At 38.3% G+C, this 66,129-nt stretch overlaps 4 protein-coding genes and 1 pseudogene across 5 annotated transcripts; 2 read left to right on the top strand and 3 right to left on the bottom strand.

Moving 5' to 3' along the window:
• Positions 1-9,671: 9,671 nt before the first annotated feature.
• ikzf4 (IKAROS family zinc finger 4) lies at positions 9,672-19,076 on the bottom strand. The gene is made up of 8 exons (XM_084721016.1): positions 18,994-19,076; positions 15,054-15,108; positions 14,850-14,957; positions 14,442-14,744; positions 14,138-14,305; positions 12,330-12,482; positions 12,065-12,196; positions 9,672-10,999 (listed from the first exon to the last, which is right to left on the bottom strand). Exons 2-8 carry the CDS (start codon positions 15,091-15,093, stop codon positions 10,179-10,181), a joined length of 1,725 nt encoding a protein of 574 aa, XP_084577142.1. The 5' UTR covers positions 15,094-15,108; positions 18,994-19,076; the 3' UTR covers positions 9,672-10,178.
• Positions 19,077-21,332: 2,256 nt separating this feature from the next.
• dnajc22 (DnaJ (Hsp40) homolog, subfamily C, member 22) lies at positions 21,333-25,004 on the bottom strand. 2 transcript variants are annotated; one of them, XM_084719997.1, is made up of 4 exons: positions 24,927-25,004; positions 23,143-23,752; positions 22,025-22,317; positions 21,333-21,876 (listed from the first exon to the last, which is right to left on the bottom strand). In XM_084719997.1, exons 2-4 carry the CDS (start codon positions 23,690-23,692, stop codon positions 21,700-21,702), a joined length of 1,020 nt encoding a protein of 339 aa, XP_084576123.1. In that variant the 5' UTR covers positions 23,693-23,752; positions 24,927-25,004; the 3' UTR covers positions 21,333-21,699. The 2 variants fall into 2 exon arrangements, with proteins under 2 accessions (XP_084576123.1, XP_084576124.1); XM_084719998.1 differs by having other exon boundaries at positions 24,807-24,932.
• Positions 25,005-25,956: 952 nt separating this feature from the next.
• On the top strand, positions 25,957-45,514 carry lmbr1l (limb development membrane protein 1-like). Its single transcript, XM_084721015.1, has 17 exons — positions 25,957-26,215; positions 34,298-34,382; positions 36,619-36,652; positions 36,967-37,106; positions 38,142-38,245; positions 38,631-38,754; positions 38,843-38,911; positions 39,003-39,067; positions 39,480-39,552; positions 39,660-39,746; positions 40,460-40,536; positions 40,630-40,707; positions 40,798-40,871; positions 41,842-41,932; positions 42,046-42,112; positions 43,125-43,286; positions 43,833-45,514. Exons 1-17 carry the CDS (start codon positions 26,153-26,155, stop codon positions 43,916-43,918), a joined length of 1,479 nt encoding a protein of 492 aa, XP_084577141.1. The 5' UTR covers positions 25,957-26,152; the 3' UTR covers positions 43,919-45,514.
• An 8,033-nt stretch (positions 45,515-53,547) lies between these two features.
• dhh (desert hedgehog signaling molecule) lies at positions 53,548-65,630 on the top strand. Its single transcript, XM_084721014.1, has 4 exons — positions 53,548-53,725; positions 54,075-54,511; positions 63,363-63,624; positions 64,619-65,630. The coding sequence occupies exons 2-4, from the start codon at positions 54,203-54,205 to the stop codon at positions 65,428-65,430; spliced, it is 1,383 nt and encodes a 460-aa protein (XP_084577140.1). The 5' UTR covers positions 53,548-53,725; positions 54,075-54,202; the 3' UTR covers positions 65,431-65,630.
• LOC146325162 (uncharacterized) lies at positions 56,877-58,500 on the bottom strand (annotated as a pseudogene).
• Positions 65,631-66,129: the final 499 nt, after the last annotated feature.

Below are 66,129 nucleotides of genomic sequence, written 5' to 3'. Positions count from 1 at the left end.
AAGTGCAAAGTTAAATAGTGGAAAATGCTCTGTAAATGTCATCATTTGGGATGCTACAGCTATCAACAAATTCTTAAACAAAACAAAACCCTCAACACTGCCTGGCAGATGAGACTATTGAACGATCAGCAGTACCTGAAAGTGCCCTTGGTTGACACTCAGCTTCTGAAATATAAACACATTCTTTGCATAATGGAAATGGCACAATAAATGCATTAATTAATATCACATGCATATTGTAGCCCATTCAGGATACAGCTGCAGTGAGCAGCAAGCATGTTGGGAGACATCTTTGCTTTGCTTGGCTGCTTGTCATGAAGTTTTCTGGCATCTGGATCATCTAAAAGACAAATGGGTGTGTTAGCTTGATAGAATAATTGCTATGATTTTGATAGGCTACCAGCTTCACATTTGTCTGCCAGCCAGAAAGTTTGCTTCAAAAATCTTGTGGTATATAAACAAATGTGTTTGATTACGGCTTGATTCATTTTTTGCAAGATAGATGAACGAGGTGGCTTATGAAGAATTGTTGGGTGGGGGCAGATGTAAGTCAGGTGACTTGTACAATATTTTGTCCACATATTTGTGCATGTATAGAATCGTGTGAGTGCTCACCCGTGTTTGCGCTGCAGGGGTCTGGAGATTTCTTTATGGGTCTCCTGCATGGTTTATAGTGGATCTCCGTCCCCTGTGACCATTCCTTCTTCGTCTTCTTCTTCTTCAAAGTTGAACAGCATCAGGCATTCTCCCCAGAGACCCTTAAGAAGGAATGATATTTTGATAACCAATTAATTGGTTTGAGTCGCTGTCTTGAGAAAAAAAATCCAAATTCTCTGATTTCAGCTTTTTAAATTGAATAGTTACTGGCTTCTTTAGTCCTTAATGACAGCAAACTGAATATCTTTGGGTTGATGACAAAAAAAGACATTTGTGGACATCACCACGTGCCCAGGGAAACACTGATCGACACTTTTCATGATTTTCTGACATTTTATGGCCCACAAAACCAACAAAATGAATTGAGAAAATTATTGTCAGATTAACTGATAATGAAAATAATTGTTAGCTGCAGCCCTACAGCGTAGTCATGCAATTCTGATTCCCCCAGAAGCTGGGAAAATGTAAATAAAAACAGAGAATGGTTTTATCAAGTGTTCCCATGTAGTAATATCCTTCATAAAATCACATTTCACAAAGAGATGAATCTCACTCATTCCTTGCTTGTGAAGGACAGAGACCTTTCAGGGATGCTCCTTTAACACCCAGCCATGATACAATAATCACCTGTTACCAATGAACCTGTTTACCAGTGGAGTGTTGTGAACATGTGTTTTCTGAGCATTCCACAACTTTCCCAGCCTTTTGTTCTCCCTGTCCTAACTTAAGCTGCATGTATGTGTGTACACATAAACCATACAGTATCTCTTTATGCATACCTGACCACATTTATCAACAAGGTGGGTACATATTAAATAAAACATACGTACACAAAAGGTATATACCCAAAAATATTTTAAACACATGGAAGGGAAACACCTAAGAGCCCTGTTGTAAATACAGACTGACAGGAAAAGACAGTGATAAACATAGAAATAATGAAATAATTAGTGTAAAAAATTAAATAGATACAAATACACAGATTAAAATAAATGCCAAAAGCAGTTCTATTGTTTGAACTTTATACTATATATATACTGTGATTTACATGGATAAATATCCTACATCATACATATTTGTTTGCTTTCACTTAGTTTTTTTGTGTCTTTTAAATGCAATTTCTGTTGTGTTTAAAGCGTTTATTAGCTCGCTTTTAGCTTGTGTTTTTATTATCTCAAATGATATTTTAACGCTTTATTTTAACGTGTGTCTATGGTCCTGTAACGCACTTTGAATACTCTTGTGTCTGAATAGTGCTACACAAACTTGCCTTACCTTGTCATACATTGGGTACGACTGCTCAGCGGCATCAGTCATGGTTTTAAACTCTTTTAGACTCCCCAGCTGTGCAGTTTATGTTCTCTAAATGTATGAATTGCATCAGGACTGTATGTTGAGTGCCTCTGCCTTCAGACAGCTTTGAGGAAACGACACACATTTCACTCTTACAAGTCTAGTCGGCGTCAAGGCGCACTGCTGACTTGGAAACTGTGTGCGGCTGCCATCTAGTGGAACAAAGTTCAAATTACAAACTTTAAATCTGATCACTCAAACTAAACAAACGTATGGACATCAGTTTAAAGTAACCCACCTGTTAGTTTGTGAGAATGAGACGAACGCAGAGTTTTATGTAGCAAACAGCAATTAGTTTCATTTAAAACAGGTATTATGGTTGTAAGTGAGCTGCTTGAGAGTGACCAAGCATTCATTTAATTGTTAACTAAAAAGCTTTTTAGCTAACAATTCTTTAGTAACTAAGAAGATTCACTCAAGTTCTGTACTTTAGAGCTGCAATGATTATTAATCGATTATTAAATTAATTGCCAACCATTTTCCTAACCGATTAATCGGCTTCAGTTTCTTAATTCCTCTGTCAGTAAAGTCAATATCTTCCTAACAAGAATTTGAGAATGTGAACTTGGGCTTTTGGAAACCGCAATCAACATTATTCACAATTTTATTACTTTTTATAGGAAAACTATCAATTGATTAATCGAGAAAATAATCGACCAATTAATTGATTATGAAAAATAATAATTAGTTGCAGCCCTACTGTACTTCAGTGCAAATTTCAGGTACTTCATGTACTTTACGTGAGTCTTTTGGACAAAAGCAGTAGTGTTTCCACCATAATAACCACAAAATATCATGTTGAAAATAATAGTGTCTAATAATTTTCCTGCTTCATTTTAACTAACTACAGTAGTAGTCACTGTAACTAGTCTCTTCTGATTTCATGGAGAAGCCAACCGGGTGGCAGCCATTAAGAATAACTACACAGAAATAGCAGATCTTCTTGAAGATGGTTTTGTTAATATATATAGGTCATATAGAGGCTTCAATAATCAATTGGGACAGTTTCATAATCAGTAAAAAAAACTCCTTGTAGTAGCTTTAAGTAAAGGATCAGAATGCTTCCTGTATTGCTTCTGTCCTGTGCCCTCAGAAAGGGTGCCTTAGGTCACACAGTCACAGTGCATCATGGTGGATGACAGAAACATGCTGCACAACAAGGTTGGCTCCTTCCATATTAACATATCAGAAATAAAGATTAAAAAAACAAAATCACATTCAGTTTTTACACTATTACCAACCTTTCCCACAAGATATCTTAAGTTTATAGAATTTTTAATATGCACCTCTTAAGCAGCCAGTTATTTCAGGTGGATGTTATGAAGTAATTTTGTTGAGATTTTAATTTACTTCCATTATTGATTAATCTGTCGCTAATTTATTTGCTTAACTAATTGATTGTTTAATCTATGAAATGTCAGAAAATAGAGAAAAACAGCCATCATAATTTCCAAAAAGATATCTGCAGAATACTTGTTTTGTCCGACCAGCTCTCTGAAACCCAAATATATTCAATTTACAATTAGAAAACTGAGAAAAGCAGCACATCCTAACATTTGGCATTTGACATAAACAACAAATTGATCATCATAATTGTTGATTATTAATTTTCTGTTGATCAGATAATTAGTTAATTTACTTATTGTTTTAGGTCTGCTTTAATTAGGTTCACAGTTAATCTATCACATGTAATGTCCTGTAATCTAAGTTATTATTATCATGTATTTTGTGACATAGTTGAGCTTCTGGGTTTGTGAAAAGTGAGAAAAAACATGAGAAAAACATTTTGTTAAATTCATCAATTTCTGTGAACTAAAATGTCAGTAGTTCAGTTTGTTGTCACCAAAAGTTTGATTGAAAATGTTTTGATCTTACTTGGATCTTTATCAGATCAGATCGTTTAAACAATTGAAACCCCACCCATATGTGTAGATAATGCGCCTCAATAGGCTGCTAAGGTGTGCAGCAGCAGGTGTGGTTAACCATTATCAGTTCAATAAGTTACTCAGAAAAATTGCATAGCAAACTTGTGCAGAACAACAATAATACAAAAGTCAACTTCAAAATATCAAACAACATGAAAACATCCACAAAAATCGACATGACACAAAAATATTTTGTGATTGACTGAAAAAAGGCAAAATCCTGAAATCGTATATAGATCCTAGCCTTTGGCCCTAACCCTTACCCTTGAAACAGTTTGCAGTAGCCTTGCACCTACTGTGTGTGATGTGTGTAGATTTCCTCTCCCTTCACCAATTCAGTTTGTTGTCCCACATAAGTAAAGCAGAAGTTGAATCCAGTCATGGAAAATAAAAACAGCTAAACTAGTCCTGCTAAAAGAGTAACTAGCCAGACATCAGCAGAGCAGTGGTGACTGGAAGACTAGTTTTTGACTCAGTTGGAATTCACATTTCTGTGTGGTCAACTTGCTTTTAAATCACTTATGTACTTAAGTAAATGCAGTAAAGTGTAAATATATTTATTTTGTTAAATTCAAGTTAATTATTGTTATTATTTTAAAAAAAAAGTAAATGGAAAGCTGAAAAAGCCAATTTTGTTTGTTGCTTCTGTTTTCACCTTAATCATAATCCCTGAAGATTTTCAAAAGGTTTACATCAATTATTATTATTATTATTATTTTTGGTGGTAAGAATATGTTAAAAAAGATTTACACTAAAGGAATTACATCCTATCCATCTGTTACAGTTTACCCAGTCAGCTAGAAAACATTCAACCCTTTTTTTCTTCTCTCTGTATTTGTAGGGCAGTATAGTGTATTAGTGATGTGTAGTAAATTGCACGTAGTAAAACGTGCAAAAACAAATAAATCAATCAGAAGAGCATGCCCTCTGTAACCTTCCTGTTGAAGACAGGTGGTAAGCAATTCTTTGTAACTGTACATTCACAACTAAAACTCAGCAGGATTGCAAGCTGATTATTTCCTCAGAATTGTAAAAGCCGCACATACCACAAGCATGCACGTTTCTCGAGCTGGGCCAAATCCTCAAATTAGCTGCAGTGATGCTTCATCTTGCGTGAACTGTTTCACAGCAGACTCCTTTCATCCTGTGAAAATGTTAAAGAAAACTTAAAAAAAACTTCTTAACGGCTTTTAGATGCAGTGAAAGCCAAACTGAAAAATGATAAACGCAAACAGAAGCAGTGCATTGGGTGGGGACGTTAATGTGGTATTTTTTGTGAGTTGTTTACACCAATGCTGCAATTTTTTTTTAAATTTAGTGACAGTTGCGCTGACAAGTGGTTTTGAATTGCACACTTAGTCAAGGGTTATAAAACTGTCAAATTACCCTGTCTGTCAAAATTAAAACAGATTGTAGAGCTTGTCGTCAGTACACTGCTTTCTTGCCTTCATCAGGATGATGATGGGTGCACTGAAGGTCACACAGGTCTGCTGTTTCTTGATAAGTGTGTGTTGTCAAAATAAGAAAGAATACCCCATCTAGACGTACGAAGCTTTCTGTATGTTCTTTTTGAATAACACCTGGAATTTGTATGTGGGAGCAACCAAAATAGATTTTCCACTGCAGAGGGGGAAATAAGGTCAAAAACTAACCAGAGACTGACACAACAAAGGTCTGTCACATTTAGGCTAAAAGGTTACATGTATATAAAGCAGTCTAAGTTTCAGGTTAGCCCATTTCATTGTTGGTTGTTTTTCATTTCTTATGTTTCAAATGTGTTTGTCAGAAGAGCTACAGTGTTAACCTGTATCTCTGAAATCTTCGCATTCAGTTTACACAAAAGGTTAAATTTAATTTATTGCAGTAACATTTTACATACATATACAGTATTTTTCCCCCATTTTTAAATGCAGCTTACAACGTATTTGTCTTCTGTGATACTAAACTAATTTGAAACGACTCATTATATTTGTAAAATTGAGGAAAATACAGTGTGAAAAATAACCATGATTTTTTTCATCATGAACTTATATTACTGACAAACACTTGATGAATATGTCATATCTTTATATATTTAATGTCTAAAAATATGAACAAAACCTAAAATCCTGATCTTCTCACATTCAGCACTGTATTCACGTTATTATTTAATCAACACATTCATATTCTACAATCATGATCTGTTTTTTTTTTTTTAAATATAATTACTGTAATTTTGAATAATAAGTTATGCTCAAAACTTGTGGCTGAAGATTTGCTCAGAACAGCATGAATTTTTAAGTACTATGAATATTTTTCAGCAACTCAATTGAGTTAAGATGAATCATGGGATTCCCTACCGTGTTGAACCCATAAATTATTATTGTTAGGCCAAAATTATGAATACTATGTCTGGCATAGTTTAAGCACTATGTCCATTACTGTAAACTCAGACATTGTGCATTTTTTGTTACATCACATCAACTTGAATATTTTCTCTATAACTGTTATAATTGCAGTCTGGCAAGAGATACAGAAGTATCCGCCACCAAATCACCAGACTTCAGAACAGCTAATTTCCTCAGACTGTGAGACTGCTACATTTTTTTAATGACTTATTTACCTGTTCATGGTATATATTTTTTTTTAAATATAATTTTTGCTTTTGTCACATAAAGGGGACTGCAACCAGCATCTTGTTATACATCCGTGTCATGAAATGATTATTAGAAAAAATATTACCCCTGGAACCTTGATAATTTGGAGTTTTTAGTCTGCATATAAGTAGCTAGTACTCACTCAGTAATATACAACATAAACTATTCTCTTAGTGTCAACTAAATATGCCTTACAGATTAAAGGCAGCTAGCCAAATCATGAATGTCAACTGTTCACATCCTAAAATCTGACATGGACTGATGGACATAAATAAATAAAAAAACTGAACTCAACTGTAATTGTTAATTGAAATAGAGAAAAGGAAAGGAATCACGTCTGATCAACATATTTATAGAGTAATGTCCTCTGATTCCCTGCAAAGACTGTACGATGTGGAACTTTAAAACCGAACTAAATTGTTATGAAATTAATACTCAAATATCTCTTCAATATCTAAGTCTGGTTGGTTTTTGTATTGTCACAAAAGAGACAGTGAGATACTTAATGATAAACTATCAATGTATCTCGAGCTTAAAATAAGCACAACAATGTGGGTGCCATTATAGTCAAACTAGAGAAAATCACTTTTACAATAAACTTAACTTTATTGACAGTAAAAAGTTTTGAGAATATCGAGGGGCACGCGTTTGTAACTGCAAGAACATCTCGGAAAGCAACATGACTTTTTGAAATACAGTAATGAGGCAGTTGTACATCTTTAACTTTTGAGGTAAAAGTGTTTTGTCATGTTACATCATTCACAAAATATCGTATAACATTGAAAAGTCCACACAAGGAGACAAAAACCCATGCCTCATTTTCACTTCTTGAAATTACTTCACATTTCAAAAATAATTCACAATTCAGGGAGAAAAAGCAGAAAATGACAAGCACACATGCTATATTCCATTCACACACACTTCTCTACTTTATCAAACCAAGTGCATTTTTAGATTTACTTTTTTCTCAAACAGTTTCAAGTATATTTTTGCCTGCGATTAAAGGAAATTAAGTTAAACTATGAAGCAGCAAACCCACAATAACAAGTAAGAATACTGAGTTTGGTCTCATTCATGTTCCCAATATTAACATTATCAGATAACTCACCATACTGTAGCAATAAGGTTTTTGGGTGCTATAAAGAAGCAGGAGGTAACATTTCATGGACTTGAGGAATATGCTGGATAAGATTTGGAATATAGCTGATTAAATACACCAAGGCTGAAACAAACAACACTAAATAGATAATCACAAGTGATAACTGAACAGATCCAAACTGAGTTAAGTAATTTTTAAATAATTCATTTGTTAATTCACTTACATTAAGCAAATTTTTAAAATCTCAGCCTCAACTCGCTGAGGGCAAAACCACAAAAAAGAACTGCAGCAAACTTGAGTGTAGACCGCAGAACCAGTGCAACGCTGTGGGATTCTGTAGAAGGCCGGCTCCGTTAAAAACACACTGGTGTCGCAAATTAGACGATCAATTATTGTGAGTATTATGCGATTTTATCAGTGCAGTAGAACAATCACAGAAAAAAATTTGTAAAGCCATCAAGTGCTTCAGCAAAGATGTTCATATATAAGCAGGGAACCTAAAAGTGCAGTCCCGTATAGGTGTAGCACCCTGGGCCATCTCAGTCAGGCTCTTAATGTACACTAACATGGCTCATTGTCTGATCTGCACCAGTATTCTAAGGCTCACTTTAAAATCCAAAACTTTTTTCTGGTAACACTTAACAACAGCCATCATTAATAAATGGTAACTTAATAGTTAAACATGAGTTAATAGTCATTTTACTGTTAAGAAGTAATTAAATAATTGTTTATATGAGGTTTTATAAACTAAGGATGTTAATCACTTATCAGTAAATCAATGTGAAGAATTTAACCGATTAAAATGTATTAACCATATGTTTTGTGTACCATTTCTCCAGACCTCACAGGTTTTCTCATGATTTGGTTTCCAGCTGGTGCTAGCTAGTTGCTCGCTGCTATAAATTCAGGCACAAAACTACTTGGTTAAGTTTAGGAAAAGATCATGGTTTGGGTTAAAATAAAGTGTGTTACTTACTTAAGTTCAGTTACATATGTGAGTATGTAAGGTATTATAATCATCAGTTGCAACAAATAATGGTTATACATGGTTTACAAACTAATTATTAGCGCAAACAAAATGTTACAAATATCTGGTCCATCTCTGTCTATGCAATTACTTCTTAAAGGTTTAGAAATCATTTGGTAATCATTAACAAATACATAACATAGTATATACATATATCTTATAATGTAAGCCTGCAACAATTACTCAATTAATTGATTACCTGTCAACTATTAAATTAATTGCCAACTATTTTGATAATCCATTAATCATTTTGAGTCATTTTTTGGGAAAGGCACTGTCAAAAATCTTTCAACTTCTCAAATGGGAATATGTTCTGTTCTTTTAGTCCCACATGACAGTGAACTCAACATTTTTAGGTTGTGGAGAAAAAAAAATATCACTTTGGGCTTTGGGGAACACTAATCACCAATTTCTGACATTTATACATAATTAATAAAATTTAAACAGTTAATAGCAGCCCTATTATAATGTGTGCAAAAAAATAAAATTTAGTTTACTAATTTAATAAGAATATAATTGTGATCATCTCTTATTACAATATAGAATTTATAAACTAATTATTATGTATTACACCAAGTTATAATAATATACCATAAATTCTAGCATCACTAATAATTAGTAGACATTGTTTGTTAACAGTGAAATAACTATTAACTGAAGTTTAATTAACTACCAATTTACCATTTACTGTTGATGGTTATAAAGTTTTACCCATTTTTAAACCTGAACGCCTGTTTCACCCTCAGGTGAATGTTTTCAAGTTCACTTCCTTCATGATTTTGCTTTGTCCTGACAGTCTCACTGTGCAGCTGAAAATATTCTCTCTTCTGTTGAACCATGCTGTAAACAATATATTCCTACAGCAGCGCGCTGCTGTAGGCAGTTAAGGCAATCCATTTCTGTGCTTCGTCTGTGACAAAAGCTCCTCCCAAACCCAGAGGCACAAAGCTCTCAGTGCATATTAAGCTTACCTGACACACTACACAAAACACCCTCTTCAACCACAAAAACAAAGCTCTTAGTACACACTCAGCATACCAAATATAATTCTTAAAATGTGCACGCTTTTCTTAACTGTCCGTGCACATGACCTCTCAAAAGTGCTAACTAAATCACTTAGCAAAAGATGGCTAGTCAAGATTTTTGAGCACCAGTTCCCCTCCATTTTTTTTTTTTAGTTAAGAGGAAACCCCCAAAGAAGGCACTTTTTGAAGCAAAACCAGTAGTTTTGCCAGATGATTTGATATGGGAGTGCAATCAATCATAGAATGTAATTTGCCTCCACTAAACTTTAAATGTTACAGTGAAAAGATTTTTCACTCACTTTAGTTTAATAAATATTCTCACAATAAAACCACAGATTCTTTTACTTACACTTGGGATTTAAAGCAACTGATCTGGTGCAGAACAAACATGAGCCCACAACTTTAGAGAGTAGCAGCCACCACCACCTCTCCTCAACCGGCCACTACGTCTTCTCCTCAGCCCACCTGGTGCTCTCCACGGCTGATGTGAGACGAGAACTCATAGCGGTCCTGGCTGCGGTGGCCACAGATGTTGCACTCGAAGGGTTGATGGAAGCCGTGACAACCCATGTGGATGGTGAACATGACATGGTCCAGGAAAAGGATGCGACAGTGTCGGCAGTGGAAGGAGCGCACGGGCCGGCCATCCCTGTCCAACACCTGCATAGTCTCCCTGGAAGAGAGGAGTGAGCCAGAGCTCCTCTTTACTATGGTGGGGGGTACGGGACACGCTCTATCCCAATCTTGGTCCAAGTCTTTGGCCTGGCTGGGGCTGGAAGTGGGATGGCTGCGGGGCAGTGTGAGGGTTTGGTAGTGGAGGTGGTGGTTGTTGGAGGTACTTGTCGGGGCTGCAGCCCTTGTGCTCTGCTCTTCTGCTGTGCTCTCTGTGTCTGTAGAGTCGGGACAGCCGTTGGGCGACGCGGTGTGGCTGTGGGCTGACGGTTGGTCATCACGGCCCTCACCCACCTCCCGCCCAGCCAAGCCAAGAGGCACTGCCATCGCCCCACCTCCAACATGGGCTCGGGGGCCCTGAGGAGTCACGTTGCTGTTGATGGAGCCCATAACTGTGCGTAGCTCCGACAGGAAGGCAGGATGGAGCTGAGACAGTGCAGCTGGCTCATGGTTCTCTCCTTTACCCCCGCTGCCTTGGAGATGTGAACCAGCCAACCCAGCAGAGTCTCCAGCAGGCTGAGAGCTCATGAGGTCCCCCTCCTTCTCAGAGCCAGAGGATAATTCATAAGGTGCTTCAGGTAGGTCAAGTTGCATGTGCTTTTCACCTGTGAATGAGACATTTAAGTAATAAACATAATTAAAGTGGAGGGTCTCCTGGATGGGTCTCCATTTTCATGGAGCAACCTGGACCAAGGTTGGGTTGTACCAACAAGGATTATTTTTTAAACCTTATTAAATAATGGTTATCTTTAAATTAGGCTATGTTGCAACAAACTTAACACACCATTTAACACATTTATTTAAGCATTAACTTATAAACTAGAGCAGATTTATTTTTAATTTTGACCTAAATGTTCAAATTAATCAAGGTCTTTGTAAAAAGTTAAGGATGCACCCTTTAACTTGATGCATCTCTTTTTTTTTACACTGATTCCAGTTGTCTGGCAGTTTCTCTTTTTAGTCTTTTTTTTTATTTATTGTGCTGATAAATCTTCTATTATTTGGCCATATTGTTTAAAAATAATTCAGTCAACATTTTTTCTCAAATGAGGAGAAATTAGAGCTTCTGAGTAGGCTGAATAGACTAACTGAGATTTTTGCTCACGAACAAAGAACAATGAAACATTTTGTTAACTCTTTACTTAGTTAGAAAACAGTGCAATATTGTGAAGACTTTTAGCTAGCTAGCACACAGTGAAACATTTTGTTAAGGACCCTCTTGGGTAAAGCAAGCATTTCCATATTGATTAAACTCTTTAACCTCAGTTTACACCAATAAACTTGGATTGGTGAAACAGAAATTAGCATTTAATCGTGTAAGAGAGATCTGGTTAATTTTAAATCTGGATAATTCTAAACCTAGTTTTGTTAAACTCTGATTAGATCTAATCTTAGATAAAATTAATCTTTGTTGTTGCGACCCAGCCCAGGTTTCACCAAACTGGCAACGGCGAGTCAATATTTGACTCGACTTGTTTTTATGGCTCTAGACCAGTTACTTATTATTTGTGTACTTTATCAGCCAATCACAATGTATATATATTATTATTGTATAATTTAAATTAAAAATAGAGTGTGTATGTGTTTCAGGGTATAAATATATTTTTACACCTGCAATAAATATAAATAACATGAGTTGTCTTATTAATACTTGTATAATAAAAACTCACCCAAAAACTTCTGTGGTGTTGACCTCTTGCGTTTGGTGATGCCAAAACCCAGTCTATCCACAAACTGGACTTTTTCATTGGATGGCTGAACCACAGGTTTAGTAACTGTCTCCATATTTACTGACTCTTCCCCTGCAAAAAGAAAGCCCTTCATCATCAGTATACCAACGTACTCATTACATGAATGAATATGTTAAACTTGCTTTATTCACTCTAATGACATTTAAAATAATGCAGAAAGTTACATGCATGTGTGATGTGTTACCCTGTGCTGTTTGTGTGTTGACTGCTGCCTGTTGGTCCAGACTCTTCAGATAACTATGGCAGCGCTCCAGATGTTCTTCCAGTGTGGTTTGTTGTTTATAGCTGCGACTACAGTAGCTGCACTTGAATGGTTTTCCCACCGTTGGAGACGAAACTGCAATCCAGAGAAAAAAAATATTTAATTGATTTCTTCCGAGATTGACAAAATGACAAATTTTAATTCAACAAGATCGATACTGTTGATTGAAGACACAGGAAATAGCGTGGAAACTACTGAGGTAGAGCTGTTTATTTGTATGTTTGTAAGATGGATTTTTTCATTAAAAAAATTACTCACTATTAGTTAGGTTTGAGAGAGTGGATTCCCCCATTGATCAATTCCTGAAATTATTCTATGTAGCTTGCCAGTGACGATAGAAAAACTCCTAACCCTTCACCGCAATGCCTCATCTTAGTAAGCAATCGGAAAGGCTGACGTCATTTCGCTGAAATCCAGTTTACAAGAAATCTTTTCTTCGAAAATGAGCCTGAGACCCGCGGAGATCGACCAAGCCTTACTGTACCAAGACTGTATGTCAACACCTGTTGAATGTGTGTTCACAAATTGAAAGCACCAGCAGGATTTCCTGTTTTGAGAAACTGTAAATGTCATATTTTGACATGTATTTACTGTACGTTCTGGTAACACTATTTCCTCTGAGGTGCACAGAATGGGGAAACGGACCATTCTAATGAATCCCCACTTTTAATGCTTACTGTAGTTTCATGCACTATGCCTCATCACAATAAGGATTAATATTGTTATGGAACAACTGCATCGTCTGAATAATCTCTTCATAGTGTATGTTGGATACTGTCTGCAACCTCCCTAGTTTTACATGACTTGCTGGATTGCTGACTTGATAGCAAAAGTTGTCTAAAGCATTTGATACTGTTGGCCATCAGTTACTTTTAAGGAAACCTTCCAACTGTGTTGATTTTGATGCTGTCAAAATTACCCCTCAGACTGATCACACTGTGTTACAGTGGGTGATGTTTACTCTGTTTTAATTATTTCTAACACAAGGTTCAGTGTTACGACCCATTTTGTTCTCAATTTACATAATTTATATTGTCTCATCTTCTGAATCCTATTCACTTCATTTTTATGCAGATGACAGTTTTTGCAACCTCCACACAGTCAGCCACTGAATGTCTGCAATCTTTGTTTGATTTGCTCTAACTTCAGCTTCATAGAAGAGTGACACAGTTTAAATAATCTGGTATCTGGCTGGAAAATAATCTTAACTTCAAGCATCATATTACCACTCTGACTACTAAATTGCAAACAATACTTGGTTTCCTGTACAGAAATAAAAAATTGCTTGTCTACTCACCTTAGAAAGACAATTTTTGAGTCACTATCGGTAGTGATAATATATGGAAAAGTTGCATCCTCTACACTGACATCACTGGATGCTGTCTACCACTCAGTCCTAAATTTTTAACTGGAGATCCTTCCAGCAGTCACCAGTGCCATCTTTACCGATAGGTCGGCTGGCTGTCTCTGGCTGTGAGGCAGGACCAGCATTGTTTTTTATTCATCTATAAAGCCGTAATCCATTTTACCCCCACATTCCATTAATCACAACTGAACTAGGAAGAAAGTAATTCTCATACAACGCACTTCATACCTGTATTAGTCTGGAAAAGACCTTCAACTTGGACTCCCTGCCATCTCTATGGCGGTTCAAAGTATTTATCTCAGAGCATACTTCCTCAACGGTGTTTCAAGGTAAGATAAAAGTTTAATAAAGCTCACTGAGTTACCTGCATGTGTGCGTAGGTGTCCAGCCAGGGCATCTCTTCGGCGACAAGCGTAGTTGCAAATGGGACATTTGAAAGGCTTCTCTCCTGAATGCAACTTGATGTGGCGCAACAAGTTCCCCTTCTGGGTGAAAGAAGCTCCACACTGGTTACAGTGGAATGGCCTCTCACCTATGAACACGTGGATGGACAGAAGATTTTAGAGGAAATCATTTGAAGTATTGTCTTTAGGTAAATAATACATTTTGTCCATGAAATCTACTTGTCTTGCGTTATCATGAGTGCTCCCTTGCTGGCTTGTTCTCACCCGTGTGGCTACGCTTGTGCACCATTAGCACATTGGGTCCGATGCAGATCATCCCGCACACCTCACATTGGAGCTTCCCGTTGGGCAGCCGGATAGGTCCTGGTGAAGCAGCGTTCGGACTGGCCATCTCATTGTAAACGCCCGCTCTGTCTCTTCCAGCGCTGGCGTACTCGGCGCTCCCTTCTTCCATGGGGTCCCCTCTGTCATCCTTCCTGCTATCGTCCCTCACAGCCTCTCTGTTCTCTGGCTGAGGAGCACCTGGTGACTCATCATCACTGCACAGCTCAACCTTAATGGAGTTTGCTGTGTAGAGAGAGGATGACGGAAAAAAAACACATTTTCTTTCATATGTAATTATAATGAAGGATTCTATACAGGCTACAATGAAACGCAGGAATAGTAACTGACCACTGAGGGAGCGGTGCGGTGACGACTGCTGACTGTTTGGAGATCTTGCTGAAGGGCCCTGCAACCCGCCATAAAAGTCCTGCTCTGTCGATGACTCTCCTCCATTACCTGAAACACAAATATGCCCACGTTATTAAAGTAAACATTAAAGACTGGACACTGTACACTAATGTATAGTAGTTCTTCCTTTATATACAAACTTACCTTGTGTATATGAGCGTCCATTGCAGTCATCAGCATTCATTCTCTCACCAGATGCCTGCAGAATTATGAGTTAAAAAAAGACATTGTCAGTGTTACTTTTTCATAATGACCCAATCTGACCAAATTATCCAAATCTTAGTCACATGAAAATTTAAATACAACTCCTTTGATACTAACCATGTAAGATATACTTACCAGCTGTTTGTTGGTATAAAAATAGGAAAAGGAAACGGATAGCTTTATGCTTTCACTTCCAAGTATCTAATAATAAGTTCACTGTAATGAACTAACCTAGTAAACCTGCTATTCCTGTATCATGTAGATTCTTCTGCACTGTGGCCAGCAAATGAATATGAGCAGTTCCACATTTATAGAAAACTAATGGAGGAGGAGTTTAACTACTGGGGGTGGACAAAATAAATGGAACACCTTACACTATAAAGCAATCTAGTACAACAACACCCCACACAACTACCCATGATTGGAAACTTTGACTCAAAAAGATTCCATATTAAGGTATTAAGATCAAGGTTAAGTGATCCCAAGATGGAAATGTGTCATTGGGAGAAAATGAAGAGAGGCAGAGAAAAAGAATACAGACGAGTAGGAAAAGAAGAGATTATAAGACTTTAAAGTCCAAGATTTAAAGCTGTATATAATAAATTATTCCAACTAGTTTGCATAAATATTTTTTTGATTATTACTCTCTATATATGATTATACATATATTTATCTATATATGAAGGGTGAGAATCACCAGTGTCCCCACTATACTGTCACAATACTTAATTCACAATATCATATTATTGCAATTTTAATAACTTTGCAATACACTGAGAATTGCGTTAACATATATTGCAATTTATTAACTTTTTTTCAAGTGCATATTATGGCAATGGGAATCTTATTTTATAAGATTAAGTTTTTCAGTCTTTTCATCTCCTTCAGTCAGGCTGACCAACACTGTCAAAAAACAACCAATCCAGTTGATCATGACCTCTTTTGACCTCACCAGGAAAAAATTTAGCACCATCTAGTGGACTGAAAAATCAATGATTTTTATTATTCTAGTACCAAAATGTTTAATTTGTATTTGCTGCATTATTTATTTATATAATGAAATATTTCAACTTATAGAAAGTGGGTCGAGTTCATAACAGAACGGCAACCACCAACCCGGATACTGTCAAAAAAAAAAAAAAAAAAAAATTTGCTTGTCTGGAATTAGTTTTTGTCTTTTGTAAAACGATAAAACATGTCACAGGAGCAAGACATTGAACCTATGTGGCATTTGTTTTCCTTTTCAATGTATGTCTAATGTTTAATTAATAATATATGTTTAATTAATAAAATATTTATTTTTCAATTAATAAGTATAGAGTGGAAGGGGTTGATTCTTGCAGTGATTAATTGATTAATCAATAATTAATTATTACATTAATTGCCAACTATTTTGGTAATCAATTAATTGAGTTATTGTTAAAGAAAAAAAGTCAAAATTCTCTGATTTTGTTGCAAACAAAACCACACATTTGAGGATGTCATCTTGGGCTTTGGTAAACACTGAACATTTTACACCATTTTCTGCCATTTTATAGACCAAACAACTAATTGATTAATCAGGAAAATAATCAACAGATTAATAGACAATGGAAATAAGCATAAGTTGCAGTCCTGGTTTCCAAGCTTGATCTGTAGAATTGGCTCCCTCATGAACTGGTGTTGTGCTTAAATCTGCTGTAATGATGCAGTATTTTTTTTTAGTTTGAGCTTTTTTTGGTTTGGTTGTATATCTGATTATTTTTTATTTTCTGTCATTAGTACTTGTTAATTTACATGATTAATTAAGGAAAATATCAACAAAAAGATTAATACTTGGCATCCATGCATTGATATAATACTGCCATCCAAACCATCTCAATACTATGCTGTATCAATTTCCCCCCAAAACCTATTAAATATCAGAAATCTTGTATTATTGAATTTTGTTGAGATTACATTTATACTTTGGTATGTTTATTTGCTGTAATGTTTCATTTAGGACCTGACTGATAATGGATTTTTGGGACAATGCAGATATCAATGATAGGGTGTAAAAAAATTACATGAAAAACAACAACAACAACAACAACAACAACAAAAACAAAAAAAACAAACAGAATATACAATATATAAATAAACACATTTTTTGCAATGATCCCTCAAAAGTGAAGGCATTCTGTACAATGAATCACGAACATTACTGAAATTCCAAAATGGCTGAGTGCAATATCCAAATTGCAATTTTTTTGGCAAAGGAAAAATGTTGGAGAAAACAGCATTATAATGAAATACTGTGGTGCTGCATAGATGCCCTGTCCTAAAAATCCTGTTCTCCTGAAGAAAACAAGTTTGCTTGGTACTGACCCCAACAAATATCACAATTATAACAGGTTTTTTTTTTTTTTTTTTGGGGGGTACAATTTTCTAATTTCTAAACAGGAATCATATTACAATCACAATTAATCTAAATTAAAAATATATATTTTTAAAAAATAATTAGTACTAGTCTTCTTTTTTCTTCTTCTTCTTCTTCTTATTATTAAGAATAAAAAATACACAATATGCTGCCCATATATCTAACAAATAAAAACAAAGTGCATTATCGTCTTTAAAAAAAAACAGATTTCATATCAGACAACATACAGTATATGCTGATACCAATATAGATCAATATAGGTTTAATAGTCCAATATGGGACCAATAATATCGGTCAACCAATATATTGTTTGGGCTCTACTGGTAAATTCAGAAAATTAAAACACAAATTTACGGTTATACAGCCTTAGGAAGAGTCAACACATATGCCGAATCATAATATAACAATATTCTAGATCTACGCAGATAGTCTTATATCACAATATCAATATAATATCAATATATTGCCCAGCACTAACCTCTAGTGTATATCATAATCATATATTTTTTGTTGAGATTATGTTTATAGGTAAAATTTATTTGCTGTAGTGTTTCATTGTTAAGTTTCTTATGTATGTAGCTACAGGCTGATAATAAATTATTTAGGAATATGTACTGTGGATTATGGCTACAGTTACTCCATTGCAGACAATAAAGTGAGGCATATAGACTACATTAATTTTCAACACCGTCGGTGCAGAGTTACATTTCAAGACATGCAGGATGTAGATTTGATGTGACCAGAGTTAAGGTGATGCTCTGTTCAAATTCATGTTAAAAAATATCTATAGGGAGGTAAGAACACCCAGATGTGCAATGCTGCTGCACCTTTTGCTCAAATGGATGACAACAATGGACAGAGGAGACTGTGGAGAGAGCGAGGAAGGGGAGGGGGGGCGGAGACAACACATCTCAGAGAAAATTAATATCCTGGCATTGGCCGAGCATGGGGAGCAACAGGCGTTGATGCAGCCGGGAGACGCGCCAGTCATACCAGGGCACGGCGATTAAAAAAAAAAAAAAAAAAAAAAAAAAAAGACGGGGACGCACAGCACCACCAGCAGCCTGACAACCCCGTCTTTCTCTCCGATTGTGCAGTAAAACACATTTTTCCACATAACTACCATGCTCCTTCACCGTGTGCCCGTGCGACTACTTGTTTTAGCTGCTCGGTCGGTGGATTATTTGGTCCGTTAACGGCACCGATCGGCTCGAGACAGCGGCGAGACATAACGGCAATTTGTTGCAGGAGTTGCCAGTGTCCAAATTGTCCGCATGAACGCAGCAGCTGTCATCAAACATCGAGCACGTCAAACTGGCCTGAGCTATACAATGTTTCTCATGAGCCGTTGCTATGGCACCCGACCACACGACAAATGGCATTCAGCCTACCAACTCCTCAAAAACATGCCGTACTTCCACATCAAAGCCGATGGATGGTCTTACCCAGCGCCGCGGTGCAGTCCACGAGCCTCGTCCTTACCTGGCGACCGATCGGTGTTTTCCTTTTTAATTGTCTGGATGGCTGTTTGTTTTCCCAGGCGACGACAGCATCTCCGGGATTTTTTTTTACCTGGGAATCCCAAAGAACTTCCGGGCCCATGCTGGGATACAGACCGAATAATTGTACACCAGAGCTCCTGATTCAGGGATTGTCGAAAGCATCGATGCATGTCAGCTCTCCGGGTACAGGTGGTAAAAATGTGATCACGTTAATGCCACCCGATGAACTCATATGCTCAATAGATGTCTTCAGATTAAGCCGAGTTGATATCTGTTTGGAGAAATGCTGGCTACAAGCTGAGCAGCCTGCTGAATTCAGTCAAATTATTCACTGAAAATTCACACACTGTTTATGATCAAGGCCTTTCCCGGAAATACAAGTGGAGAGTGGAGTAGGCGGGTTATTTTACAATTTCTCCTTTTCTTTGGCGTCTGTCTGTAAGGCGTTATTACATGATTGTTACATAATTTAATCATTAATTTCAGCCTCAACACTGTGAAATTAAAGGATATGGACATGAAAATGGTATTTGGCGCTTAGAAGCAAGAAAGCACACAGAAAAGTGAAATTGTTGATGAAATAGTTTATGGTGATATTACATCTTAAGCACCACAAGGTGGCAGCACACAGCTGTTTGACACCAACTCTGCCAAGTAACTAGACAGCTGAGAGACAATGGGCTTCATGCACGAACCTGTCGTACGAACAGATTTGCTCTTAAGAGGTGAGTAGGAGTGATTCAGGAGAACTTATCGCATCCACCAGTTTTCTGGTATTGTGAATTTTCTTTCAGATACGAACATAATTTTGGAGTGGTCCAGACCTGTAGTGCAGTCATGTGCAGTTAGACTGCCGGTATCCAAACCAAAGTTTTTCACTAATGACTGTATTTCATCAGTGTGGAGACATTGTGAGTTTCAAAATTAATTACACGTCATAATCATCCTGTTTGACTACATTTCAAATTATAATATGATTGTAAATTTAAGTATAAAGTCTATCATCGTACATTCAATGATCTGTTATTACCTGCTGTCAGGTGTATTGGCCGTATATCCTAACATGTTTTATGAAGTCTCTGTCCAGACGAATATCCTCACTTCTTCTGTCCTCTTTTCCGTGATGAAAACTTCCCCTTAACTCTCTCCTCTCGCTGCAGTCATCGATCATCCCTTACTGTGGCTGTGGCGAGTGTTTTTTCTTTCCTCTAAAAGTCATTTTCATATCGAGACATGTCCTCTATTTCAGTGACAGTACGACCCTCGGGCAACACGGCATTTATCAGCACTCGCTTTTCCTGATTCTTTACTTTATAGCAGGTCTTTTAATTTCACTTCTGATACTGTTACAATAACAGATTTTCCTTTATGGATCTCTGAAAGCAGAACATCAAACTCAAAACTCTTTAAGTTCTTCTTTTTTCTCTTAGTTGCCATTTTCATGAATGAACACTTCCTAACATGTGTAGCAGGAAGCAAAGCCACATATGGTATTATTGGGGCGCTAATTATGCTAATTTACAAGTCTCGTGCACGTGCACTCACATACGAACAGGTGGATAATTTCCGCATTTATCTGAAGTTGCGGGTGTTTGTTGAACCTGACGTGGCGTGTTCGTGCGAAAAAAAAGTAAGAGAAATTTAAGATTAGACTACGAAAATGTTCTTGCATGAGGCCCAGTGTCAACAAAATGCAAGTCTCTGTGCAGGCTCTGCATTTATGCACCATGAATAGAAAATAATTAGGGATGCATGATAAATATCAGGATAATGCGAAAGCTTATTGCATTCACTTGAGAGAAAAATCTGTGCGTCTGAATTCAGGTAAAAAAAATCTTCAAAATTCAGAAAAACAACCTATTTCTTGCATGAAAAAAGATCTAATAAATTCAGAGAAATAGAGCATTTTTTTGAAAATGGAACGTTATCTCATTAATTAAAAAAAAAAATGCATTTCTTTCTCAAGTGAATGCAATATGCTTCTGTAGTATAATGGGAAATATACATTATTATTTATTATTCTGACAATGAAATTATAACCAAAGAATATCAGTTATGTGAGAGAATAGAATATATCACAATTTGCTACTATTCTATGTCTGAATATATATCTTTTTTACCATTTTCTGTTAATTAATTACATTAAATACAAGACTGTTATTGTTATTATTATTATGGTAATGATCCTATTGATTCTAGCACTGATACTCAAATCAAGAGGTTGTTTCAAATCGATATTTTGCGGATAGCTCTGCACATTTAAAAGTCAAAATATATTACATTTTTGGATGAACTTAACAAGAGAAAAATAAACAAACATTTGAAGAGTCAGAACTGTTCTTTGTTTGTGTTGTATGCCTAATAGTGATGTCAGTTGAATTTGGTTATAGGTCAGAGCTATGGAATATTAAATCATCCATCTTTGCTCAATACATTATAGCCTTTCTTAACCTCATGAACTACAAGTTATATCAACTTTTTAAAATCTAAAAGTGTAAATGTATCAGTTATCTTATTAGTTTGGTATTGGTCATGAGAAGCAGGTAACTGATGTCTATTGGTTTTAGCTGAAAAAAAAAAATCCATATCTTACATCCCTAAAAATAATGGCTTAAAAACAATACAATCAAGAGTCTCACTGTGCCCTTGTAACTATTGAGGCCAGTCCGTGAGGAATGATGGGCCATTATTTGAACCGATGAGGTCTGTGCCGTCGTAGAAGGACCTCATAAGCCTCATGGATCTTCACGAACATGGCTTCAGCATCCTTGCTGGGATTGTGATCTGGATGCCATGCCTTGGCCAGCTCCCTATAGTTGTGAGTTATCTCTTCAAGAGAGGCCTCTGCATTCAATGACAACACCTGCAACACAAATATATCCACAATCTGACTGACTCTGTACTATCATAAGTGACAAAGAAAAGCAATAATTGGCAACTGATTTTCTTTCAATCAAGTAATCGTTGCGGCTTGACTTATATGGCCTTTCCAGAGTTATGAAGTTGCTCACCTGCAGTGCCTGTTTCTCTCTCTCGGTGTACTCTCTGAGCAGTATTTCCAACACCTTCCTCCAAGCATCTTCGTAGTACCCCCCTCCAGTAAAAAAACACAAGATCCGATATGGCATTAGAAGAATGTACTCCAGCACACCTCTGAGCCAAGGCAGAAACCAGAAAATGTCCAGCAGCGCTGCTACGCAGTCAGAGAGGTAGTACAGTGTGGCTGTGGTGTTATGGAAAATACAGTAACCCAGTGGAGCGGAGAAGGCCAGCCAGGCCAGACCAAGTCTGTACAGCCGTGGACCTACACAAGACAGAAATAAATGTCATCTTAGTGGGTCTCCTAATTTCAAAATTATAAACGTATAATATTGGCTAACACTTTATTTGAAGGGGTTTGTGTAAGACTGTCATTACACTATCATAACCATGTAATGACATTTGTCATGACCATGAGGGAGTCTTTATAAATTTTTGCCTTTTGTCATTAAGTGTCATTCAGTCAATTATGCCATTTTTAATGCAAAGTTGACATTGTTTGAGATGTCTTTGAGATGTGTTATGACAACTGACATAAACCAAGACAGAAATGTCTTTGTTATGACAACTTGACGTTGACAACATGATTGAACTTAAAAAAAATGTTTAGCTTTATGTTACATTACATTAAACTGTCATTTGTGATTGGTTTTGACATTTGCTGTCATGCAGTTATAAGTGTGTCATGAATATTCTCCTTGACCTCAAGTAAAGTAGTATATTTTGGGCTTGTCATAAACATATCATTACATTTTATTACACTGTCATACGCTTTTGTAACAGTGTCATAAGTGATTTCCTGGACTTCGAGTAAAGTGGTACATTTTGGACTTGTACTAGAAGTACCATTAAATGTCATAAGGCCAGTTTGACAAGGGAGTACAGTACCAAGGTGATCGCAAAATCACATAATTGATCAAATGACACCTAATGACAACATTTATAAAGTTGAACATTGAACATTTATAAAGTTGCCTTCATGTTCATGACAGGTGTCATGACATGGTTATGACAATGTAATGACAGTCTTATGCACACCCCTTCAAATAAAGTATTGCCTGATGTTGTCACATCTGTGAGATCAGCTCACCTAGCTCCTGTTTTCTGCCAGGTGTCCGTTGTGGTTTGAACCTGCGGTGCTGGGCAGCAGTAACACTGGCAGCCAGGCTAATAGGGAGAGGTGATAAGGTGCTGCCGTAGAATATTGGGGAAGTTATGAGACAAGCAGTCAAAGTTTTTTGGAGATTTGAGGTCTGCTGGCCAACACTGGACACCAGATGTACCCCTGCACCCACACATAAAGGCAGAACGATCAAGTAGAAATAACTGAGGGAGTTCAGTCCTATCAGAGCCACAGTACCAAAGTAAATCCCAACACACACCTGACCGGCAAACCTGACGGGTCCTACAGGTGGAGGAACCATGCTCGGGGGCTTTTTTCTCTCCTTATCTGCATCTTGATTGGCCTCACTGACATATGCAGGAATACGTATGACCTCTCTGGCCCAGCCAAACCCAAATCCTCCCAGGGTTAGCATCCACAACAGAGCGTGGCTGTCTCTTCCTAAATATAGATGGTGAAGTCCCACAGGTCCACCTACTGCCCATAGGGCATAGGCCACCATTACACTTTTTGTCATCCTTTGGCCTCAGTGGATCAGTCCCTATACAGGTGAATATTAGTCATCCTTGATGAGTACCTACAGTGAAAGGACAAAAGAGTTTATTCTTACCTCCTACTCAAAACTATGACAATTTGTTAGTTCCTGACAATAAATGTTAGAATTTAGGTGGCAGTGAGCCAATATACTGTAGCTGTCAGTCTTTTTACATTATTTTAGTCCGCTGAAATTCTAGGACATTTTGGTTATCAGCAAAATTATTTAGCTGTTTTTACCTTTATTCTAAGGAATGTAAAATGTATATATTTTCACATATTTATTTGGCTGAATTACTACCAATTGCTGTTTTACCAATTTTACGTTATGCTTTTGATCACATTTTAGATGGCATCATACATTTTGATTCTTTTACCTATTTTCCACACTTCTGTATTTTCAAATTCACATTTTATTGCCTTTAATAAAAGGTAATATCACACAAACCAAAAACTTCTTAAACAGAAAATAAGGTAAAAATACCAATCAAACAAATAAAAAATCAGGGGGGAAAAAAGAAAATAAAAAAATTAAGGAATTATAAAACATTCACAGGATAAGCATTGACATTACCTACTCACATATCACTGTATCAGTCGTATATATGGAAAGTATAACTAAATGATAGAAACAGCTAGGGCAAGTATTACTGAACATACAACTGATATCCACATATCAAATAGTAATGCCACATACAGCAAAGGTCACATGACATTACTACCATTCACAACTAAGTATCACCATTTCTTACATTTACTGAAAACACCTTATTGGGCCATTATCATCATCATATATCTATCATTTGTTCGTCCGTTTTTATCTATTTTATTACAATCTATGCTAAACATTTCTGTAGCTGTCTCTATGATCCGTGTACTGCTGGTATCTTGGCCGGCACACTCAAAGGGATTTTTAATCTCTGCAATCCAGTTCCGTGGTTAAATAATATATTATATAAGAGAGATTTATCTTAGCTCATGATGGACATTGTCATTTTCAGCCATTACATGATCCAAAATATAGCAGTCCATGTTGCTACATGTGTTTTTTGAGAGAAAACATGTCTCAGTGAGACATCGAAATGATAGGCACCAACCTTTCTAACCAGGCGAATCTACAGTTAATCCAAAGGCTAAAGCAGACTGAAGGTAAAATTGATTTACATGTTTAAATACATTCAAGACCTATTTTGTCCAGTAATCCCAAGGTTACTTACTGATCCCACAATTGCAATCCTTTCCAGTCCTTTCCGTAGTTGAAGTTGATGCATGTTGTTGCAACAGTTGGACTTTGGATCACGGCAGTGAAATGCCAACATTTAGTCCCCTTGATGATCTGAACTGATAAGGTGAGGAAACGGTCTATAAGGGACATTTGTAAGTGACAGAACAGGTCTATGTAAATGCTTCAAAGAGTTCCACTTCAGTAAACAGTTAAAAGAGAAATACATTGAAGTCACAGAGCCGTAGAGATTTTTGCCTTCTCCACAATATAATGGAACTAGATGGCACGCAGATTGTGATTTTGGACATTGCTATTGAGTAAAGTAGTTAATTTCATATATAGTCTATATGTTCAGAACTTTGCCATCCACACCTGTTGTGTTGACTTGTGAAAACTGGACCCAAAAGTGGGACTTAGACAGAAGTTCAGTTCAGGTTGAAGTGGATTTATTTTCAATGAAAGCAAGCAGGGGGTTTGTGCTGATCCAGGGCTCTTGGATGAAGGTTTTTGTTTCATGATAGTGGAGGTGCCCTGAGAGTAGAGCCTACTGACTTCTACCATATCATTACATACATCATTGTAACTGCTTTGTGTCATTGGATGTATGTCCATTATCTCTGTCTCATTAATGCATTTTTTGGTTTTCACTGGACAAGAAGGGTATGAAAATTGTGATTTGAAAAGTAATTAGTAGACTGAGTATAGCTGTCAGACTAAAGTAAAGGTGTAAAAAGGACAATATTTGCTTATTTAGTTACACTCCACCACTTACAAAGCACATGACATAGAAATACATGTACACAGTCTAAAATAGGCCTACATTAATACTTAATTCTTTAATTGTGCTCACTGGCATGTTTAGCATGTGCACACACCTTTGCACATTAATAACATGGACATGCTGACAATGATCTGTTAATGATAGTGATGATTGACAGCTACCTGTATGGCTCTGCATACTTCCTGCTCTCAGCGTAGCCCCGCCCCCTCTGAGACGACCCCTCCTTGTTTGTGTTTTATATCAGAGCTGAGAGTGTAGCAGAGAGAAGCTAGGTCAGCCGTTTAAATGCAGCCTAGCTAGCTAACCACACACATACACACACACACACACACACACGACATTTAAAGAAGATGGTGCCCCGTGTTTTAACTTTTTAACCATTTTTTCCCCTCCTCCGGCGCTTTTGAAGCCTGAGGATACTGGTATGGTTTCGGAGAATGGAAACGGACGACGTGTCGGTTAGAGAGCAACTTTTCCACAACCGTGTCCGGGAGACCATCGTAAGTAACCGACCGTTGGTTAATATGCATATGAGGGTCGCCACTAACGATACAAGCTTAATCACAACAAGAAAACCACGCCGTGTAACTAGCTAAGTATTTGTTTGGCGTGAATTTTATTGATAATTCAACCCTCAACTTTGAGTGGTTAAAGTCTCACATCTCAACATTTAATTACGGCATTTATCATAGTGAGTTTATCGTGACTTTTAAGTTAACATTAACTACGTGTTTGAATTTCGCTTGTTCTGACCGATAGCGTCAGTTCTGACTTATGTACAGACGTTAATTATTGCAGGATGCAGATGGTCATTAGTTAACTCGCTAGCGGTATGTCACAGGGACATCACTGTGTCTACGTAAAAAGCATCTGAGGCTCTTCTCTTGAGTTTGTAACGACTGAAACCTCTTCTCAAATCTTCCTGAATCTGTTTTTTCCATTGTTTATATCACCCCACTGTACATTTTCTGTTACTTTACCATTAATTGAGCATTTTGATGCTGCTGGACTTCTCTCTCCAATGACTGAATCCGATTTGTGCAACACCAGCAGCCTGTTGAACTTCAGACTTGCCGTAAAGATAAGTTCAGTTACAGCAAGGCACATTCACGTTGCCCTTTAAACCTAAAAAGTACAATCAGGTGGCACGGGCAGTTCGTTTCTTGAGATTGGAGATATTGCTGATACTGGGTGCCGTAGTAAGGGACATCTTTTCTGCTGTACATCTAGAATCACTTGACTTATCAGTTTGTCCTGGTTTGCTCTGCTGTAACTAGTTAAATAATAGAAAAAAAAACTCTAAGCACACATTGTACTAGTTCTGTAAGAGAGGATGAGCAGAAATGGTGCAGCTGTAGATTAGGCCATCAAACATGCATGCATTTTTATCTGCAATTGATTAATTGCCAATTATTTTGATAATCATTAAAATGTTTAACGTCACCTTGGGATGTTGAATCTGACACCAATCCACATTTATCACAAGTTATTAACATAATGTTGTCTAAATAATGGATTAATTGTGAAAATGTTTGACAGATTGATCGTTAGTTGCATCCCTAATCCTGATATTTATGATATCAGTGCTGAACAATATGCAACCCCCCCATTACAATTATTTTTGACAGATATTGCAGTTGCAATATAATAAAAAAAATAGAAAGAGGATTATCTTCCCTTACATCTTGAGAATGTGATTTGTAGGCTGGGGCACCTCTGTACCACCACAGTGCTTAATTTATAATGTTACATGACTGTGTCACGTTTCACCTTGTTAAGTCCTACTGCATATTGATACCGATACTTGTCAATACTCTTATTGATACTGTTTACCATAATTTGGTGCAATAAACAAAGACATGGTGTGAAAAGATTCAGAAAGTTTTGACCTGTCTGCTGTAACGTTACATAAATACCAATAGCAGTCTTGTTTGTCCAGGAGCTTATTGCTTTTTCAGTACTGACCAGTCAGGAACTGGCACCGATTTAGTGCCAGTTCTCAATACCCATCCCCAACTGTAAGAGAAGTTTAGCAAAAACGGTGCAGCTGTAGATTAGGCCAGCAAATGGGCATACATTTGTGGATGTGTTGTTTAGGATAAAAATGAATGATCCCCACAGTGCCTGAGTCATTGCAGCAGTAAAGAAGAAAGAGTAGGGAAGAATAAATGTGAAGCTAATGAAGCCAAAAGACCTCTTTTAGAGCAAATATTTACATGTGATAGCAGCAAAACCACAGGAGCAACAGATAATACTAATAATGACTGCATTATACACTGCTTAAAAAATTAAAGGAACACTCTGAAAACACATCAGATCCCAATGGGGGAAAAACATGCTGCATATCTATACTGATATGGACTGGGTAATGTGTAAGGAACAGAAGGATGCCACATTGTTTGATGGAAATGAAAATTATCAACCTACAGAGGGCTGAATTCAAAGCCACCCTGAAAATCAAAGTGAAAAAATGATGCGGGTCTGTTTTGCTTAAATTTCATTGCAGCAGCTCAAAATGGTACTCAGTAGTTTGTGTGGCCCCCGTTTGCTTATATGCATGCCTGACAACGTCGGGGCATGCTCTTAATGAGATTACGTATGGTGTCCTGGGGTATCTTCTCCCAGATCTGGACCAGGGCATCACTGAGCTCCTGGACAGTCTGAGGTGCATCCTGGCAGCGTCGGATGGACCGAAACATTATTTCTATTGGATTTAGGTCAGGTGAGCATGGGGGCCAGTGAATGGTATCAATTCCTTCATCCTCCAGGAACTGCCTGCATACTCTCGCCACATGAGGCCGAGCATTGTCATGCACCAGGAGGAACCCAAGACCCACTGCACCAGCATAGGGTCTGACAATGGGTTCAAGGATTTCATCCCGATACCTAATGGCAGTCAGGGTGCTGTTGTTTAGCCTGTAGAGGTCTGTGTGTCCCTCCATGGATATGCCTCCTCTGACCATCACTGACCCACCATCAAACCGGTCATGCTGAATGATGCTACAGGCAGCATAACATTCTCCACGGCTTCTCCAGACCTTTTCACGTCTGTAACATGTGCTCAGGGTGAACATGCTCTCATCTGTGAAATTGGCCATATTTATTCTAATGCCCTTGTTCTGTCATTGTCTCTTTCACCTAAAGACCTAATGCTATTAGTTGATACCTCTTCTTAAGCCACTGGCTGGCCTCAAGTCTCCAGCTTACGATCTCCTCTCAGTACTCCTTCTCAGACTTGTCAGCTGCCTCTGCGTCGTTGGTTATTAATGGCTTTAGGTCAAGCTTATCATTGATCGGCTCATTTTGACAAGAGGAATATGTAGCAGCGCAGCAGTGTCTACAGTTTTAGTACTTCACATAGCACATGCACATAGCACAGGTCTTTCACACACGTTGAAAGATGGATTGATACAAATATTCTGAATATCTGAATCTGAATATTCTTTTTTAACCTTAGTTTTTCAATACATTTCAATATGTTTAATTTAACTAACTAACTAAAGTAATTTGTTTAGTACAAACCAAAACGTAAAAAATACATTGATTAATGCATAAATATATAAAAAGTGTATAAAAGTATATAAGTATATAAAAAGTATATAAAAGTCTAAAATGAAGCAGTCAAGTTAAGGTCCCTAGATACCCCAAAAAATATGCATGCAAATCAGGTGTATCAAAACATTGTTGTTCCATTTGTATAATCAGTATAATCTCATTTAATCAAGCATCTGCTGAAAGATGATACTGGTGATTACTTATTTAAATCTATAAGCTGTAAACACCATCACCATTTGTTTTAGAATAAAGGTGAAATTTCTTATTAGTATATCCATAAAGTGATCTGAGCACAATTTTCAAACATTTCAAAACAATTCTTATATTAAAATGTAGACAGAGATTGCCACGTTATAACTATTTAGGGGACCCTGCTCCAGATTCACATTGTTGCAAAGGCAGGTCCTGTGGCCAGAAGAGCACCCGCAGTAATCTCTCAGTGGTCAGAAGATAGGAACGGTCATTTACATAATAATAGTCCTCAGTGTAATATGTTGTTGGACCAAAGACAAATGGTAAAATTCTGCGCTTGACTGGCAGAAAAAGGTAGTATTTATGTGAAGTGTTGGCTTTATACAGCTCTTAGTTGGAAAACTCATTGCCAGATTCCTGCAAGTCGACAGTAATTCTTTTCAAATTATGAATAGATAATACTGATTTTGAAAAAGGAGGTTGTGCTTCAGCAGTAGGATTCTCAGTGAAGTGCTAAACCCCAAATCCAGCAAGAGTATCCCAAAAAAAGAAAAGGTAGCACACCGCAAATATTCAAGTCACTTTCACTGTAACGCTGAGATGCATTTGTCTATTGTGATATGTGAGCCAAATATCAAGGTTATTTACTATGATTACACAATACAGGGCTGCACAAAAGAGTTGTCAGTATTTTGTCTTCCTTGACATGAAGATAATATTGGTAGCCCCTAATTTGGAAAAAGACAGTACCAAGAAAATATGCAGCACAAAATTTATACTTTGTCCCACTGTTGTCCATCAAGTGTTGTTGAAGTGGATGAAGCAAAACAAGCAGCTAATAACTGAGATAATGTTACTGTAGTCAGATTTCTATCTTCAGTTGAGCTGATGCAACACTGGCAAGTGTAACAAATGTAGATTGGAGAGATTGTCTGTGTGAGGTGGTGTCAATGTTGGAGCCAGGAGTACACACCCATAGCCCAGAGCCTTAACCCGAAGGGAGTCAGAGGGATCAATGATCTGCATAATAAAAGGTCACAATAAGTAGAGACATGAGGTATTTAGTTGTTCCTTCTCTGAAATATTTTTTCACTAAACTATCAAATAAGGGATGACCGAGTCCAGTAAAATGATAAAAAAAACTCCTGACACAACATACTGTAGCTGCCCACCATCTTTTGGATTAGGATGGCTTTGCCAGTGCAGTGTTTTCAGTTATTTCTGGCTGTTGAATAAATCTTGAATAGTTCTTGCCTAATCTATCCTCTTACATGTGAACAAAGGCCAGCATGCTTTGCCTGAATGTGTTTAGCTGGACAAGAGGTTAGAAGCCCCTGAAAAAACACACACTCTGAGGGAGTCCACTTGACATTATGAAAGGATGTGCTCTGCCACTGCCAACCTCCCGCTCCTTTGAATTATTACAGGAACTACAAAGTTGGGCAAGCTGTTAAAACATTTCAGCTTCATTGTTTTTTGCTTGAACCAGCACAAAGATGTTTAGGTTACTCTGTGAATTTTAATGCTCTGAGTGAACTGTGAGCTCTGAGACTTAGTGTTCAACACAAAGATGTTCCTCTGGTTGCTGGATTCCTCTAAAACTCTCTTTTCAGTGGCCTGTTAGGTGCTGCCAGCTCTCAACATTGCCAATCAACATGTATACACACATACATCGACAAAAAGGTTGTTATTCTGTGTCTAGCCCTGTTTCTCACCCAATACCCATCCCGTGTTCCCTGCTTTTCTGTTTGTTGGATTAACCATAGCAAGCTCCTTGCCAAATTAGACAGCATTATTGAACAATTTTGCAGACTGAGCTGATTAGTTATGTACAGTCCATTGTTATTTGTACGATACAGCTTGTATCCTTGATCACTACTATGTACACGGTAAAACTGTGCATTTCTCAACAGGTGAATTTTAGTTTGAAATTAAAGCATTTTAGCCATATTACATACTGCAGTTCTATTAGTTATATCTAAGTACAGCATGACTACAAGATAAGTTTGAATTTTTAAATTGCCTGTCACTGCAAAGATTTTGGGGCCTAGCCAAGGATGCAGTCGCTGCCAAACAATATTAATGATCCCATAAAGCAGAAACACCAGTTTTCTTATTAGCAGTTAAACTTGTCTTTTGGTACTTGTTCACACTGGTGTGTTGTTCTTGATTTTTCCTTTACTTGATTTTATTACTAAAGTGGGTCAACATCTTGCACCTCCTGGAACCTTATAGGAGGAGGGGTGTATGCCCACACCCCAGTCTTATTTATTATTGCACCATATGTCCATATGTCCCATTGATCCATTTTAAATGTGGGTAATGTAAATGCACACTGTCACCATGAATAGTTTGGATATGTCCCTCTATTGTTTTTGGACTTGTTATTGTTCACACAACATATATTGGACTGTACAACTGTAACATGACTTTCACTGAAACCTGACAAGAATTAGTTTCTAAGGCTATTTGGTCTTTCAAGGAGCTAATTTTTCTCATGTTTGCATTTTTTTTTTAAAACCGGTTTGGCATCTCCAAGTATTCTGTCACATTTATGTAATTCTCCAGAGAGCCCTTCTCTCTTTGTTTGTCCCTGTTGTTGCCTCAGAGACAATATATACTGTATAATATATGATGACAATATATGTATTCGCTGTACATCTACCTGCTATTGTCACTAGAGTCCCTCTGAGCTGCCAGGAAAAAAATTCATGAACACTTGTGATCTGGCCACATTATTTCATTAATATGTCAGTTAACACTTTGGTGCCCTGTATCTCCACTGTCAAATGGATCGACATGAAATTTACAACAGTCCAACATTATGGTTCAGGTCAGCATACGTCTAAAATGATTAAATTCTTGTCAGTCTCAGCTGTACTTTGCTAAGTAATGCTAACATAGCAAACTGCCATCTTTAAGATAGCATGTTATGCTAACATGCTACCTTTAATGCCAGTGGTTCATTCATGTAATTTGGAATGGAGGGTAGTGACAGGAAAGATCCCCCTGCGACTAATAACTTGATAACATGGCTGATAACAGAGCTGATTTCTGGTGTGAAATTGGCACTGCAGCTTAATTTGGCTGTAAGGGTGGCTATAGCATGTTTAATGTTTTGTTGAAAATGTTAAAGTAGTAAGGAGATTGTTTTGCTAAGAGAGGCACTTGTGTGGGACAGAAGTCGTTCACATGGTTAGTTTTAATTATCTCATTCTTGATACATAAACAAAACAAAATCAAAAAAGTTTAACATTGTACTTAGATGGGTCTGGTATGTGTCTGTGAATTTGTTTTCTGTGATGTCACTTCCACACACTTCATACATATTTACCAACCATGACAGTGTGGTTACAAGGCACAGCAACATGGCAGGTATTGTTTTGTGGGTGTGGGTGTGGTTGTCATCCTGGCAACATGTGATCTTGGTGACACTGTAGTAGGAACTACACAGAAGCGGTGTTTATGTGACTGTGGACAGATTTTGTCAGCATGATATTGTCCAGTATGCAATCATGAAACTTTACAGGTGTGTAGTTGAGATCAAACTGAAGGCAAAGTTCAAAGATGGCTGTGGCTGGAGTCGGAGTGCTGAAAGTAGAGAGGGCCATTGGCCCACCCACTGTATGCCTCTGGTCCACATTTGTGTTATGAAGGCCTGATTTGAAGATGGTGTGGTCTGATAAACCATGATAAAATTCCCAGCAATTAGTATAATTGTTTCTAATTTTAAATATCATTAAAACAGTTTAATTAACTCACAGTAAATACCGTGAAGCGTCAACCAAACTTTGCAAGAGTGTTTCAGACGCAGCATGCAGCCTTTGTTCATTTTCATCAATGATTTAAATTACTGAGAAACTTTCAGTATAAAACTTGGTGAAATTATTTCAGTGTGTATCAGTACTTTTTGAATAGTTTCAGCACGTTAACAATACTATGATAATACTGATAACTGATCACTTTGGTCAGTATAATCATGATATGAAATTTTCATACCATTTTATCTCTTAAGTCCAACCCATGAGTACTGAGTACTCGTATAGTAATGTTTCAGTGACTACTGAATGCTCATTGGTCTGTATGTCAACATGTTCACGGGCATCACCACTGTTGTGAATCCAAGATGGATTGTAAGTCTCTAGTTGAGTATTCACTTCAGTGTATGATGAGTGGGTGTCTGTGGACAGATTTTGTCAGCGAAATCTGGACTGGAGTGGAAGTTATACAGTTTAGTTAAGATATTGTTCTTTTCATTTACATTTCACAAGAGCGACCTGTTAACTCATGTTTTGTATAGTGGTCGTATAAGAGATTTGTTTCAGCCTTTGGGGTGAAATGTTGAGAGGTTTAGCAGACAACAGATTGCTGATTGAATATAGGTTTAACCTAAATTTGGTGGTAGATTTGATGTAATGTCAGACTATGATGTTTACAGACAGCAGGGGGGCTATCTTTCACTGGTATTAACCCTTCTTTCTTTTACTCCGCTTAATCTCTTCTCATTCATCACTGTCATCCATTTCGTTCTTTGTTGGAATAAAGTGGTAATCTTCAGACTCCATCTGTCTCTCTTGGCATTGGCAAAATGGTGAATGGATTTGGCTGTTTGCATTTGTACCAATACATAGCCTCTTTTGTTTATTTCTTGATGTTTGTCAGCACGAAACAGAATATTTTATGAGGGACAATGTGTTGCTCATCAGTAGTACTGGACAGAACACGAATTTCTTTACAAGGTCGCATTTTCTTTACGTAAGTAGCTGCTTTAACAACAAAAAATTTTAGCTGCATTTTCAGACTGTGCATAAAATTCCTTTCTGTCTCCTCTGCAGATCTGTGTACTCCTGTTTACATGCCTTTACATGGTGTCCTACCTCATACTTACTCACTTCAAGAAGACTGCTGAGTTTGTCACAGGTGAGTTTTAAAACCACTCTCTTCCTAGACTTCAAAAGGTGCTTCACATAAAGACTGTTCTGTGAGAAAGATTTCTATCACAGTCTTATGGAAAAATGCCGGGAGGGGAATTGATCGTGTTGACAGCCATACTGATTACGTTGGTGTTTTGGAATTTTTTTTTTCCCACACAGAGTATGTAGACTACACTTTTCAAGGAGTGTTGTTGAGACACTACCCATTCTATTTTGAGTAAATAAACATTTAGAGTTAGTGGGGAGTAGATGGGTGCAAAGGTGACATTCTCTTGTTTTAACCTTATTTGAAGATTACTTTCAGACAGGCAATGAAATGAATATCACAAATTTTACAAAATGTACTCATTTCATAAACATCTTCCTATGTTTTTTTTTTAACTGCATAAAAGTTGCATTCATCTGCACATTTGTGTGTCAGTATTTTTACATTTAAATAATTGCTTTTTTTCTGTGTTTGCGTATGCATAAATGTAGCCTAATTTTACAAACTGTCAGGATTGTAAATTTCAACCCAAGACTCTGGACCTCGGCCAGAGGAATCCAGAGGTGCAGGGAGTGTGTTATGTAACATGTAACCACCTCAGGCAATATCCCTGTAGGTCGGGACGGTGGAGGGGTGGTCAAGAATGTTTCTGCAAGATAAACAGAGTTGAGCTTTGGATGAAAACAACTCAAAGGAGATCTTTACAACCAACATCATGAAATGGGCCTAATTTATCATTATTTGGAATTACTGGCTAATATGTTTTGGTTAACATGGTGTTGTCAGTTAACTAAGTAGCTGACAAACAATTTGCAGCGGACGAGGATTGTCACAATACTAGAAATTTAAACTTCAATACAATACTAGTTTATAAAACAGACCAACTGTTTGCATAAGCGCAACAACCTCATGTTCTTAGATCTACAATGTGTTCTTGATTATTAAAACTAAGAAAATGTTTACAGTACCACAGTGTGACTGAGCTGACAGTTACATAATAAATCCAATAACTGGCCACTATTGGAAACAGATGTAGGATGTCCAACTAACCAGGTCTCTTTGCTCTGCTGTGGCTGGGCTGGGCTGAAACCTGGGACATAGCCAGCTCTTTTTTTTTTTTTTTTGAGGAGGGGGGGGGGGACCTGTTCTGCATTAGTTCACTATTGCAAATGTTGTCTGCTGTCAACAACAGAGCAGTTTTGCCCTGTAGCTAAATGACGATTGTGCAATACGACTCAACAGAATTGTTTTTGTCTTGAAAGAACCAAGAACTGGTTTTTGCTCCTTGGGCTTCACCTCATTATTAATCAGCTGTGCCAAGATTTGCATAGGAAGAAGTTACAGTATCAAGTACTGTGGAGCACATTAGCAAACTACAGCAATTCATACAGTATCGTTCAAAAAGATCTTTGTGGACGGGGGGTTACAGAGTGTTTTGTGCATACAGTAACATTTATAGAAGGGTCCCTTTGGTGTTCTCAATAATAAACTCTTTACACTTTCCTACTTGTGTGTAATTCAGGTTTTACTAGAGTCTTGGTCTTGCTTGAACAGAATGTTCCAAACATACTCGTCTCTAGCCCACTCCCCCTCTGAGGCCAGGGAGACTCTTGTTTTTTCATGCTCCTATGAACTGTTTCTATTACAGCTTTCCCCTATATATCTATATACTGAAGGCATACTCAGTGTACACTCACAGTGTCCCAGACATATTTTACCTTTCTAATGACAACACAGACTCGCTATCTGTTAACATTGCAACATTTTATCTGATTGCACTGAGGATTACTTGTTTAAGTTACTGAAAATAAGTTCTTTATGTCTGTGGCTACTTACTCTCGTTAACACATAAATTTTATTATTTGTAATTATATTTATTGTTGAGGATTTTATTCTATGTGATTTAATTTCTTGTTTTTTTTTAATTATTGATTATTCTGCCGATTATTTTCACAATTAATTGATGAATTGCTGAGTCTAAAAAACATGTTAAAAAATTGTGAAAAATGCTCATCATTATTTCCTAGAGCCAAAAGTGACATCTTCTAATTTCTTTTTTTGCTCAACCAATAGCAACTATTTTTTTTTTACAACTGATTTCCTTTCAATCGATTAATCGACTAATAGTTGCAGGTCTAATAAAGAGTGTTATTATTATTATTATGATGCAAAAGACCGAAGTTTGAATGACTTTTGTAATGGCTGAAATTGTGCTTGTTTCTCTTCTCTGTTTCAGAGGATATTGAGGATGCCACAGTCAACAAAATTGTGTAAGTGAAAACCTCTAATGATTAACTGACCCATGGCAATCTGTTGTCACTCCCTCACTTTGATTAGTGTCAGTGTGGATGGTTGAGCAGATACCTTTAGTCAGTGTGACATGTGTGGCAGCCTAAGGCAAGCTGGCTGTTTATTGCCTTGGTGTGTGTGTGCGCCTGTGTTGTTATGCAGTTATTGGTTGGGATGGGGGCACATCAGTGTCACTCTGCCCTTTCTCCCTGCACGCTGCACCTAGCCTGTGTTTTTCCTTGAACACAAACACACACGTGACTTTACTAAAGGCTTCTCTGTCTCCTTTTCCCAGGCTGTGGCTGTGTACATTCACGCTGTCTGTGGCAGTGTGTGCAGTGCTCCTTCTCCCCATCTCCATTCTGTCCAATGAGGTGTTACTTACCTTCCCACAGAGCTACTACATGCAGTGGCTCAATGGATCTCTTATCCATGGTACAACATATAGTTACAACTTGTAACGTGCTTACTGTTTTTATTAGTCAACAAAAGTGGTGGAAATGATACTGAAGTCTGTACTCCAATAGAAGTACTGTTGCATTACTCAAATATTACACAACTACCATTAAAACTACTAGGTTTTAGAAAACTAGTAAAGTAAAAGTACAAAGTATACTTCTCAGAAACTACTCAGAGTATTAGTTATTTTTTCAATGTTGATGTTTACTGCATCATCAACAGCAGGCCTTCAATTAAAAGGGTTTTTGATTTCTCCAAATCTATAGTCTCCACTGCCCTGTTACGGTCAGTGGTCATGGTCTCCTTTCCAAGTCTGTGCCTGCAGCCAAGGGTTTTTGTCCATATGTCACTGTTTTCATTTGCCTGTTTCTGCAAAAATGCAGATGAATGGTTTTGCAATTAATTCAAATTGTAGGTCTACTCAGTAATGAATAAAGACTTAATTATAGTAACACAAGTGTTTTAATTTGTTACTTCCATCCATGGTTGACAGTACCAATCAGCTGAAACCTGTAGACAAAACAGAGAGCATTGCTGTCTGAAACTAGATCAAATATAATGAGGATTGCTGGTAATAACCTCTAATAACACTACATGCTAGTGTCCAAACAGATCATTATTATGGACAGAGTGGCTGTGACCTTGCTGTGTGCATTTTTAAGTGGTCCAGCTGTTAACTTCAGTTGAGCAACGTCAAATGAATAAGGGGGAAAAAAACAACTAAGATGTAAAGTAAATGTTAATGAAGCCAGACCTATAGTGTAGCAATGTTAGAAACATTTTAATCATAGTCTCAGCTTTTCATATTTTAAATTCCTTTTGATTTGTTACACATTCTTGTTTTGCAGCACATGTGACTTGTTAGCCAGTCTTGTCATGCTACACTTCTTGGCAGGACTATACCTCTAAGTGGATGACAGTGATACAGCCAAAGGGCTTCACTGCAATTTTAACCCAAATGAATGTTTTTGCAGAAAACTAACATTTGAACATCTCTCTTCCTCTTGCCAGGCTTGTGGAACCTAGTTTTCCTTTTTTCCAATTTGTCCCTGGTCTTCCTCATGCCCTTTGCCTACTTCTTCACGGAGTCAGAGGGATTTGCAGGGTCCAAAAAGGTACCAATTTTGACATCACTTGCAAATGGTGACTCTAGAATCCAAAACCATACAATTAAGATTTAAAGGGATAGTTCTGATTATTTGAGGGTGTACTTACCGATAGTGATAGGTGATAGGTGTATTACCTACATTAGATGCCATTCGACATGCCCCTGGTTAGGAGAAGAAAAAGCTGTCTGACAGCAAGGTAAATATTCTGAATATAGCATATAATTTGATTTTGATTTTTACAGGCATTTGATTTTGATATTGGCATCTGCTGTAGCTAATACATTGGCTATAGCACTTCATACAACCCCACCTAAAATAATCCACATTATCTCTTTAACTGTAAATTGACAGCATTTTTGTATGAACCCATCGATCTCTTTTGTTTGTGTAGGGGGTTATGGCAAGAGTGTACGAAGCAGTTGTGCTGTTGTTGCTGCTGGCTCTGCTTGTGCTGGGTATTGTGTGGGTGGCATCAGCCCTCCTCCACGACAACATAGCCAGGAAGAGCCTCTATGGTGAGTCACATGCATTATAGATCCCTCAGGGACAACTGGTTTCACAGTTTTTAATGTAGTTGCTTATACTCTCTGCTTTGAATTTCAGACCTGTGGGAGTATTACCTTCCCTACTTGTACTCAGGCATCTCTCTGTTTGGAGTGCTCCTGCTTTTGTGTAAGTATATTTCAATGACAATTACTTGAGCAGCTTAAATGTGTAGCTTATGACACTTGTTATATCACTATCTGTCTGTTTTTGTCCTCAGTGTGCACTCCCTTTGGATTGTCCCGAATGTTCAGTGTAACTGGCAGCCTATTGGTCAAACCGCGGGTGAGTAAGACTCAGTGGCCAGAATACAATGCTTTACATTAAAGGGCGACTCCATCTGTGTTCTTTTCTGTGTTTTTCCAAGTGGAAACTCCCACTCAAGTGCCAGCAATAGTCATTAACATATGTTAGACCCCTGGTGCCCTCCCCTCCCTTTAAACTAGGGGGTTTATAGGTAGCAATGTCATGATGCAGAAACCTTTGTCATGTTACATGAAAAATGTTTTTAGAAAGACTTTGGAGGATAGCTTAAATATTGTTGTAAGTATTGTTGGGATTAGAATACATAAAGAAGACCACTGGGAAGCTACATATGAAAACCTCAAAAAAGAAAAAATAATGTACCCACTCTATATCAGTTGTGGCCTATAGCTGTGAACTTTCCAAATTGATTGATGTCTCTTATCCCCCTCAGCTGTTGGAAGATGTAGACGATACTTTGAGCTGCACTATGTTTGAGGAAGACACACTCTCCAGAAAGCTCAACTGTGAGTGTGTCACCATAAACACAATTCTTTGCCATTTCCTGATGATTCAATCTAAAGCTGAATGATCTGACTTTTTGTCTCAATCGTGTGTTGTTGTGTGATTGTAGGTGGTGGTACGTCATGCTGGGTCAAGCTGAACATGGAGGCGATGAAAAAAGAGTACCAAACAGTTAGGAGCCAGCGCATTGCCCTGGGTAAGATTGACTGAACATGCTGCTCCCTGCTGGGCTTCTCGCACAGTGATTATATTGTACAGTTATTTGTTGCTGCACACTCATTTTTGTCTTTTTATGCCTCCATGCCAGCAACAGGGAATTTCTCAAATTTGGCACAACTTCTTTGAAGTAACATGCATATATACAGCATTGTAGTCCACCACTAGCTCCTTAGTTTTTTCTGATATTGAGCTTTAGGTGATAGTTGTTGCACTGTGACAAAGTTCACACTTTTTCCCAATCCATGAAGTGTAACTGCACTTTTTGTACACTGTGGTGCAGTTATATTTGCTAACTTTCTCTTAGCCTCCCTACACTTGTATTTTATGTGTAATTGATTTGCCAAAAATGAGACAAAACATGCAATAAACAAAGTTAAAGATAAACTTGATTGATTGCATTATTTTTTTTCCTTTAAAATTTTCTATACATATCAAGATAATAGCGTTATTGTGAATTCTTTTGGTACAATAATCCTGTGGTGAAAATCTGATATTGTGATAGATCTCACTGGAATCATATATGTCATAACTTCCGTTTTACTAAAAAAATAAAATTAATGCTTTTTTTAAATTAATTTACTTCAATGTCTTCATGAGATATATTATATGAGTCTGGACAGACATTGACTGGTCGGTGGAGGCATTAAGTGCAAGGCAGTAATTCTAGTTTTTTACTTGCTTTCCCCACAGAAATGCGTAGAAAGGCATCCCCATGGCAACGAAACTTGGGCTATCCACTGGCCATGCTTATGCTCCTTGCGCTGACGGTACTTGCTGTTTTATTAATATATCCTCACAGGCTGTTTTAGCTCTATTTATTAACATGGATGGTTGTTTAATTAGTGTTAATGTCTCTTCAGGTGATGTGTGTGCTGATGGTCTGCTTTAATGTGTTGGAGCTGCTCCTGGATGAGACGGCTATGCCCAGAGGAATGGAGGTGAGGATTTAGCCAGAAAGAACTTGTGAACATTTAATGGTTGGTGTGCAACAGCCACTCATCTGTGATTGTTGTTTTTGTGTGTTTTAGGACCCTCACCTGGGGATGGCCTCCTTCTCCATGTTCGGCTCACTGGGCGCTGCAGTTCAAGTAGTCCTTATCTTGTATCCTTTTTATCACATTCAACTAAGATTACGTGCGCAGTTAACTCATCATGTCCATTCGGCTCTGACTGAGCCACTTGTGTACTCATTGATATTTGACCAGGATGTGATGTTGACTCATGCTGTTACAGGCATACTAGGGCATTTGTTAGTGCTGCATTTTAGTAGTCATCAACTACTCCCAAAAAGTAGTTGACTCCTCATGGCAGATGTATCATATTTTTTCTTACCTTGAAATGATAATTTTTCATCATAAATACAACCAGTGAAGGGCTAAGAGAGGCTGTTTACAAATAAAGTGAGAGCTGACTGGACTAGACCGCTGGCAAGCTTGTCTAAACTGGACATGCTGTTTGACTGCAATAACAATGTGACTGCTTTCTTGAGGGGATAGCAGTAGTTGTTCCTGCTCTAAATACCTTAAATTCTGTTTGTACAACATGGCTGACCACAGATTAAGGATTAGTCTATGCATCTATGCATCTAATGATGCACAGTGTCGACGAGTGGTGTTGATGTTAGACTATTATGTGAAAGACCTAAATTCAGACAAGGGTGGTGCGATATGCCCAAAATCTCATATCCCAGTATCGTCATTTCATACCCAGGTGAGGATACATATCACATTACAGCACATTTTCTGTAAATGCAGTCAATAGTTTATGTGTGTGTTTATTATGTGTCTTGTTCACTCTCCTCTTTGTTTATTTCTGTTGCCTTTATGCAAATTTTCCTGTCTGCATTTATATCATGCAGAAGAACTATAATATAATGAATGTTCTTTCTTTAAAGAACTAATATGAAATGATGGCCATTTTGCTATTATAACACATTATACGGTATATTATCATATTGTACAGCTGTATTTCATACATTAAAAATGGGTTAATAATTTACTTTCTGGATTTTGTTCACTATCACTGTGAGTATATTGGTCCTCTCTCTAGTGCTGTCCTTAACTAAATTTCAGCTATCTGATGGTGTCCTCAGTGGTGGGCTTCTACAGTTCTCCTCTCTTCACTGGCCTCCTGCCTCGTGCACAGGACACCAACCTCACACAGGTAACTGACAGCTAACCTTTACATGTATCTGCTCCCACAGTGAGATTTAACTGGAAGCTAGTGACATCTTGAGTTTATTGTTACAGTAACCTCTCCATTTCTCTTCATTTCAGATTATTGCAAACTGTGTGTCACTGCTCATCCTGAGTTCAGCACTGCCAGTTTTTTCACGCACACTTGGTAAGGATCTAAAATGCTGCATTTATCTAAAAATCTATTTAAGACCACAACTGTGTCCCAGTTCCACACCACATAAAATTCTCAATAGGTTTTGAGGATGTAGTGTGTACGTAGTGGAAAAGTGACTTTTTAAAGTACACTTTAAAAATTCAGGTTGCATACTGTGAAATTATCAATCTTGAAGTGTGCTGTTGATTTACATTGTTGTTCCACAATGCAATGCACAAATAGAAGCAGTAAACCACTTACAGTTTCTTAAAGGCACAAAATTAGAAATACATGTTTTTCCTCCTAATTGTAGTGCAATTTATAAATCTAGATTGATGATGATGATTATTTTGATGATTTCTTTTTTATTTCTTTTAAACTCAACGTCTCTTACCAGAAGTCTTGATTCAGTTACTCAAGATAATCCACAGACCTTGTTTTGACCTTTTTGATTTTTGGGTGAACTGCCCTGTTAACATTGCAACAAGTTTTCCATCTGAGAAAACAGTCTGTTCTTTCTCTTTGAAGCTACATAGAATTCTTGTATAATAAAAGAGAGCAAACTTTGTGATTTGTTGCATAGCATATTGTGTGTACTATCATCTTTTTATCATGGCAGCCATATTGATATGAAATAGCAGGTAAACAGGTTTAATTAAGGTCCTGTTCCATTTAGTGTGGTGTGAGTCTTTTCAACAAGCCAACATACACAATAGCAGCACTCTGATTCTGTTAGAATTAAATGGAACCTTAATTAGTATCATTGGTAACACCTGTGTTTATCCTATTATATCATGTCTGCTGTGAAAAAGGTCTGTTAGCATGAAATTGGGACACAACCTCTAGAATGTAATGTAGAATGTAATGTCAGTAGCTGCTCCATCAGCATTTTACTTGTAGTTTCAAAATGCCCACAAGAGGGCGATTGTGTGCCATGAATCCTGTAGCTGCAGGTGAGGAGGTCTGGCTCGGTGATTCATTCACAAGTAAAACATGTTCTTTTGCTTCTGTTCTGTGGTGTTAGGGATCACCCGCTTCGATCTACTGGGAGACTTCGGTCGGTATAACTGGCTTGGGAACTTCTACATCGTCTTCCTGTACAACATGCTGTTTGCTGGACTCACCTCTGCCTCTCTGATCAAGACAGTCACCTGGGCAGTACAGAGAGAGCTCATCCGTGCCTTTGGTCAGTCTACTTTCATTTTCATTAATTAAGTAAGCTGAAAGTACATTGTATATGCCTATATTTTCATGTCTGTGGGATAGCGTCCGTTGCACTTTGGGTAGCCGTATCATAAGTTTTTCCACCTTTGGCCCTGTTTCCCTGTGGGCTGGTCTCTCTTCCTCAGATAGAAAGAATACAATCCTTTCAGGAAAGTGTAAAGGGACAAGAGGAGAGTCAGGTCCCCTTGGGGACCTTCAGGCACACCGCCCTAGACCCCTCACAGCACACACGCCCTCTACCCCTCCACCCAACACAAACAAGCCCTCAGAGCATGGACACGCCAAACACGCACATACACGCAATCCCCTTCCTCACAGCACAGATAGCATCTCTGTACCATGGCAGCTCTCCTGCACTTTCCCATTGCCTCCCAGCTCACTTTTGTTCTGTGATTAATAGACTTTCATTTCACCTAAATCACTATTTTTCTTAGAATTGCACGTTTAATGCTCCACCTTGCGACTGTGTGTGAAGTTAAGGTCCTTGTTCTTTCTTTCTTTCTTTCAGGTCTCCATAGACTGCCGTTAACTGTGTCGCGTTCTACTGTCCCATTCAGACTCCTCCTGGCAAGTGGACTTTCTAAAATCCAGTGACTTTCATCCCTTACCACTGCCTTTCCTAACACTCTTAGAAACTGAGCCACTTCAAATGTGCACCTATTGGATTACATGCATTTGCAATCAGTCCCTTTGCCAGTTGGCACATGGGTTGGGCCATCCTATGTGCAAAGACTGAAGAAGGTGGCGAGTATATCAGAGTCCAGTGTTGTGCAGTTATCTGACTACAAGAACAACTGGTACAATCAGCTGAGTCATGGTTACAACTGGAACAAGGGGGGACAGGATTTAAGCCATAGTGGATACTGACAAAGCAAGTCCCCCCCCTTCAAAACCTGACGCCTAATGAAAAGAGGATCTGTTGCTGTGTTGACACATGTGAAAGTCAGCAGAGTTATTTTGAAATATCACATTGTAACTGTGACATAATTTCCTTTTCCTGATCCAGGTCGATTGAGTGCTCTCTCTTTCTCTGTGGCCTCCCCACACTTTCCTCTCTTGTATCACTATTTTAAGATTGGGAATCTTACTTCCATGTGTTCAGTGGTCCAGTCTGCACCAGTGTTATGTTAATTAACGAGAGGAAGTTGTTAGTGGGAGTAAAGAGGACACACAGTACTTTGTCTGTCTATGGATCTGTAGGTTACACAGGGAATATGAGAGTGAGGTGATAGTCTCAGTGTTGGAGCTCAAGTATCAAGAGCATTTTCTGTGGTGATTTATCTTTGAGCAGCAGGGTTTTTACTTTTTTAGATGACAGTAAGCTTACTGAGTCAGTGATTTACAGAAAATAGACTAAAAAGAGCTTTACCCTTTGTCTTATGCAAGACTTTTGAATGCCATGTGACACTCACTTGCAGGAACTTCTGCCTTTGACCAATCAAACTGTGAATTACTAAGACCTTTTTGTGGGGAAGTGCAATATTTTGTAAGCAAAGGCATGCTTTTTAACCTTACCAAAATTTCTAAATCTTCTGTATGCTTTCTTTTTAATTTTCTGTGAAGTATTTTACTCATCTCATTCTTCTTGGGTGAATGTTTAGAATAGTATCAGAATGTTTTCAAAATGTGACTATCAATCCATGCTATCCTTCCAGATGTCAGTTTTTATATTTTGATATATCAGCTGTATCATCCTCAATGTGTTGGTGATCCTGTGTCACCGTTTGCCTTTTGCTGCTGTATCAGCAGGTTATTATTAGCTGTTGGTTTGACCAGCAGGGGACAGTGTCTCTCAAACCCGGTACCACCCTCTGTGTTGAGTGAGACTGTCCATCTCTCTGGTTAGGTATTATATGTATTATATATACAGAGCACTCTGAGGTTTACTCATTTCACTTTTTCTGGGAATTTTTTTTCTTTTGGTTTTTGGGAACACAGATTTTATAATGTACTGTTGTCTATTTATGGGCATTGTGGGATATATGCTTCACATGTTGAGTCATTACTCTTAGCAGTCATTAAAAATGTTGAATGTGATGCAGTTAAGACAAAAAATCTTTAGAGTTGTTCTCAAAGGAAAAAAAATAGTGTTTATTGTTTACCTTGGAAATACTTTGATGTTTCAGGTTTTCTGAATTTTAACCATCATTGTTTTATGAAAAGAAAGCAATAAAAATCCAGTGTTTTTAATTTCTCTGTGTGCTTTTTAGATACACATCAAGGTGACTTACTGTAAAATCTTTCTTTGATGTTTGTTACATTTTACAAAATGTAATTACATTGTGACCGATCTGATGTGGCCTGTGTTGGGTGTGTGTGGGTGACTGGTGAGGGCGTCTGTCCTCTGTGTCCCTCCACCCTCTTGTTGCACTTCTTTAATCAGCAGCAGAAGAAAGCCATATTTTGGCCTGTCTGTCAGCAGTGTCCAGCCACGACGCCACTGCTGCCGTAGCCCACGCTTTCCCTACTCCGATGCAACCGCCAGATAAAAGCCCTGTAAATCAGGAGGAGAAGCAACGTTTGCTCACACTCACTCCTTCACCACCCACCCACCTCCTTTCTTCAATCCCTTTTCCTTGCCTATTGTTCATTTCCTCACACCGTTTTTTTCTGAAGTCAGTTCAAGAAAACCCCAGCTCTGATTAATTTCTCCCTCTTGATTTGTTTGCATTACTTGTTTTGTTTTGTTGGATGTTTTAATTAAGCTTATTTGGTTTAGGTTTTGTTTTGCACTGCGTTTCCTTTGCCCAGAGGAAATGAACTCAAATGTCGCCGTAACATTACTTGCACATCTGGAGACAGAGGAAGTGACACATAAGCCAGACATAAGGTGTGTGTGAGGGAGAGGTTAGGTCATTATCCATTTGTCTTGAAAGACAGAAGCATTTGTTCAATGTGATTAATGTTTGAACAAAGCTAGGCTGAAGCTGCTGTGATTCAGATGGCATAAAACAATTCAAGAAAAGCAATTTAGTCGTTTGTCACTATATTCCTTGGGACGTGTCTTGTGAACTACATTCAGGACAATATTTTGCTGACTGATGCTAAGTGACAATAAACACCAAACAATAGAAATACGGCATATTGATACATAAAGCTTTCATCTATGACAGTTTGAATCACATGAGTCTTAAACAATGACCTGTGCTACTAAAAGTCTCATCTGTCGGGTAACTTGCACGCAATGTTTTGGCTTATTAGTGAACAACCACTGGGAACTGGATTTCTCAATTTTTCTTTGTTAATGTACATCATACACACATCTGTAATGTTGGGGAAAATTAACTACTACTTGCAAACTGCCAATTACTTCACACTCGGAAGAAGTTAAACTACAGCAAAGCTACTCTAGGGAAGAATCTATATATATATTAAATTTAGGACTGTAGTAATACCAGTAACAGAATTGCCTCAGATACAGACTGAAATGCTTAAGTCATATAATTTATTAGTCCCAAAATGGCACACTGCTACTTCCTAGTAGTGTCCTGTATACCTTTTTTTAAAATCTGAGCCAGGCCATATAACAATGATAGAACTAATATCACATCAATACAGGGTTAGAAGTGTTCAGCTCAGTTGTTAAGAGCATTTGCCTCATGTACTGAGGCTGTGAGTCCTCAGCAGAGGCTGTGGGTTTGACTCCTGCCTGTGGCCCTTTGCTGCATATCATCCCGCCACTCTCTTCCCCTTTCCTGTCATATCTTCAGCTGTCCTATCTAAATAAAGGCATAAAGATGAATGTTAAAAAAAAAAGAGCCACTCAATTGCTCTTATTGCAAAAAGTGCCCACTTGTTCACGTCATACATAAACCAAAAAAAAATTACAAAACATCCCACAGTTCATGGGAAAGTGCAAGGAATGTGAAGCGTTGAGTTGTAGAAAATGTTCATCAGTCAGTAGAGAAGCAATGGTTAAAAAAAACAAAAAAACAAAACAACTTTCCGTTTACGGCCCAGTAGTTTCTATAGTTAACTACACAAAAAAAGGCAAAATGTAATGTAACTTATGATTCACTATGTAAATTTGACTGTAGTACAGTTACTAACAAGCTACTGCAAAATCTAATCAAACTGTTTATTTATTCTATGTAGTTCATCAGTCCTCAAGATTTCAAGAGCCTACACATCACTTAATCTTGGATTTAGTCGGAGAAACACTAGGCTAGCACCTCTCCCTGCAGCAAAATAAAAAGGTCGATAGCAGTGCAATCAAAGTGTCCCAGCAGTCCCATTGGGTAACACACTGTACTGGGCTGGTTGTCGGGCATATCGGGGACAAGGCGGGAGACGGCCAGCTTGTAATGGGATGAGATATGCTATCTTTATTGTCAAAACATAAGAATGAAGGGGGGAAAAAGACACAGATTAGCTTTCCTGACAGTCAGCCGTTTGAAGTTCATGCCAAAGTGCATTAGGGGGCTGGTTTTGTGTGCTCGCGTATTCAGAACCACTCTCAGGAAAAGGCGAGACTTGCTCGCTAATCAACTGATAATGGGTCACACTGTCCGTTTGGCATAGCTACCCGCCATCCTGCGTGCACACTCACGGCACGCTTGCTTCACACAGTTGACTGGCACAGGCCTTTGTTTCATTGACTTTGGATGAATGACGTGACATGGATTTTTAGGCAGAAACCTATAAAATCACACCTTAATTAATTTCTAACTGTATAGCATGTAATCTGTACAATGTGAATTATCTTTTTTGGGGGGTCGAATCATAACACAAGGTACAGCATCATGCCTGACCTTTGACCTGCTTGTCTGGTGCCAGGAAGTTCCACCCTTCTCAGGCTATTGTCCACTTCAGTGCAGCATCGCCTCAACCTCTGCTCACTGGTGCTCCTTTTCAAATCGAGGTTTGAGAAAAGCAACGTAAATCTGGCCTTTATGTACACATTTTAGATTACTACATATGTGTTACACCTGAAGTCATCACATGACACACAATGATAGGTGCACTCTTAGACGTGAAGCATGGCGGGTAACTACCGACAGGTACAAAGCAGAAAAGTCTACATGCTGTTAGGCTCAAAATAAATATTTTAATTCTCTTGTAGGACATCGTTTTAAATGGAAACATTTTGCTCTTGTCTTGAACTTGAATATTTTTGTCTTTATGTGTGAACTCTTGGTCCCCCTTTTGGGTAAATACCAGCACAAAGTTACAATACATAAGCCAAGAATCATCCAGTGTGTGCAGCCACATCTGAATGCACCACCCTGCCTCTTCCTGCGCTGATAACATAGTGAGAGACAGTGGAATGGGAGGTGCAGTGGTGGGCAGAGAGAAAGGACGGGTGAGTGTGTGTGTGTGTGTGTGTTTGGGAGAGGGGCGGGAGGTGGTTAGGTGTCAGTTCCTTGACTTTCCTTTTCCCCCCAAACCCTTCTAGCGGCCTCCATCTGAGGAAGTGGATCCTGCAGAGTGTCTATTCAGCTCCAAAAGACAAGACAAACACTTGAGATGTCAAAGCTAGTATTGTTTCAGAACTTAATTTCTGTTTTACAGCCCCAATTCCAAAATAGTTGTGATGTTGTATAAAACACGAATAAAAACAGAAAGCAATAATTTGCAAAAAATGTTTGACCTATATTCCTATATCAACACATTACACAGACAAAATATTTCATGTTTAGACCACAACAGTCTGGGGTCTCTGTTGTCATTTTTTGCGTCACGAGACAGGTCTGGACTGCAGGAAGCTCAGTCAAGTACCTGAGCTCTTTAACTATGAAGCCACAATCTGGATGGTTTACCTTTTTTTTCCACAGCTTTCCCAGTCTTTTGTTGCCTCTGTCCCAACTTTTTAAAAAATGTTGTAGGTATCAAATTAAGAATGAGTGTATATTTACATAAAACAATAAAGAATCAGTTTTGAACATTAAATATCTTGTATTTATTCAATTGAATAAAAGCTGAAAATTATTTACAAATCATTGCATTCTGTTTGTGTTTGCATTTTACACAACGTTCTAAATTCTTGGAATTAAGGTTATACAATAACTGTATCTAGTGCTGGAAATATTTATTATTTTCATTATAGATTAATCTGTCTATCATTGTTTCAGATTAGTTGTTTGGTCCAGAAATGTCAGAAAATGGTGAAAAATGTTTAACACAGTTTCCCACATCCGAAGATGATGTTCTCAAATGTTGCACGCAACTATCCAACAACAATGACAGCATATTAAGTGACAGGCATAATTTTTGTCTGGATTTTGTCCTCAACAAAAATGCTCAATAAAGGCTGAACTTTGTCATTGGCCCATCTGTCATATGCTTTGTTGTATAACTCCACGTTGACGTGTTGGAACACAATCAACATAAAGCAGGGTAAAACTGATTTGGGGCTGAAATAAAATGCCGCCAATCAGAAATGTTCAGCGCTGCAAGCCTTACCCTCAAAGTCCCTGTACTTTTGGAGAGTACTCCTCCTGGGACTCCTCCTGGGACTTTTTAGGTGGTAAAATACTGTCCTCAGAACTTAATTTAGGCCCTTGTCCCTGCAGTGGAAACACATTGGACCCTTTTTGACCAACATGGGACTAGCCCTGTTCCAGGTAAACCACCTAATTTTGAACCATTCTGAGCATTTCCACCAAAAACAAATTGGTTCGGAACCTGAAAAGTTGGTTCCCAAGTGAAACCAAAAAGTAGCTGGTCTTTCTTGGGAACCAAAGTGAGCATGTCATATTCTACAGGCTGTCCTCTGTTGATGACACCCATGATTACAATGGTTCCAATCAAAACTGGTGCTTATGAGGACTGGTTCACTAGATAGTACCAAGGTTCCATTGAGTTTGAATGGACACAGTTCAAGAACAAGATCTTACTTGGTGGAAAAGGGCCCACTGAGTTCTTCCAAAGGCTCCTAGACCCAGGGAAGTTCCTGCAGTGGAAATGCACTTTAAGTCACAGACAACACCACAGATGAAGGAAAACCTGGATTTCAGGTACGAACTTGTATCTGACCACTAGCCCAGGTGCAAACACACAGGCGCTGTATGGAAAGAACAAAGCAGCGTAGGCTAAGTCAAGCAGGAAAGGTCTCGTTTTCTGTACTGTGGCTTTGCAGGAAACCCAACCATTCACCCAGCCATGTACTCCCATCCTGAAATGGGGGAGTAAAATGCTAAGAGCCAGAAGGAGGCAGGGGGAGGCAGGAGGATGAGGGGGGTACCAAAATAAAAAACTACTAATAATAATGACTTTATTTCCATCTCCATCGCACAGATGTTTGCTTCCTTCCTCTCCCTTTCATGTCAGATGGAAATCTCGTCTCTTGTATGGCTTTGAAGAAAAACATCGGTGTGGGTAATTGTAGATATGAAAGTGTTTGTTGCTTTTTTTTGATTGAGTCATTCCCTGCATTTGTCATGAAGGCTGATATCTCTCATCTCTGCTGCTTGGGCCAGACATGAGCCTTTGCCGGTCCATGTTTATCATAAGGACAGGAAGATGTAGCTTCGCCTTGCCACCCCTCCCTACAACATCCTGGGATCTTCTGGAAACTTCCCTAACAAGGATGCCTTTCCATGGTCACTGTGGAGCTCAGTGACCTATGTCTCATTACCACGCAAAATCAAATGTTAAATATGAGAAATTCCCAGGTGCTTTTTGGATAATATCTAGGAAGAGTTTAAGACAGGATTTTTGCCAGTTTTGGTATTATGGAAGCCAATCCAACTAATTTAGGGAATCCTACTTCATCCAATCTTATCTCAGATTAGGAAATTCTAAATACTCAATCCAGCATTACCGAGCAAGTGGCAGTACTTTCTTCTTCTCATTGACCTAAACAACTTTGTAACTGTTGATTTTTACTGAAACATACATTGAAACATACAAAAAAAAAAAAAGAAGAAGAAGCAAAAACAACAATGGAGACTTAACTTGAGTCAGAGAAATTGTAAACATTTGTAGAGAAAGTTGATGTTCTTTTTTGGAAATTTACAGTAATGCTAACATGGGAGACGAAGAGAGTGGGCTTAAGATAGCTGACACAGTCTCTGCTTTATCCAGCATCAATAAAACACAACAGATATGGATGAAGCAAGTTAGCTAACACTACTGTTAGTGCTACTGGTAGCTATTGTTAGCTAATAGTAAATCCATGTGTTCCTTGGATAGTCCAGTTTCCCCAGTTGTAAAGTCGTTATTTCAGCTGGTGTGTTCCTGAGCTTTTATGTCATATGTGGAAAAAACATGGATGCTACTAAATGTAGAGTAGGGAAGAGTTTGTCGTGAAACCATTTGTACCTGACTTGCAGCACTGACACTAAGAAATCAAGAAAGCACTTTTCTAATCCAGGTCACTCTGTGTGGACAGCAACAAACAGTTACAGCCTAATACCATATTAAAAATTGCATGTGAACAAAAAAATTATATGTAATACATGAATTAGCCAACCAGACTTTCGTCTGCCATGTTTCTGCGTAGGTCTATTTGACACTTGACGTGACAGACAACTTGCCAATTCTTGTAACAAAACATTTTTCAGACTTTCCAAGATGTTGGTTCAAACTGAGTCGGTGTTCAGGTGAATTTTCCAAGTCTGTTTTTTTGTTGTTGTTGTTGTCTGACACTACATGAATGTAGGATAACGTGTAATGGCTAAATCAGGTATTAATCATAATTACCATGTTTGTAAACATTCAGAAAGTCCTGAGCAGCTCTGTTATGAGTGGGCTAAAGATTCTTTGAAACAACGTCACTGTGAATAAACCAGACAAGATGATGCATTGAGTCCTCAAGTGTTCCAGGAAGCTACAGATAGGATGGTGACACACTTTGACCTTTGCTTTGCCATTAATTTAAGCTTCCGTATGTGATTGCAGATGTCAGACCCCTGAGACACAATGATTCCTTTCTTTTGTGCTGCCTATTTGGTATTATCTGACACATTTTATGACTCTCCCAGCTATTGTTCTGAGATGGATAAAAATAATATGTTGTGTTGGGGCCGGAGGGTGTTTCCAGTGGAGTGGAGAGGTCTTGGGTGCACTGGGTTCAGGGGGGGTCAGGCTGGCTCCCCAAACACAGGAAGGTAGCACTGTAAGTCACAGTCAGAGGGTGTCAAGGCTGGACACTTGTGTTCCCTGTCAGACCCTCACCTTCAACTCTGTCTGTCTATTAATAACATAAACATCACATGTGACCTGTCCACTCTCTGATGGGTCGGATGAGGGGACAGAGGCAGGTTGGTTCAAAGTTGAATGAATTTGTTTTTTTCTAAACATAACAAATATACCTCATTAAAGTTACAGTTGATATCTAAATTATAATGCGTCTTAAAAGTTGTAGAACATTTAGGCTGGGTTGCACAAACAAGGATTAATTTTTGCACCAGATTAAGTCATAGTTAAACTTTTAAACTAACTTAACTGAAACCATCTTAAAATTGAGACAGATTAAATTTAAAGCTCTCTTTGAGCTTAAGTGTGGTCTTTGCTCTAAACCTTGTTTATATTTTGTTGCACCAAAAGCAAACTATGTAATGTTTTGTTAATGTTTTAATTAACCATCAAACAATGTGATGTTTTGTTAACTTTTTAGCTAACTAGCAAATAAGTAACTTTTTAGATAGCTAAAATCATTGTAACATTTTGTTAACTTTTTCAGCTAGCTAGCAAGCAATTAAATATTTTAACTTTTTAGCCAGCTTGCAAACAATGTAATTTTTTTTTCTGTTTCCTCCCCCTATTTTTTTTATGTATTTATTTTAATTTGGGTAAGCAAACATCTCAATACTGATCAAATTAAATTCCATAAATTCAGTTAATCTTGGATTTACTAAACTGAGATTAGTTTTGTAATTGTGCAACAGAGCTCTGCCTAATTTTAAGACTGGATGTGCTCATTTTAAAACCTAGTTTTACCTACCTCTGACTATAACTAATGTTAGATTAAGTTAATCTTTGCTGGTGCAATTTAGTCTTCCTTAAGGTGATTTGTTAAGATTTAATTTTGTAGTTTAATATGGAAGAGCTGCCCAAACTATCAGCATTTTTTAATTTGCCCTTAAGGTGGTGTAGGTGGGTGGGTGGGGAGGTGCGGGTCATTGTGTTGCCATAAGTAGGCTAATCATATGTTCTTTGTAAGGTTGAATTGGAGGCGTGTGCTGTCGCAGTGGGAGCGCGCAGAGGAAGGGAGGGCAATCTTGTCCGGACGCTAATAAGACCCAATGGCTGGTGCAAGGTGGCCAGGAGCTTTGCTGCGGCGCGGCAGAAGACGGTGGAGGACGAAGGAGAGAAGAAGGAGGAAAAAAAATCTCAAGAGAGACATTTCTGGATGGACAAAGAGGATGAGAGCGCCACGGGAGCGTCCATAGGAACTGTAAAGAGTCTGTCACCGTATTTGGCGTCTCGTCAAAGGAACTCCGTGGAAAGAGAGAAGCGGTAAGTGACTAGAAACCCACGAAAAACACCTGCGTCAAGGCTGCTACCTGCGACGGACCTATGAAGATAACTTTGCGCTCACAGGAGGGTTAGGAGCTGCTGATAGTTAGTGAAATCTTTGGACAAAAACCTTTTATTTTCAATCACTGATGGCAAACATGAGAGACTTTACATTTCAGCCAGTCAGATCTACAGATTTTGGTCAGAGTAATCATAAAACAGTACAAACCTAGAGTCAGAACATCTGATTTTCTACTTTTAAAGATCTTTTTTTCTGTTGAATAGTGAATACAGTAAAAAGAAGTACTTGCATGTCCCTACAATTAAGTTTTTGTCTTATCAACATCAGCTCTAACACCACATGATTTGGAATGGACCCAGATTTGACCCTGTTATCATCACTGCACACCTGGACCTGGGCTATCACCACTGTTGGCACTGTGAGCCACTGACTCCTGGGAGCCCCAACCCTCCCCAATGAAGCAGTCCTGGTGGGCCCGCCTGGCACAGCTTGGCCTGCTTGCTGTGTGGACCTGCATATGGCTGGTCCAGGGATGCGGACCGGGCCCCGGGTACGGCATCCGTCCCAGGCCCAGGAAGCTCACGGCCATGCACTACAAGCAGTTCTTCCCCAACTTCTCAGAAAACAACCTCGGTGCCAGCGGGAGAGCAGAGGGCAAGATCACACGCAACTCTGAGCGCTTCAATGAGCTGGTGTGCAACTACAACCCAGACATTGTGTTCAAGGATGAGGAGAACACCAACGCAGACCGCTTCATGACCAAGGTGAGACACTCTAGTTTGGTGGTTACCAACTTGGGGTTTGGGACTTTCAGAGGGGTCACATGATCATTTCTGGGGGTTGCCAGATGGTTGTGGAAGAAAATAGTTGCACACTCGTAGCCGCAATGAAAAAAATAATATATTAACATTTTATCAACATTCGTCAGGGTATATCTAATACCCTTAAGAAGACTGCAATGTCAAAACATTGGTAAAATATTAAGATTTAATTTTCTTCTTCTTTTCTTCCATAACCTGTACTTTATCATGATCTTTTTCATGCATCTGTGGCAAGCAACATGGAATGAAAGCCAGGAAGCAACAATTTCAGACTTAAAGACATGCAACATAAGATTCTAGTACTTCAAAATGTGCAAAATACAAGCGGCCCCAAGAAATGTTCCAGCCACCTCGCTAACTAATAGTTAAATCTATAAACTGGAACAAAAAATGAGAATCACCAGCAATGTTTCAAACAGACTCAAACCCTAACAAAAAGTACTTTTTGCATTTTGCAAAATAAAATATCAAACTGTACTAACTACTCAGTCCAGCACTCGGCACGATGGGAAATTAGATCATATTTTAGATTGTAGAATGTTTTTTACGTTACATTGCTTGTACCAATGATATAATTTGTAAAAAAGATTTTACAATGTGGAAATTTAAAAAAATGTTTGGTTAGGAGCACTTCCTGGACTCAAAATGTGTTTGAGGTTCACTTTGGATAGAGACACAATCATTAAAAAAACTCTCTTCTAAAACAATTAAAATGCCTTTATTGTCATGGCATGGTCATGTTAGACCGCAAAAAATAGTCCCTCCTTAGGAGTTTGACTCCCTGATGAAAGCTTGATGCTAAAACGCGCCAGAGTTTGTTTTCAAGGTTGTACATGACCACATCATGACAAGAAATGCATTTTAACTGTTTTAAAAGAGAGTGCCGTGGAGTTTTTTGAATTTTGAGATTTTATAGTGTTTGTGAGAGTCTTATATGAGACGGTGTTGTTCAGTCACAATCACCAACCTTATTATTCTGGGGGTTTGTGACCCAAATAGATTGAGAAGCACTGCAGTAGATCACTAGTTTCCATTGACCCCGGTGACCCGGGCACACAGGGCAGAGAGTTAGCTGCAGTTTCTCTGAAGGATGCTCTCACTGGTGTCTCTTGAACTTTTTCAAGCCAATCCCTCTGCTGAATGATTGATTAACTACATTCACATGAGAGGACAGGACAGTTTATACTCTGCCACCCAGCATGGCACCTTCAAATCCAATCATATAACCTCATTCATTGTTTGCTGTGCTCTACACTACCTGCCCTTGCCAGGCTCTTGAACACACAAACAAATGTTCAGCACAAGAGTGTGTACATTTTAACCAAACTCCCCCTCCCTTTCTCGAGATAAGAAGATCAGGATGTAATTCAACACTGCCCCTTAAGAGACTGCGTTCCATTTCAGGAACACTTCCTTTTAATCTTTAACCAAAGTCTTTGTTATTGGAAATAAAACTATTCCTGCGACAAGTTCTCAGCGTGCCTGCCAGGCGGAAATATCCAGGCTGCATGGCACTTAAACTTGAGTTCCTTAATGTTTACTGAGGATAGGTATCCAGATTCAAATCTCACACCTAGAAAAGACAATCAGTGGCCTATTAGAGGATTTGGGTCATTCCTACTATTCGGTGCCATTTCACCATGGTAACTTTATATTAAAAAATGTAAAATTTTGCATGATTTTATCATTTCATGTGGAGGAGGGCTTGTTAAATTATAAGAAAAATATATTGGTCAAGCTCAGGATATGATGTTGTAATGATTTTTATCAAATTCCCGGCAAAAGACACGTACCAAATGTCCGCCCTGTTACAGGACATTCTTATCTCTATTAGTAAGTGTTTTGAAAGGACAATTATTTGCAATTTACATTTCCTAAGAGCTAAAATGTCCCTTACTTTGCCCTTTAAATGTATTTTTAAAAAAACATTAATAAACAAGCATTATCTTGAAAAGAGACGTTCTATATTAAGGCACAATGTGATTTCAACACATTTCTTTAAGAATACAAATCAATTTCAATGAAATTTGGCCCCATTTTTAATTGATTGATTTATTGAATTCATTCACTGTCAGTATTCACAAAGACAAGCAAAATACTTGTTGTTTTAAATTCAATTAATATCAAAAACACAGGTAACAGGGTGGACAAAGGAGAAACAGGAGGGACAGGACATAACAGGGTGGACATCATACCAGTGAACAGCAATATATTCCATTAAAGTAAGGCAGTTCATTTACCTTACAACCTAACAACAACCATCACAACAACAACAACAACAGCAGAAACATGTCCACATCAAACTTCATCAAATGTCCTGCACCCTGGAAAAAAAACACAAACATTTTTCAAACTCTGATTTCAGAGATTTATGAATTTATGCAGACCAGCAACCCAGATGTTTTTCTAAGAAATTCCACACGTTTTTTTCCCAGCTGGACAGACCTCTTGCTTAGGCGTTGTGGCTCTCTCGTTAGGCACACAAGCTGGTCATTCCTGTACCAGCTAATGTCCTCTCGTGGACTTGGCCAGAAAAACTTGTTGGTCCCATTCCTGCGCATGCATTTCACCATAACATCCTCTTCAACCTCCAGGATGATTCCTGGATACGGCTAGCCATCATAACTGACAACGCACCACTGCCCAATGTTTTCTTTTGCGATGACTTCAGGCCGCGATGGTTCATCAGTACAATGTGGGCTTGCCTTTTCCTTCAGCCCATAGCATGCACAATCAAGTGCACCCTTGTCTGCCTGGCAAAGGCAAGTTATATTGTGATATTTAATTTTCCCTGGAGAGAGACTGATGACCTGGTGGATTAGCCACTGCAAAAGTGGGGGCACTTTCATCATTTCCTGCACTTTCCTCTCAACATCTCCTTCTCCAACAAAAAAAAAGTTCCACTGAAGTGCCCCTGTTTTGTAGCTGCTGAAACATGACCTCTGCATTAGGGACATCTACTCCATGTTGGACAATTTTGTCAGCCCATCTTTTTACAGTACCCCCAACACCATCTGGAGCCCCCTTTCCATGGTTAGCCTCAAAAAAGTTCCAGCTGATGTCTTTGAAGCCTTTCTTGAAAGGCTCTTGTGACAGCAAGTAAAAGTTGCCATTCTGTTTGTATTGAGTGGCTGGACCGTCACTGAGGAAATGGAGGCGACTGACCAGAGGATACTGCTCCCTCACCATGTTCAACACAGGGTCGAGGTGGGCCAGATAGCCGGGGGATCGTGCCGCCTAGAGGGTGGGATGGAGCAGAAAGCCACTGGTGACTGTTCAGCTGCAGTGTACAGCATTCCAGTATGGAGGGTTGCCTGTTGATGTGACCCTCCAAAATGGACAGATTGGATTTCTTGAGAATACTTACAGGAGTAGTTCTCACTGAAATCTACGTGTAGTAAACACTCATTGTTGGTCAAGTTTTCTCTCAGCTGTCTGTAGGCCCTGTGCTGCCATCGGATATTAAAAATGTGCTGCCTAAATCTGAACAGCCGGTCATGGAACTCACTTACAAATGAATCCTCTGTTGTCGTCACAGTTCTCTTCACAGTGATTGTTGACCTCTTCCCAGAATCCTCTCCATCAGTAACATTGGTATTGTCTTCCAGAGACCATTTGGTAAGGGCTACTTCTGTGTTTGTAGGAGGTCTCAGCATTGTATGTGTTGAGCTGACACAGTCTTTACACTCAACATATGCACAGAGTTTGGATTTGGGATTGCACATTGTTGCATCTACCATCTCCTCAAGATTTTTTGTTGCTGACAGACCTTGGCTGTGTAAAGCATTGGCCATGAACTGTAAGTTCTCATGAGTTCTGCACTGACAGGTTTCACGATCAGCCTCTGTGGGTACCACAACCCAAAACGGTCTTAAGGTACAAAAAGAAGAGTAAGAGACCTGGTTTTCTTTTTCCGAGAGGAACTTCTGGTGCAGATTCTTCATTGTGTCAGTTAGCAAACGTTTCTGTTTTTTTACCCTCTTTTGAGTTACAGTTTGTTTTCGCCCTGTTGTCATCTGACTAACATCATCTCTTAAAGAGAATTGCTCTTTTTTCTTTCATAGGTCATCAGCCCTCCATCTGCTCTTTGACCTCACTTCTTTGAAAAACCCAAAATTGCCTGTGCCTGTATTTGTTTATAATTTTTCCCATTGTTGTTTTTGCAATAATTTGCCTCTCCCGTTCCTTTTTAGTGTTTTTGTATTTATTTCTGATTTCTTCAATAATTGATTCCTGCAACAACAATCGTCTCCTAATAGTGTTGTTAACTGTTTGACAGCGCAGCAGTGCATTCACTGTAGAACGTGGCGATTTTTTTTTTTTCCCTGCCAAGCGCTGGCATCTCTTTTTGTAGTTTTCTTTTTTTCTCTTTTCATCCTTCAACAAGGCCTTTAGATTTTCAATCTCATTCTGTCTCAGTCTCCTTCTCCTCTGTCTTATATTCCTCCATCCAACAACATATTGCCTAAAACAGAGAAAGCATATTGTCAAAATGTACAAGTACTCTAATGGATAAATGTTATGTATACAACAATTCTAGGATAATAGTTTACATTAAAATGAGTTGTTGTTCTTATAGCATCCCTTTATTAGGGTACACAGTGTTTTTGTATTTGATATCAGTATTTTTAACAGTTTCTAGTTTTCCTACTTTTAGAGCACAAGTCTACTCTCACTTGCAAACACAGGCGCACGCGTGCACACACATTGTAAGGGTGAAATCATTTAAGATAATTCAACTGCTTATTCTGTCTAATCAACAAAGCATTCAACTGTCCATTATCTTCTAACCTTGAGGGCCCTGGTTCAGGGGCATTTTCTGCCTCTAGGGGAGTGTCTGGACTTGTGGGAGGAGTGATCACTGACAGATGGTTTGTCCTGGCTCTGAAACTATCCCTCTGCTTTCTCTTCTTTTCTCGCCATTTCTTTCTTTGCGCTCTCTTCTCCCTTTCGCTGAGGTCTGATGCTTTCTTTTTTCTTCCTTCCTCTCTGTCCCTTTGCCATCTCTGCTTTTCTTTGAGGTATTCCTGCCTTCTTTCAGGGTCTGCGTCGCGACGAGCCCTGTAGCGCCGCTGCTTTTCTGCAGCAGACAACACCATTCCCTGACGAATAGATTCATATTGTTTTGATCAGCCTTTTTAAAAAAGCATAAATGACAAACAAATTCATAATATATCAATAGTAAATAATAATTAATGGTGAAAACACTAATTCATCTAGCGCTCTTACCCTGCTTCATGTAAATGTTTTCCCTCCAAGAATGTTTGCTACTTTCTGTGAGTCATGTAACTAGATGAATGGTCAGGAGGGAGGGTTTTTTTTTGTCAGAGTAACGGGATGGACAGTCGACTCAGGGACACAACTTATTTTTAAGAATTGAAACATTAAAAATGTTTTAATAACAAAAAAAAAACATTGGTTGGGAACCGTTATAAATGAGGCTATACAGAAATAATGAAAAAAATAGACTTTATTAGATTTTTATTACTTATAATTGTAACTTAATTTGAGCAAACATGAGTGGGGACATGGCAGTACACCCTACTTGCAATTAAAATCAGATCAATTATTTGAAATGAATTTATCCTGTGTACCTATGGTTGTGTTTTATGGTAGAGGGGAGTTAACCATGTAAGGTGAGATATTAAAAATAAATATTAGCCCACTTTTACACAAAATATACCACATTATGGCATAGGGACTCGAATGGCACTCAATGCTAGGAATGACCCATTTATGATGTGGGCAGGGAGACGGACAGCTTTGTAAAAAAAAAAAAAACATTCCACACAGGTGAATTATTACCACAAGTAGAGCTACAATGATAAGTTGATCATGGGGCTGTGCAGTTAATCGAATATTATTGAAGTAGCAATATGGCCGAGTGCAGTATCCAGATCACAGAAGCTGCAATTTTTTAATCATGGAAAAATGAATAACAAAACGCACAGGACTACAAATCCTGCTCTCCATATGTAAGAAAACATGTTTGTTTGGTACAGATCCCAACAAATGTCAGATCATCTTTTTTTTTTTTTCTTGGAGAAAATTTGTGATGCAAAAATGATCATTTCCATTAATTTTAAATGAGATCACAATCAAAATATCTGTCAAAAATAGTTGCAATATATGTTTTTTACCATATCATGCAGCCCTGGTCAATCGACAGAAAAATAATCTGCAACTATTTTGATAACTGTTAAATAAAGTAATTTTTCATGCAAAGATGGCAGAAAATCCTGCTTTCTGCTTCTAATTTCCTGCTTTTCTTTACTTTATATGATAATAAAGTGAATATTGGTGGCTTGTGTACTGACAGAACAAGACATTTAAAGACATTGAAGCTGGACTTAGAGAAAGTTGGATGGATATGTTTCACTATTATTTTCCGATATTTTATAGTTCAAAAGATTAATCCAGAAAATAATCTGCAGATTAATCAATAATTTAGTATTTTTAGGCCAATTTCTGTAGAATAACATGACCTAAATTCTGAAATGCTGCAAATATGATGATCTTACAGTATTTTGCATTGTCGTACATTAAACTACCTCACAGTATAGCAAACATAACCATAATTATATTAGATATACTAGATATTACTTTCAGTTGCAGCCCTGACCACATGGTTTCCCTGACACTCAGCTGTCACTCTACTTCGGATGCTGCGGCTTTCTGTGCTTGTTTAGGATATGAATCTGTGTTCCTTCCCCTCCCCGTGTGATTGTACGTGATGGAAATCTGCGGCTGTATGTGTGTGCCCTGCCGATGCCCAGTTTGAGTGTGTGTATGTGTGCATGTGCCCCTCTTCTTCCCAGATGTGAAAGACACTCTTTGTGCGTCACTTGGAGACTCTTTGGAGGGGTCGCCTATACAAAATTCCCGCCTGCTGAAGTAATGGCACCGTCGGAAAAGCGACTATTGTGGTTCTGACAATGAAACGCCTCTCTTCAATGGCATTGCGAGAAAAATGTACCCAGTTTGTTTTCAGTCCCTCTCGCTTTCTCACTCTTGCTGTCACATTCCCAAGTCTGTGCCCATACATTCTTCCCCTCTGCCCTCTCTCTTTGGTCCCAGCCTCGGTTGCTTCCTTCTCACCCAACGTTTTCTCTCATACCCTCACCGCTTTCTCTCCCAGCCCTCTTTTTTTTAAAAATCCAGTTGCAAGATAAGCTTTATTCAGTCAATTATAGGTCACAAAGCCTGTCACATCACAAGTCACAAGAGAATATGTGTCCAGGAGATGATTATGAGTGTATCAGCACAGTTGCTGACGTCATCATTTTCCAGCCTGCTTTTTTGTGACAATGCTGCTGACACAGTGTGTAACATCGCGGCCCACGGGGGTGTCAAGCGTCACCGTGCGCATTTCTGATCAAATGTCTCAGGGGTGAAAGTGAGAAACTCATATGCCTGGAACGATCGGGAAAGGGCAGAGAATGGCCTTGATTATGCTGTCACCCTGTCGAAAAGGGCAAGGAATGTGCAAAACTGGCTACAGTAGCTTTGTTCTTGTAAGCTGATTGTTTGAGCAAGGTTGAGATGGCCTTTAGCAGAGGAGAGTAGAGGAGGAATTGTGTTTCGTTGCCAGCAGACAAACAATCATAACCTGCAGAGACAGTGCAGAAATGTTGCAGTCATTTTCTTGTGGGTTTGAATCAAGACTGTACAGGAGCCTCAAATACTGTACATGCCTAGTGTGTTGTTCCCACTGTAAATCAGTGATTCCAAACTGAGCTGGGTTCAGATATGCCTTTCATGCTGCAGACAGTGACTAAAAATATAATCATTATCTTAAAAAGGAACAGAAAATAATTTTCTCCATTCTTTCTCAATTTAAGTTTTAAGAATAAACTGAAATATCTAAAGATAGACGAGAAAACTCACAGTACAATACATAAAAACAAACCTCACAACTAACCCTTCCCTTCTTACTCAACATACAATAGATTTTAAAATGTAAAACAATAAACTAAAAGAGCAATTACAATACAAGCATAGCCTGAAACATTCAGAATTACACATAGGAATAATATTGATACAATCTACACATACAGGTATATATATTATATTACTGTTTTTTTAGGAACTTTCTTTGTTGGTGTTTTACATACAATTTTACAATACTGTCATTTGTAGGTACCGAATACATATTGTATTATTTTCTTCCTACACATAAATTATAATGTAATTGGACTAATAGTGCACTAATAGTCACTTCAGTTTGTTACTGATAATGACTATGAATGAGTCTTTTGGTGTATTTTGGTGCAAAAATCATGTAGTTTAATATTTAAGAACTAAAAGTCAGTGACATTCAAATACTAGATATGTTATAATACTCATTTTTATACTGTGTATAGAAATTTGCCATTAAACTACATGGCTACCTGAATGTTTTGTACCTTATATTTTGCTATTAGAAAAAAAAAGAGAATAAAATATTTATATGTTGTAAGACTTGGTGTAATGAATTTGGGTATTTTACCAATCAGTCGATCTGTGCATTTCCTCAGAAATTAATGCTACGTTGATTTTTGAAGCCAGTGCTGATTGATATTACATTTATTATAACATTTGGAGAATTAAAGAAATTAAGTTGAAAATTAATAAACAATAATGCATCATTTCAAAAAAACTCAATTTTTTTCTTTTTGTCTGACCCTAATACTCTTCTGACATATGTACTCATATCAGTTTACATCTGTTAGCTAATAATATTGATTGATATATTGGCAGATTTATCAGTTAATACTGGTCCAAATGATTTCCCTTTGTCTCATTCTGTCCCTAGCGATGTAAGGACTGTTTGAACAGGCTGGCTATCGCAGTGATGAACCAGTGGCCGGGGGTGCACTTACGTGTGACGGAGGCCTGGGATGAGGACGGTCACCACCCTCCTGGCTCTCTGCACTATGAAGGCCGGGCCGTGGACATAACCACTGATGACAGAGAAACAGACAAGTACGGTCTGCTGGCCCAGCTGGCTGTGGAGGCTGGCTTCGACTGGGTCCATTATGAGTCCAAATATCACATCCATTGCTCAGTAAAAGCTGGTAAGTTTAAAGGGATGATTTGGATTATTTGATGTTGGGTTGTGTGAGGTGCTCATCCATAATCAGTGTAGTACCTTTAGATGAAGCCAGTTTAAAGAAGCAGACAAGAGTAGCAGCACGGAAATTATGCAGTGGGCTGCTGTGGACAGGGTTGGCACAAAACATATTCGAGCCACTTAAAAAAGAAAATAATTATCAGTTTAAGTGTACACTATATTTATAATATTTTCACCGCTTCGCCTTGCTGCCAGGCAGCCTTTTCTGATTAGAAATGGACATTAAATAAATCAAATATCACTTTCTCTCGCTCAACCAAACTCCATAGGCAAAATCAGTAATTTTACCTTGCAGAACACCAGTGTTGCAGGTTTATCGCTGCTTCAATCTCTTAGCTTGTTTGTGTTATTGTGTGACCTCAGTGAATCTCAACTAACCTTTTAATACAGTGAAATCACACAAAAATGCAAACAAACAGACAGACTGAAGCAGTGATAGTGTGAAACACATGAAATGCATACAGGTTGTACAGTATACTCACTATTATTTTAATATATTTGTTGGTAAGTAGCTATTGACATACACTTTAATGCCTTCCTGGACTGTGACGTTTTTTTTATGGTAGTTGCTACAGATGATCTTAGATTATTGTTGTTTTTGTTTGATGTGCTTTTAATGTGTCTGTGTTTCTGTGTTGTGTCACAAATTTCCTCTCAGAGGACATTAAAGTTTTTATAAGTCAAAGACCAGCAACTCGTGTTCTGTAAGGTAAAATGACTGATTTTGCCAAACTGGGGTCTGGTCGAGTGAGGCCAGACTCACTTCCATGCTGGTACGTCTCTCTGCTTCTGCAAACTGGATAAATTATCCCATTACCGAGGGAGCTTTCATAGAAGATCATGCAATTAACTGTGTCAAATCACTTTTGGTAGATGATTTATCGGGATATTTAAGACAATCCGTGTTTAATCATCAGTTTCTGCTGCTCTTCTTGCAGATCACTCTGTCGCAGTGGAGAAAGGAGGCTGTTTCCCTGGCTGGGCCCGGGTGACTGTTGCTGGAGGGATGCAGAAGAGCTTGTCAGCGCTGGCTCCTGGGGACAGAGTCATGGCCCTGTCTGGGACAGGCCATGTCGTGTTCAGCCAAGTCCTCTTGTTTTTGCACCGGGACCAAGAGAGCTGGTCTGCTTTTCTGTCTCTGGACACAGAAGACGGCCATAGATTGGCTGTTACCCCACATCACTTGGTCTTCTTATCCCCCGACTGCAAACTGGACAGCAGCGAGTATCAGGCTAAGTTTGCTAGCAGAGCCAAAACAGGAGACTGTGTCCTCGTCTATACAGTGGAGGGTCAAGTACATCCATCTCGAATCATCTCGGTATCAGTAGAGGAGAGTGTGGGAGTGTTTGCACCCTTGACAGAAGCTGGAACTCTCTTTGTTGATGGAGTGCTGGCATCCAGCTATGCACTGGTGGAGGACCACAGATTTGCACACTGGGCGTTTGGACCTGTGCGACTCCTCTCCTCATTCAACCAGCTGCTGTGGGGGAAGACGACAGACGACGAGCAGAACACAGGCAGCGAAACAGCTTGCACTAAGACTTGTAGCACTTTGGCCACAAAGGACAAAGCAGGTGTATATGTAAATAATGGCATTCTGAACAAACAAGACAATCTGAGTGAACCTCTGAGGATGCAAATGAAGGAGACGCACTCCTTGCAAAGACAAACGTCAGGTGTCCACTGGTATGCTCAACTACTGCACAGTTTTGGACGTATCTTTTTAGACTCCAACGCGTTTCATCCTTAAATCCCTAGAAGTATAGACTCTGTACATGCCACACTGTTAGATGTTACAACTTCACATTTACACTAACACTTGCTGTTCTTTTCTTCAATAAATTAAAAGCACTGGAACGGCTTGCCTGCTTTCTTCACCATTGTTTGCTTCATAATCTATTATTATGGTATACATGCTAATAGTGATATTTTTTAAGAGACTGAGTTTTATGAAACATTAATGTAAAAATGGTCATGCCAAAGTGACTGCTTCATAGTCTATTTGTACATCACGTTATTTCGTTTAATTATTTCAGTTATATATGTAAAAAAATATATATATTCTAATGGGATGAGAATGAATTTTCCCTCAGCAAAAGAATCTTTATTTTTGTACTTTCTGAATCATAATATATAAATGTTTCATGTTATTATAATAATTCCACTACATGTACTGTATTGTATGTCTTCACTTGTTGCCATGTCCTAAAACAAATTAAAATGCCATTTTATTAAGCAGCACCCAGCTTTTTTCTTCAGCTCTGGAATTAATTTTGTCTGACAAGCTGATTAGTCTTTTGCTGAATTGTTCCGTTTAAAAAAAAAACAACAACAAAAAACAGACTTATGCAAAAGCATTATGTATATTACAGTGTTCAGGACTTCTGTGGAAATATGTTCTAACAGGCTGACAGGTTAATGAAAAACCCAGACGTACTTAATATTCCCC

Source organism: Lutjanus erythropterus, chromosome 6 (assembly GCF_056507025.1).
Source record: "Lutjanus erythropterus isolate fLutEry1 chromosome 6, fLutEry1.hap2, whole genome shotgun sequence".
NCBI lineage: Eukaryota > Metazoa > Chordata > Actinopteri > Lutjaniformes > Lutjanidae > Lutjanus > Lutjanus erythropterus.
The sequence above is the reverse complement of the archived record's forward strand: the minus strand, read 5'-3'. Positions and strand labels throughout refer to the sequence as shown.

Coding starts and splice junctions, on each gene's coding strand:
- dhh (XM_084721014.1), top strand. CDS start 54,203: ATGAAGCAGTCCTGGTGGGCCCGCCTGGCACAGCTTGGCCTGCTTGCT. Junction 54,512..63,362: donor CAGACCGCTTCATGACCAAG/GTGAGACACTCT, acceptor TTCTGTCCCTAG/CGATGTAAGGACTGTTTGAA. Junction 63,625..64,618: donor CCATTGCTCAGTAAAAGCTG/GTAAGTTTAAAG, acceptor CTCTTCTTGCAG/ATCACTCTGTCGCAGTGGAG.
- dnajc22 (XM_084719997.1), bottom strand. CDS start 23,692: ATGACAAAAAGTGTAATGGTGGCCTATGCCCTATGGGCAGTAGGTGGA. Junction 22,318..23,142: donor TGGCAGAAAACAGGAGCTAG/GTGAGCTGATCT, acceptor TGTCTTGTGTAG/GTCCACGGCTGTACAGACTT. Junction 21,877..22,024: donor GAGAGAAACAGGCACTGCAG/GTGAGCAACTTC, acceptor TTTGTGTTGCAG/GTGTTGTCATTGAATGCAGA.
- lmbr1l (XM_084721015.1), top strand. CDS start 26,153: ATGGAAACGGACGACGTGTCGGTTAGAGAGCAACTTTTCCACAACCGT. Junction 41,933..42,045: donor AGGACACCAACCTCACACAG/GTAACTGACAGC, acceptor TCTTCATTTCAG/ATTATTGCAAACTGTGTGTC. Junction 43,287..43,832: donor AGAGCTCATCCGTGCCTTTG/GTCAGTCTACTT, acceptor TCTTTCTTTCAG/GTCTCCATAGACTGCCGTTA.
- ikzf4 (XM_084721016.1), bottom strand. CDS start 15,093: ATGAATGCTGATGACTGCAATGGACGCTCATATACACAAG. Junction 14,306..14,441: donor GCACAAGCGTAGCCACACGG/GTGAGAACAAGC, acceptor ACGTGTTCATAG/GTGAGAGGCCATTCCACTGT. Junction 12,197..12,329: donor CAACACACAAACAGCACAGG/GTAACACATCAC, acceptor TTCTTTTTGCAG/GGGAAGAGTCAGTAAATATG.